Below are 72,089 nucleotides of genomic sequence, written 5' to 3'. Positions count from 1 at the left end.
TAATACTTCTTAGGCGCTGAGAGTGGTCAGAATTAGAACTTCAATATCCAGATTCCGAAAAGGAACATACTCAAAGGAAAAATCCAAACTCAGCGTAAGAAGGTATGAGTTTTATTTATTTGCTATATTTAGTCTCAAATCTGTCTCAATTTACTCATTGAAAAATAAAGATTCAAACTAGATGATCTTAGAATCCTTTCTAGTCCAACTGTCTGTGATACTATCAGTGAAACGCCATCTTATTTTATTCTGCTGGATGTTTCTGTTTATATATTTGTAACTAAACAACAATCTCCAAGCTCATCAATGTTACTTTAAAAAATGCTAGTCGGTGTTGGAATTGGATCATTCAAGTGACCAAATAATGGTTGGCTTTCTCACTCAGTGTGCGCCTGTTTAAGGCCCAGGACACCCCTGGAAAGAGCGCACAGCACAGTGATGAATAATGCGTACTCTGGGGCAACGCTGTCTGTGTTTGAATTCCGCCTTCACCGCTTACTGTATCTGTGACCTTGTGCAACTTCATAAACCTCTTCGTGCCTCAGTTTCATAATTTGTAAAACGGGAAACCAGTAGTACATATCTCTGAAATTTGTGCGTGTGTGTGTTTTTATATGTAAAGTGCCTAGAGCACTGTTGGATCCTGATAAAGAATCAATAAACAACACCTTTTTATTATTGTCCTTGAATGTTTCTGTATGGACATTTCGTCAGAATAAATCTTCTGGATCTTTTTCACATTAGGAATAAGCATACTTCTTATAAAAATAATATTATATACCTGTAACTCACAGACACACAGTTTTGGACATAGGATAAAACTGTGCATTATAAGAACTATTTTGTTGTATATGTGTCATAATATATACCTGTCATGGTATGTATATTAATGAATGTTAAGCAGAAAAAAAGGAAAAACTTGTACCCATGGATCAGATGGAGACCTAAAGAGTAGAAAATGAAAGAAAAGAAGACTCAAAACAGGAAGCAGAGAAATTATATTTAAAAAATTACTATACACAGGTAATGGGGATATTAATGTGTTAAGTGGGGATAGCTTTCTTAAGAAATCTTCAGAAAGACTACTTCTAGTGAAAGAGTGCTGGAAGGTCAACCTCTGAGGCTTCCTGAATTTACTCAGGAGGCTTTCTGGGAAGCCATTACAAATAAACACAGAGCCCATCCTAGAAAATAAAGAATGAAAAAGGAAAGGAAATGAAAGGAAGGGGAAAAGGGAGACAAGAGTAAAACAAACAAACAAAAAAAGAAGAGCAGAGGAGAGAAGATGGGAGGGGAGGAGAGAAGGAAAGAGAAAGGAAGGGAAGGAAAAGAAGAAAAAGAAAAGAAAATTCAAAGGAAAAAAAAGAACATTGATCCCTCCGAGGACCTAGCACTTCTGGTTAAAGACAAACTCAGATAAGACAGAACAGTACATATACAGATACAAACACAATCTCTAGGATTGTTCATTCTTGCAGAAAATTGCCAAATTACTACTTCTCAAACGTAGACAAGCTGATTTCATTTATATGGATTTGGTTGAGGGGAAAGAACCTGTGCAGAAGAATTCTGAGCTTTCTTTTAGAAACCAGCTGTAATGAGCACTCTGTGTGTCTGGGTGATTCAGGAGTTCTACCATTTTTGAAGCTGTGGATTAATAAAGGCACAGCTATTGAAGAACATAATGGTAAAGATAGTTTATATCTAATTGTTTTTTAACTACGTATTTTCTGCAAGGTCTAGTGCCCTTAATGTTATTAATAATCAATGCTGGATTTCACTGAAATAAATATTCTATTGCCCAGCTAAATTATTTCCATGTAAAACAATCAGTATGTGAAGTATCCACTATAGTTTCACTCCTCAAAGATTTGATACTATAAAAACTAAAATAATTACTAGGCTGTCAACTTAAACCACTAAGTTTACACCTTTCTAGAAGAAAAATCATTTAACTTATTTTTATAAGGACATGGCTTTTTACAAATATTAATTAAAATGCCATAGTAACAAAAATAACTTCTATATAGTAGATTACAATTACAGATTTATAAGTCTCTCTAAGCGGCAGTAGGCAAGGTACTTCCTGTTCACCAGTTTCTTCTAGTATAAATTTTTTAAAAAACATATATAGTACTATGGTTGTCAAAATTTTGTATATATACAAAAAGATATACATAAGTAAATATAATATATACATACATATGTAAGGTTGTTGTCATCATTTAAAACATTCACACTTAAAAGCACATATCAAACTTCCAGACATAACAGACATTTTTTTACACCCTGACACACTTGATATAATACATAGCTTTAAATTTTCTAGTTCACTTATGGAGCCTTGGAGGTGCAGTGGTTAAGAGTACGGCTGTTAACTAAAAGGTCGGTAGTTTGAATCCACCAGCTGCTCTTTGGAAACTCTATGGAGTAGCTCTACTCTGTCCTTCAGGGTCGCTATGAGTTAAAATCCACTTGACAACAATGGGTTTGGTTTTTTGATTTAGCTCAAATACATCTAAATTAATTATAAATCTTTATTAACATATCGCATATCCTACGAACCAAGGTGACCGACCTACTGAATTCGTTGTAATGCACAGCATGCTTCTTTCGTTTTCTGGCAGACGGACAGTAAACGTCTAGCTGATAAAATACTAAAGCGGAATAGACTGTGTAGGTTCTGGTTAATTTCTGTGTTTCTCTTGCTTAATTTTACCAATTAGCAATAAACCTAAAGAAATATTTTTAAGAAACTAGCTCTATTTCTATATATCATGTAATATTTTTAATGAGTGTCCTCCTTCAAATGTTTCGAAATCTCACCTCTTGGTTCTTGTCCTTGGTCCTGAAAATCAGGGCTTCTTGAGAGTAATCGTACATACCTCATGTATTTATCTGAAATCACAGAACGCATGGCAATGTGCGTCTGATCAGTGGGCCCAGAAATAGTTCCAAGTGGTTACACTCTTCACACTTCCTCACAAGCTACCCATCATACCATTTTTTTTCAGATAACTGTAGAAGTGTATATATAGATGCCTGGAAAATGAAGACTTTTAAAAATAATAGTAAACAGTTGAACATTCTCACCTGTTGGGAAAATGTGCTAGAAGAACAATGAGGGTGCCATGTTTCCATGACTATGAAAAACTGGGCAAATTAATGGAAATTAACCTGGCCAAGCTCATTATTTAGTGACACAAAGTAAAAATCACTGAAATTAGTTATTTGAATTTTTCTTTCTTAATCAATTATGATGAAGCAAACAAAAGTTTTTGACTGAGGATTTAAGGTCATGCTCATGTTTCCCTCCTCATTAATTCTGCACCTAACAAGGCAAAGGCTGGGATTTAGCTTCCCAGAAAAGCCAATGACAGAGCTTCTCACAGATAGGAACAGAACTTTTCAGACATTCAGTCATTCAAAAAGCATATCAAAGACCATGTCTTTCCTCATTAGAATAATGCTCCTACATCTCTCCAACTGCACTCCAGAAAATCATGACCTTCCAGGAATTCCTACAAGCAATGAGAGACATGTATCAAGAGAAAATATCACAGAAAAACCATTTACAGGACTAGATGCCAATTAAAGAGAGTCTCCAGCCTGGACAGGAATTTGAATTTTGTGAAATCTCTTGGGTCATTCTATCTGGAAATAATTCTTCCATTTATATGTGCAGACGTAGTGTGTGGCTTTTTACCTCATCACTATTTTAAATGAAAGACAATGCAAGTTCATTATGAATTAGTTTATTAGAATATTTGGAAAAAATTCAAATGAAATTTCCTCTCCTGGACAGTTTTCTTCCCTAGACATCCTAGAGGAAAAAGGCTTGAGTCTTGCTAAGAAAAAGTAGCAGACAAGCAAGTAATGAGAAAAGTCTGTAATGCGAAGAGAAAATTCTAAAATAAAGTGAATACTAAATTATGAATTTTATATTAGTAAATCTTTAGATAAAATGTTGTTGTTGTTGTTGTTAGATGCCATCGAGTTGGTTCCGACTCATAGAAACCCAATGCACAACAGAACAAAACACCGCCTGATTCTGAGCTATCCCTACAATAGTTGTTATGCCTGAGCTCATTGTTGCAGCCACTGTGTCAATCCACTTCCTTGAGGGTCCTCCTCTTTTCCACTGACCCTGTACTCTGCCAAGCATGATGTTCTTCTCCAGGGACTGATTCCTCCTGACAACACCTTCAAAGTATGTAAGACGCAGTTTCACCAGCCTTGCCTCTAAGGAGCATTCTGGCTGTACTTCTAAATCAGGTTTGTTCTTTCTTTTGGCAGTCCATGGTATATTCAATATTCTTCGCCAACACCACAATTCAAAGGCATCAATTCTTTGGTCTTCCTTATTCATTGTCCAGCTTTCACATGCATACGACGTGATTGAAAATACCATGGCTTGGGCTAGGCCCACCTTAGTTTTCAAGGTGACATCTTTGTTCTTCAACACTTTGAAGAGGTCCTTTGCAGCAGATTTGCCCAATGCAACGCGTCTTTTGATTTCTTGACTGCTGCTTCCATAGCTGTTGATTGTGGATCCAAGTAAAATGAAATCCTTGACAATTTCAATCTTTTCTCCATTTATCATGATGTTGCTCATTGGTCCACTTGCGAGGATTTTTGTTTTCTTTGTGCTGAGGTGCAATCCATACTGAAGGCTGTGGTCTTTGATCTTCATTAGTAAGTCCTTCAAAAAAGTCCTTCAAGTCCTCTTCAATTTCAGCAAGCGAGGTTGTGTTATCTGCATAATGCAGGTTGTTTGAGTCTTCCTCCAATCCTGATGCCCCGTTCGTCTTCATATAGTCCAGCTTCTCGTATTATTTGCTCAGTATACAGATTGAATAGGCTTGAAGAAAGAATACAACCCTGACTCACACCTTTCCTGACTTTAAGCCAATCAGTACCCCCTTGTCCTGTACGAACAACCGCCTCTTGATTTATGTAAGGGTTCCTCATGAGCACAATTAAGTGTTCTGGAATTCCCATTCTTCGCAATGTTATCCATAGTTTGTTATGACCCACACAGTCGAATGTCTTTGTATAGTCAAGAAAACACAGGTAAACATCCTTCTGGTATTCTCTGCTTTCAGCCAGGATCCATCCGACATCAGCAATGATATCCCTGGTTCCACGTCCTCTTCTGAAACCGGCCTGAGTTTCTGGCAGTTCCCTGTCGATATACTGCTGCAGCCATTTTTGAATGATCTTCAGCAAAATTTTGCTTGGATGTGATATTAATGATATTGTTCTATAGTTTCCACATTTGGTTGGATCACCTTTCTTGGGAATAGGCATAAATATTTATCTCTTCCAGTCAGCTGGCCAGGAAGCTGTCTTCCACATTTCTTGGCATAGACAAGTGAGCACTTCAGGTGTTGCATCTGTCTGTTGAAACATTTCAATTGATATTCCATCAATTCCTGGAGCCTTGTTTTTCGCCAATGCCTTCAGAGCAGCTTAGACTTCTTCCTTCAGTACCATAGGTTCCTGATCATATGCCACCTCTTGTTATGTTTGAACATTGACTAATTCTTTAGATAAAGTAGATAATAGTTATTCCAAAATGAAGGGAGAACAAGTCCCAGACTCTCATGCATTACTATATTCCTAGTAGAGGAAGGCCTTACTCTGACTGTTAGAGGCATTATACCCAATAAACCTTATGGCTCAGAGGCAGAGAACATTGGGACTAGGTAAGTTACTGAAATTTACCTTCTAATTATTGAAAAGGCAGGTAATCACAGTTGTGCACTTCTGGATTGGAGCAGATGCTGTTGATCTAAGCCTGAATCTAGATCAGCTGGAACCATACTGATCTATTTCTCAAACACCATCAGCAATTGCTTTCATGAATAGTCACAACATGAAGATTTAACTCCCGATCCAAGAGGATGTGTCTTAATCACTTCATTCTTTGTTGGACCAAGACTCAACTTGACTAGGACTTCAAACTGGCACCTTAACTTTGAGTGAGCTAAATTTTACTTGCATGCATGGCTCCTTTACACAAAATTGATACACTTTATCAACTAACCCTGAAGCTTGCCATAACCTTGAAGTTTATAGTTACGATGACCAATTATTAAGTACATTTATAGTTCGAAAAGTTTTTAGTTGAGTTTTTTGTCATTTGCAACCAAAAGCGTCCTAACAGAAACACCCTGATCTTAAACGCATATATGAATTTAGGGTAGTTTATGTGTATGAGTGTGTTTTTGGAGCAGTATCACTTGACTTTAATTTTACATTATAGTCTCTCTTCTTATTGGCAACAGTTCATTAATCTTCCAAAATTTTAATTGAATTTCCATGTTTTCTGCTTCCAAATGAACTTTTAGAATTAGAGAAATGTTAGGCATAGTTATATGTAGAAAAAAGGGAAATATGTATTTACACTTTTCCCCAGGGATTGACTTAGAATATTATCACACTTTTGTGAAATAAAATTTAGACAGGATCATACTCAAAGTAAGTTAACTCATTACATTCTTCTGACAGTCCATGGTATTTTAAATATCTTTTGCTGACACCACAATTCAGATGTACTAATTCTCCTTTTGTCTTTGCACATCTTTTGCATTAGAAAGCCATAATCCTAATGCTCAGATAACTTTGGAAATGTCTCTTATACGAACATTTGCACATGGAGACACTGGCAGAAGTCTAATACTGCCACCCAGTGATGAACACTAGGAGGCAGGATTCAATATTTCCCTGATACACTGGTAACATGCATGCTATTTGAAAGACAGCTAGTGTAAGGTCATTGGAATTCATAGGGACACAAGGAAATGACATCATGAGTGCCCTTTACATCATGCTTGATATCAGAGAGTTATTCACTAAAAGACTGAGCAGCATAACAAAACTCCTTAATAAAAACAAAATTGTACATACAGATACATGGCCAGGGATGTGGCTCAGGGGAAGTATACCATATTCATAAGCATAATTTTCAGAACAAACGAAGCCTCTGTCAAGATTTCCATTTCTGTTTTTGAGTGATATGACTGTGATGCTCACTTTCTGAAAGAAAAACAAAATCTTTTGTTTTCCAAAGAGAGTTCTTAAATAAAAGGGTGTGGCATAGTGGTCAAAGAGCTCAGCTGCTAGCCAAAAAATCAGCATTTTGACTCTACCAGCTGCTCCTTGGAAACTCTATGGGGCAGTTCTGCTCTGTTCTACAGAGTGACTATGAGTCAGAATAGACTCGATGGCAACAGATTTGGTTTCTTTTTTGGGGGGACCAGGTATAAATAACATTAGAAATATTTGATTACTGAAATAGTGTGTTTTAGTAGCAGAGAAATAAACTAAAAAAAGAAAAAGTAGAAGAAAAGATTTGATTATTTTAAAGATGTATAAAATGACATATTAACAGGAAAAAAATTCAATTTGTACTTAATTAATAAACTATGCTGGCAGAATATTTTACCAATTTGGAGAAAATAGGTTTAGATATTCTCTTTCTAGAAATAAAAATAAATCCTAGATGGGCTGAAAACAGAATTATTTGAAAAGTTACTTACAAAACAAAACAAAAAAGATTAAAATGTATAGTCAATGAAAGGGAATAGAATTCCTCAAGTTTAAGTAAATGAAGAATTCTAAAAGTAAAAGATTTTTTAAATAGAATGTATATAAAAACCAGTCATAATGATAATATGAAAAACATGGTATGCTAAACATTTCTAGCAAATATCAAAGAAAACTAGTACATATATTTAACACATGGAGAGTTCATCAGAATCCATCAGTAAAAATTCTGATTCCAATAGATTGAGAATTCAAAAATACAAAGAATTTAAAAGTTTCTGGTGTGATTTCTATATCCCACACATTGCACAAGAAAGAGGGCACAACAATAATTAACTTTTCCACCTTCAGGTAACTTATAAATCAGTGAACATAAATAGATAATTAACTGGAATTTTTATCTCATCGTTTGAGATAACTATGCAAATTTTAAAATTGACTAAATTGCCAAAAGTGAAGGATTTAGTTATGTTAACTCAGACCAACCAAATGTTTGACATTATTTGATAAACTGTGTTAGGCTTCGGAAGGGTTGAGTTGGTATAAGGAATAGCCATGTAATAATACTGGAGATAAATTCCAGGATACAAAGTCATGCATACAGTGTGCTTTACCAGTGAAATGGACCCAATGCCCCATCGCATTAGACCATCATAAAATAGGCCTAAATAGGGAAGGCAGGGACCATGAGTGTCTTTGACCACATTTTTCCTACTATCACAGGGGTAGATAATATTTTAAGCCTGATTCAACAGAGAAATGCTCACAAAAATGTAATGAATGAGGCCTCTGTCAAATAAAACAATATATTCCAATCTCTTTATTGCCTAATAACCTGCATTTCCCTAGGAAGAGATGTGAGGATGGAAATGGCATGAATGGTCAGCATCTTTCTTGACAATGAAATCACACAAAATAATCCAGTGCCAAGTTCTGGAGTGTACAAGTGAAGCTTATTGATTATGGATTTTGCTAATTTTCCAAGTGAAAGTCAGCCTTTTGGAAACCTTGGTGGCATAGCGGTTAATAGCTAAAGCTGCTAACCAAAAGGTGGGCAGTTAGATTCCACCAGGCACTCCTCGGAAACCCTATGGGACAATTCTACTATGTCCTACAGGCTCTCTATGAGTCGGAATCGGCAACAAGTTTGTTTCTTTTTTTTTGTTTGTTTAGGACGTTTTGGAAGACCATGAAACACTATGAGAAAGAAGGAGAAGGGATATTGAAAAATAACAAAGGCTCCATCAGGTATTTTAAATGATTTTGGAAGATGAATGCTTCATCTTTATGAAAATATAACACCAAACAAAGCTGCCCCACTTGAGGAGATGATTTCCCAATTTGGAAAACAAGCCAGATTGAGTCATTTTTCTGCTTACCTGCCTTGTTCATTCACATTCCTTTTGTATCTTTAGCCACCTTATGATTAATTTAGAATTCTGAAGCATTCTTTCTATAAACCTTAACATGCTAACCAATATAAACAAAACTACATATTTAAAAGATCTTTCAGATATAAAAATAAAAATATAAAATTTTAATGTAATGTGACCTATCTCTGTATGGGGTGGAGTGAAACATATTTTTATGTCATATTTAAAAATGTATTATTCTGAAATTGGCAATAACACTATTAATAGTAAACAAAGGATTAGTTTTACTTAAGAAAGAGACATCAGAGAATCTTCTATCATCTAAAATAAATTTCTGGCATCAGCTGTAGCATAAGTCATCACGTGCAACATAAATCTATAGACTCAACAGAACTATTCTACACCAAGAAAAAAAAAAAAGAAAATGTATATATTCCCAGGAAATGAAAATCTTAAAAATATATTTTCAACAAAAGAAATCATCGGAAGCATCCTAATAAATGTTTTTCATCATGCACAATCATGATGACGCGAGGAAATATTTACTACAGTTAAATAATTACACGCAGCTTCCCTGGAATTGACTGGGTGGCAGTGGATTTCAGTGTTTTGTTTTGTTTTCCTGGTAGGGTGGTCGGGACAGTTTTCTTATTGAAAGTAGGTGATGCATTTGTTTAAGACCTCATTTTCTTTTTCTGGCCGAGAGCTTCTTCATGGCATTTTTCATCTCCGATTTTCTCAGAGTACAGATTAAGGGATTCAACATAGGGGTGAAAACAGTGCAAAACACAGTCAAGAATTTATCAGTGGGTAAGGTGGAACGAGGTTTCACATACAGGAAAACACAAGGGGCAAAGAAGAGGACTACCACGGTGATGTTGGAGCCAGGTGTAGATAAGGCTTTGCACCTTCCTTCCGGACTAAGGTTCTTCAGGGAGTGCATAATGACTCCATAAGAGATGAGTAACAGCATAAAAATGACCACACATATTTCCCCATCATTGGTAACCACAGTGAGACCAATGACATAGATGTCAGTGCCGGCAAGTTATAATAAGGGGTACACGTCACAGCAGAAGTGGTCAATGACATTGGTAGTACAGAAGGGAAGATTATAAACAAAGAGAAGATGAAGTATAGCATGCACAAACATCCAACCCTGGTCATCGACAGCAACAGAATAGGCACCCGTTGGTTCCTGATGGTCATCTAATGCAAGGGTGTGCAGATAGCCACTTAGTGATCATAGGCCATGACCATCAGAAGTAAAACCTCAGAACCACCAAATAAGTGTTCTGCAGAAAGCTGGGTCAGGCAATCTTGGAAGGAAAATCTTTTCTTCTCATAGAGTAAGTCTATGATCATATTTGGATTAACTGCAGTAGAAGAAACAGCATCTACACATGCGAAGTAGCCAAGACAGAAGTACATAGGGGCACCCAGTGTTGGGCTGACCACTACAGTCACACCAATAAGTAGTTTGTCCACCATTGTCACAATATAGATGAGCAGGAACACAACAAACAATATTTTCTTACCCTGAAGACTGAGTGAGCCCCAAGAGGAAAACTAGGTCACATATTTCCTTTGTTCCATAAGTTCTTCTGTGTGTCCTTATTTCAGAGTTCAGGACAAATTTACATTTAATTATAATGACTAGTGACTTTATGAAATCCCCAGGTAATCTATTTATTCATTCAACACAAAGGAATTATGATTTACTATGTTTCAGTCCTGTATGATATTTTTAGAATACAATGCTGATTAAAATATGGTCCATAACCTCAGTGATCTTATCAAATAACAAAAGACAAAAATGTAATTAGAAACATAGAGGAATGGAATAGAGTATGAAATAAATAGGGTTACCACACTAACTGGCCACATCTGGTAGAAAATAAAATTGTGTATATATGGTTAATGCTATTTATAAAAACAAAATATAAATAGAATAAAGCTTTAATATAAAAATAAAAGAAGATTTACTTAATACTCACTTTCATATTAGTAAATGGGATTATTTTCTACATTCTAGGAATGGTAGAATCTTTTTTTTTATTAACTTTTATTGAGCTTCAAGTGAACGTTTACAAATCAAGTCAGTCTGTCACATATAAGTTTATATACATCTTACTCCTTACTCCCACTTGCTCTCCCCCTAATGAGTCAGCCCTTCCAGTCTCTCCTTTCGTGACAATTTTGCCAGCTTCCAACTCTATCCTCCCATCCCTCCTCCAGACAGGAGATGCCAACACAGTCTCAAGTGTCCACCTGATATAATTAGCTCACTCTTCATCAGCATCTCTCTCCTACCCACTGTCCAGTCCCTTTCATGTCTGATGAGTTGTCTTCGGGGACGGTTCCTGTCCTGTGCCAACAGAAGGTCTGGGGACCATGGCCGCCGGGATTCCTCTAGTCTCAGTTAGACCATTAAGTATGGTCTTTTTATGAGAATTTGGGGTCTGCATCCCACTGATCTCCTGCTCTTTCACGGGTTCTCTATTGTGCTCCCTGTCAGGGCAGTCATCCATTGTGGCCGGGCACCAACTAGTTCTTCTGGTCTCAGGATGATGTAGGTCTCTGGTTCACGTGGCCCTTTCTGTCTCTTGGGCTCTTAGTTGTCGTGTGACCTTGGTGTTCTTCATTCTCCTTTGCTCCAGGTGGGTTGAGACCAATTGATGCATCTTAGATGGCCGCTTGTTAGCATTTAAGACCCCAGATGCCACATTTCAAAGTGGGATGCAGAATGTTTTCATAATAGAATTATTTTGCCAATGGACTTAAAAGTCCCCTTAAACCAAGGTTCCCAAACCCCCGCCCTTGCTCCGCTCACCTTTGAAGCATTCATTTTATCCCGGAAACTTCTTTGCTTTTGGTCCAGTCCAATTGAGCTGACCTTCCATGTATTGAGTGTTGTCCTTCCCTTCACCTAAAGCAGTTCTTATCTACTAATTAATCAGTAAAAAACCCTCTCCCTCCCTCCCTCCCTCCCTCCCCCCCCCTCGTAACCACAAAAGTATGTGTTCTTCTCAGTTTATACTATTTCTCAAGATGTTATAATAGTGGTCTTATACAATATTTGTCCTTTTGCCTCTGACTTCGCTCAGCATAATGCCTTCCAGGTTCCCCCATGTTAGGAAATGTTTCACAGATTCGTCACTGTTCTTTATCGATGAGTAGTATTCCATTGTGTGAATATACCACAATTTATTTACCCATTCATCCGTTGATGGACACCTTGGTTGCTTCCAGCTTTTTGCTATTGTAAACAGAGCTGCAATAAACATGGGTGTGCATAGATCTGTTTGTGTGAAGGCTCTTGTTTCTCTAGGGTATATTCCGAGGAGTGGGATTTCTGGGTTGTATGGTAGTTCTATTTCTAACTGTTTAAGATAATGCCAGATAGATTTCCAAAGTGGTTGTACCATTTTACATTCCCACCAGCAGTGTATAAGAGTTCCAATCTCTCTGCGGCCTCTCCAACATTTATTATTTCGTGTTTTTTGGATTAATGCCAGCCTTGTTGGAGTGAGATGGAATCTCATCGTAGTTTTAATTTGCATTTCTCTAATGGCTAATGATCGAGAGCATTTTCTCATGTATCTGTTAGCTGCCTGAATATCTTCCTTAGTGAAGTGTGTGTTCATATCCTTTGCCCACTTCTTGATTGGGTTGTTTGTCTTTTTGTGGTTGAGTTTTGACAGAATCATATAGATTTTAGAGATCAGGCACTGGTCGGAGATGTCATAGCTGAAAATTCTTTCCCAGTCTGTAGGTGGTCTTTTCACTTTTTTGGTGAAGTCTTTAGATGAGCATAGGTGTTTGATTTTTAGGAGCTCCCTGTTATCGGGTTTCTCTTCGTCATTTTTGGTAATGTTTTGTATTCTGTTTATGCCTTGTATTAGGGCTCCTAAGGTTGTCCCTATTTTTTCTTCCGTGATCTTTATTATTTTAGTCTTTGATCCACTTGGAGTTAGTTTTTGTGCATGGTGTGAGGTATGGGTCCAGTTTCATTTTTTTGCAAATGGATATCCAGTTCTGCCAGCACCATTTGTTAAAAAGACTATCTTTTCCCCAATTAACTGACACTGGGCCTTTGTCAAATATCAGCTGCTCATATGTGGATGGATTTATATCTGGGTTCTCAATTCTGTTCCACTGGTCTATGTGCCTGTTGTTGTACCAATACCAGGCTGTTTTGACTACTGTGGCTGTATAATAGGTTCTGAAATCAGGTAGAGTGAGGCCTCCCACTTTCTTCTTCTTTTTCAGTAATGCTTTCCTTATCCGAGGCTTCTTTCCCTTCCATATGAAGTTGGTGATTTGTTTCTCTATCACCTTAAAAAATGACATTGGAATTTGGATCGGAAGTGCATTGTATGTATAGATGGCTTTTGGTAGAATAGACATTTTTACTATGTTAAGTCTTCCTATCCATGAGCAAGGTATGTTTTTCCACTTAAGTATGTCCTTTTGAATTTCTTGTAGTAGAGCTTTGTAGTTTTCTTTGTATAGGTCTTTTACATCATTGGTGAGATTTATTCCTAAGTATTTTATCTTCTTGGGGGCTACTGTAAATGGTATTGATTTGGTTATTTCCTCTTTGATGTTCTTTTTCTTGATGTAGAGGAATCCAAGTGATTTTTGTATGTTTATCTTATAACCTGAGACTCTGCCAAACTCTTCTATTAGTTTCAGTAGTTTTATGGAGGATTCCTTAGGGTTTTCTGTGTATAAGATCCTGTCATCTGCAAATAGAGATAATTTTACTTCTTCCTTGCCAACCCGGATGCCCTTTATTTCTTTGTCTAGCCTAATTGCCCTGGCTAGGAGTTCTAGCACGATGTTGAATAAGAGCGGTGATAAAGGGCATCCTTGTCTGGTTCCTGTTCTCAAGGGAAATGCTTTCAGGTTCTCTCCATTTAGAGTGATGTTGGCTGTTGGCTTTGCATAGATGCCCTTTATTATGTTGAGGAATTTTCCTTCACTTTCTATTTTGGTGAGAGTTTTTATCATGAATGGGTGTTGGACTTTGTCAAATGCCTTTTCTGCATCAATTGATAAGATCATGTGGTTTTTGTCTTTTGTTTTATTTATCTGGTGGATTACATTAATGGTTTTTCTGATATTAAACCAGCCTTGCATACCTGGTATAAATCCCACTTGGCCGTGGTGGATTATTTTTTTGATATGTTGTTGAATTCTATTTGCTAGAATTTTGTTGAGGATTTTTGCATCTATGTTCATGAGGGATATAGGTCTGTAATTTTCTTTTTTTGTAATGTCTTTACCTGGTTTTGGTGTCAGGGAGATGGTGGCTTCATAGAATGAGTTGGGTAGTATTCCGTCCTTTTCTATGCTTTGAAATACCTTTAGTAGTAGTGGTGTTAACTTTTCTCTGAAAGTTTGGTAGAACTCTGCAGTGAAGCCATCCGGGCCAGGGCTTTTTTTTTTGTTGGGAGTTTTTTGATTACCTTTTCAATCTCTTTTTTTTGTTATGGGTCTCTTTAGTTGTTCTACTTCTGAATGTGTTAGTTTAGGTAGGTAGTGTTTTTCTAGGAATTCATCCATTTCTTCTAGGTTTACAAATTTGTTAGACTACAATTTTTCGTAATAATCTGATATGATTCTTTTAATTTCAGTTGGGTCTGTTGTGATGTGGCCCTTCTCGTTTCTTATTCGGGTTGTTTGTTTCCTTTCCTGTATTTCTTTAGTCAGTCTAGCCAATGGTTTTTCAACTTTGTTAATTTTTTCAAAGAACCAGCTTTTGGCTTTGTTAATTCTTTCAATTGTTTTTCTGTTCTCTAATTCATTTAGTTCAGCTCTAATTTTTATTATTTGTTTTCTTCTGGTACCTGATGGATTCTTTTGTTGCTCACTTTCTATTTGTTCAAGTTGTAGGGACAGTTCTCTGATTTTGGCTCTTTCTTCTTTTTGTATGTTTGCATTTATCAATATAAATTGACCTCTGAGCACTGCTTTTGCTGTGTCCCAGAGGTTTTGATAGGAAGTATTTTCATTCTCGTTGCATTCTATGAATTTCCTTATTCCCTCCTTGATGTCTTCTATAATCCAGTCTTTTTTCAGGAGGGTATTGTTCAGTTTCCAAGTATTTGATTTCTTTTCCGTAGTTTTTCTGTTATTGATTTCTAGTTTTATTGCCTTGTGGTCTGAGAAGATGCTTTGTAATATTTCGATGTTTTGGATTCTGCAAAGATTTGTTTTATGACCTAATATGTGGTCTATTCTAGAGAATGTTCCATGTGCGCTAGAGAAAGAAGTATACTTTGCAGCAGTTGGGTGGAGAGTTCTGCATAAGTCAATGAGGTCAATTTGGTTGATTGTTGTAATTAGGTCTTCCGTGTCTCTATTGAGCTTCTTACTGGATGTCCTGTCCTTCTCCGAAAGTGGTGTGTTGAAGTCTCCTACTATAATTGTGGAGGTGTCTATTTCACTTTTCAGTTCTGTTAAAATCTGATTTATGTATCTTGCAGCCCAGTCATTGGGTGCATACATATTTAATATGGTTTTGTCTTCCTGATCAATTGTCCCTTTTATCATTATATAGTGTCCTTCTTTATCCTTTGTGGTGGATTTAAGTCTAAAGTCTATTTTGTCAGAAATTAATATTGCTACTCTTGCTCTTTTTTGCTTATTGTTTGCTTGATATATTTTTTTCCATCCTTTGAGTTTTAGTTTGTTTGTGTCTCTAAGTCTAAGGTGTGTCTCTTGTAGGCAGCATATAGACGAATTGTGTTTCTTTATCCAGTCCGAGACTTTCTGTCTCTTTATTGGTGCCTTTAGTCCATTTACGTTCAGCATAATTATAGATAAATATGTGTTTAGTGTTGTCATTTTGATGCCTTTTCATGTGTGTTGTTGACAATTTCATTTTTCCACATACTTTTTTGTGCTGAGACTTTTTCTTAGTAAATTGTGAGATCCTCATTTTCGTAGTGTTTGACTTTATGTTTGTTGAGTTGTTACGTTTTTCTTGGCTTTTATCTTGAGTTATGGAGTTGTTATACCTCTTTGTGGTTACCTTAATATTTACCCCTATTTTTCTAAGTAAAAACCTAACTTGTATCGTCCTGTATCGCCTTGTATCCCTTTCCATATGGCAGTTCTATGCCACCTGTATTTAGTCCTTCTTTTTGATTATTGTGATCTTTTACATATTGACTTCAATGATTCCCTGTTATGAGCATTTTTTAAAATTAATCTTAATTTGTTTTTGTGATTTCCCTATTTGAGTTGATATCAGGATGTTCTGTTTTGTGACCTTGTGTTGTGCTGGTATCTGATATTATTGGTTTTCTGACCAAACAATGTCCTTTAGTATTTCTTGTAGCTTTGGTTTGGTTTTTGCAAATTCTCTAAGCTTGTGTTTATCTGTAAATATCTTAATTTGGCCTTCATATTTGAGAGAGAGTTTTGCTGGATATATGATCCTTGGCTGGCTGTTTTTCTCCTTCAGTGCTCTATATATGTCATCCCATTTCCTTCTTCCCTGCATGGTTTCTGCTGAGAAGTCTGAACTTATTTTTATTGATTCTCCCTTGAAGGAGAACTTTCTTTTCTCCCTGGCTGCTTTTAAAATTTTCTCTTTATCTTTGGTTTTGGCAAGTTTGTTGACAATATGTCTTGGTGTTTTTCTTTTTGTATCAATCTTAAATGGGGTTCGATGAGCATCTTGGATAGATATCCTTTCGTCTTTCATGATGTCAGGGAAGTTTTCTGTCAGCAGATCTTCTACTATTTTCTCTGTGTTTTCTGTCCTCCCTCCCTGTTCTGGGACTCCAATCACCCTCAAGTTATCCTTCTTGATAGAGTCCCACATGATTCTTAGGGTTTCTTCGTTTTTTTTTTTTTTTTAATTCTTTCATCTGATTTTTTTTCAGCTATGTTGGTGTTAATTCCCTGGTCCTCCAGATGTCCCAGTCTGCATTCTAATTGCTCGAGTCTGCTCCTCTGACTTCCTATTGCGTTGTCTAATTCTGTAATTTTATTGTTAATCTTTTGGATTTCTACATGCTGTCTCTCTATGGATTCTTGTAACTTATTAATTTTTCCACTATGTTCTTGAATAATCTTTTTGAGTTCTTCAACAGTTTTATCAGTGTGTTCCTTGGCTTTTTCTGCAGTTTGCCTTATTTCGTTTCTGATGTCTTGAAGCATTCTGTAAATTAGTTTTTTTATATTCTGTATCTGATAATTCCAGGATTGTATCTTCATTTGGGAAAGATTTTGGTTCTTTTGTTTGGGGGGTTGTAGAAGCTGTCATGGTCTGCTTCTTTTTGTGGTTTGATATTGACTGCTATCTCTGAGCCATCATTAGGATATATAAAAAAAAAGGCTATAGTAGTGGTTTATTCTATAATTGCTCACTGAGTCTTATCTTGTTTTGTTTTCTTTCAATATACGTGGATGGGTTACTAGATTGTGCTGTCTTGTTTGTTGTAGCCCTTGACTTATTTATGACCTAGTACCAGCTGGTTTGGGCTGTTGCCTGATATATATGCCTGAGTCTATTCACTATTCTTGAGTAGAATCTGATTTTGGGTCATCAAGTGTCTGCTGCACCCTAACACCTAACCACCTCGAGAAGTAGTGGTGATAGTTGTGTGCACCAGATTCTATTAGCAGCTGGGGTTCACCCTCGGGGGGGGGCAGGATGCTGACAGGCTTCCCCCAAGTGTCAGTGAGGCGGGTGTGTCTCTATTCCTATAGCACCTTGGTGGGAGGGCACTGCAGCTGTACCTTAGGCCCCCAGTGCAAGTACCTCTACTGATTGGTAGGTGTCACCCTCCTTAGACCCCTAAGGCAAGAGGCTAGGTGGTCTTGGGGGAGCTTCAGCCCTCAGTTCTCTGTTGTGGGTCAGTTAGGGCTCTATTGAATAAGCAGAAACATCAGACCTGGGAAACTTGTTTTTCCAGAAAATCCTCTAAAAAAAATGCAGTCAGATCCCTATCAGAACTGCCTTTGCACTATAACCGCCGCCTTGTTCCCTGTAAGGATGAAAGTCTGAGATTTGGATCATATATGCTTGGCTGTAGCTGGTTTTGTGTTTTCAGTCCAGTTAGGGATGGATTTTTTGTCCCTGGGTTTTTTGTGTTTCCTTCTCTCAGGCTGGAAGAATGGGTTAGGAAAAGACCAAAAAAAAAAGGGAGGGGGGGAAGCAAAGCCGCCGCGGATCCGGAGCCGTTCTCCCTCTGGCTCAGGAAATTCCAATGTTAATGAAGCCACCTGGGAAGGGTGGGTGAGGGTTCAGAGAGATAGGAGAGTAGCACCTCGGAATATAGCGAAAGTTTCTTGTCTTGCTTAGAATGACTATTTCATCTGAGATTGCCGAGGGGCGTGTCGCCTACGTGTGCTGGCTGTGTGGAGATTGCCCCCAGGGGTCTGGCCCACTGAAGCCGCGGTCAGATCTTCCGCTGCCAGTCCAGAGCCCAGCGTCAAGGTTCCCCTGCTGGGACGCTGCACTCCCAGCTGCAAAATCAGTCGCTGCCTCCCAGGAACTTCTCGTCCCGCCAGCCGCGTCACCGCGCTGCCCCTGCGGACTGGCTGGGCCCCCTCCCGGGGTTAGTTCAGGGGAGTAGGGCTGCCCCCCTTGTTTGCGCCATCACAAGATTTTTGAGTTCAGCTCCCCTGGGCCCGGAAGGCTGATGCCAATGCTACCTGACTGGGACGCTGGCTCTAGGCTCCGAAAACAGTCGCTGCTTCCCCGTATTTGTTTGTTTTCTGCCTCTAAATCTGTGTTTGTTGTTCAGGGTTCGTAGATTGTTATGTATGTGATCGATTCACTTGTTTTTCTGAGTCTTGGTTGCAAGAGGGATCCGAGGTAGCGTCTACCTAGTCCGCCATCTTGGCCCCCGCCCCAGAATCTTTTTAAGTAATAACCAAAATCCCCAAAGGACATATTTCACAATTTCAAAAACTGGTACTGACAAAGTACTGCTGAGCAACAAAGAAATAAGCATAAAAATGTGTATAATACTACCATAAACCAAAATAAAAATAATTATACGTGCATGAATTTAACATTCTAAGATACAATTTTTGTTGTAAATAGATTACAATTTTACTGGTGATGTGTGTGTAGGAGTGAAAGAGATGAGAGAAGAGATCCCAAGGAAAAAAGAAGACCACACACACACAACTATATAATAAATATCATCGATATTAACCAGCCCTGCTATCTCTTAAAATAATCCTAGTAATGATATTCAGTTACTTTTGAAATTTCTGTTGACATTTACTTCAATATCTGATGTCATAATTCTGCTGGACCTCTTATTCACAGTACATGGATTTTCTGTTTCTATGGCTAAAACCTCTGTGTGTGCACTAGATCCCATCCTCTTTCTCGTCCTCCTTTAAGGATACATACATAGTTAAACTATTATTAAAGTATGATTAAAAATTTAGAATTGCGATTACTTCTGAGAAGAGGTGGAAAATGGCATCAGAGAAGTGAACCAGTAAGTTTCAATGATTTTGATAATATTCTAAGTAAGAGGCTACAAGTTTATAAATAATTGCATATGTTGCTGGATATACTTGAAAAATTACACACTAAAATTGAAAAATAAGAGAAGTTGTAAAATCTTTCTTTTTATTAGAAAAGTAAACTCTTGTTAAGCATAGATAATGTTCCATATTACCCTGAGAAAATTCTTCCAGCTTTCTGGATTTGGGATGTTCCAGGATGGGCTGTAGGTGGAGAAAAACTTATTTTTTTTTTACATAAGATTGAAAAAAACAAAATTTTGTTTTTACCAAAACAAATCATCACTAAGTATCTATGTAAAAAAATATTTAAGTTTAATACAACTTTTGGGAAATGCTGCTTGTGTAAAACAACGCATTTCTTTCCAAATATTCAATTTCATGGAGATAAAATCAGAAGCTCTGTCTACTCATTTAAGAATCACAAAAAGTGCGTATACTGACTAATGAGGAAAATATAAAATATGTTTATAACTTGGATTGGTGTTATTTTCAAATTCAAACTGAAAGAATACTATCTGTCTTCTAGTCAAGAAAACTAGAATGAGTTTTCTTCATCAACCACATCCTATCTACCAAAATTACACACTGATGGTGTCTCAAACCAAACACAATTTCATGTCTCACTAAAATATGCAGAATTGCAAATGCATAGACATTGCCCAGAGGAACAGAAGTAATCTTAAACACAAAATGCACAGTGAGGTTAAAAAAAGCTCTTGTGTGAAGAGAATAATGAACAGTAAATTTTTTTTAAATCACACTTTTAACCTCAGAAATTTGTTCTAAGTATTGGCCAAATTGTTTTCTCATTAATTGGAATGATATAAAATTTTCCAAAGAAACTTGCTTTTTCTCTTTCTAAAAGGAAAAAAACAAAGAATTTCTCTGAAGCCCTGTTTCAGTATATACTGAGAAAAATGAAATTACAATGTTAGCTTAGTTTTATTTTTATTTATAAGAGAAAAAATATGTTTGCCTTTTATCCAGCCTCCAGAATGTCTCTACTAGTTTAATTCTAATGTCAAAGAATAATTTATTCTACATTTTGGACGCCTTTTGTCAATAAAGAGAAGTATTCCTAGAGAATCCATTGAATTGACTTAATCATTCATTGTGATCATTCGTTGCCTATTTCTTGCTTTAGAACTAGCAATGTTATTTTCAGTGTGGATGCTCATTCTTACTCTACCTGTGGTTAACTTTCTACCCCAGATTTTTTCCATAGCATTTTTCATCTCAGAATTTCTCAGGGTGTACATCAGAGGATTCAAGATGAGAGTAATAACTGTATAAACCACAGTCATGGATTTGTCAATGGGAAATTTGGAAAGAGGTCTAACGTACATGAAAATACATGGCACACAAAAGAGGACAACCACTGTGATGTGGGAGCTGCAGGTAGACAGGGCTTTGTGCCTCCCTTCCTGACTGTGAGTCTTCAGGGAGCTTAGGATGACCCCATAGGAGATTAGTAGAAGGACAAAAATTGTCATACAGATGGCTCCACTATTGGCAACAACAGTGAGGCCTATAAAATAGGTGTCAGTGCAAGCGAGCTCCAATAATGGATATATATCACAGCAGAAGTGATCTATGATGTTGGGGCCACAGAAGGGGAGGCTGCACACAAACAGAAGTTGAACCAAAGAGTGCAAAAAACCTCCAACCCAGACCACCACCAGTAACAGAATGCAAACCTGTCGATTCATGGTGGCCAAGTAATGTAGTGGCTTACAGATGGCCACATAGCGATCATAGGCCATTGCCACCAGAAAAAAGACCTCGGCACCACCAAATAAGTGTTCTATAAAGAGCTGGCCCATGCAAGCCAAGAAGGAAATAGTCTTTTTATCACAGAGTAAGTCTAGAATCATTTTGGGGGAAATGGCAGTGGAATAAACAGCATCCATGAAGGACAGATAGGCAAGGAAGAAGTACATGGGAGAGCCAAGGGATGGGTTCACAATAACGGTCATGACAATGAGCAAGTTGCCCACCATCGTGACAATGTAGATGAGCAAAAACATGACAAATAACACTTTTTGGCCCTCAGGGTCCTGAGTGAGTCCCAGGAGGACAAATTCTGTTACATTGTTACTGTGTCCCATTTATTCTTCTGCAAGACCTGTTTCAGAGATGCGAGCTCAAGAGAACAAGCCTGTACTGAAATCATGAACATCACTATAAATATGTCCATTAGGTCATGGAGCACTTCAGTGTTAATCTTCTACAGTGGCTTATACATAATAAACGTTTAAGAATGTCTACTGAGGTTCTCTTCCAAAGATCCTAATATGTCTTCCCTTAAAAATTCTACTTTTCAGAAGACTGCATTGGGCCTACGAATAACAAGTTCTATCTCTAAATCTTAGTGGACCTTCTGTAGAGAAGATCAGTCAGAGGCCTAACAGACTTTCATTCATTGAATATTCTTTTTTTAAACATGACCGTGCTTGGTACAGATGTTAGCAATGACAAAGAGGGAAAGGGTTTCTGCTTTAAAGAAACTTATTCTCTGGTGGTGAAGATAAACTCTAAATTAATAAATTGAAGTAGAATCAGTACTTAGAGTTGGTAATATTTGTGATGAGTACCTTTACAGTGTAATCTATATAAAACCAAATAATAGCACCAAAAATAACCCCTCTTCAGGAATATGTCATACATATTATGACATTCCACTATTAGAAGTGTGGGCCTTCCTGCCTCAAAGGTTGTTCAGTCTTTATGAATCTCTCACTAAATCTGAAGAGCCTGGACTTTGAAATGTATCAGATCACTATAAAATTATTGAGCACACTATTCCCTGTAGCAATTATTTGGGTATAGATTGCTCTTTTCTTAACCATCCATAATCTTTTCTATTTCCTCTTTGCTTATCCCACAATGCTTAACACACTTCTACACTCTACTGACATACAGTCAGCACTTTAAGTTGGTAGCATTTGTGGTGAGTCCCCTTACAATATGATCCATATTTTAAGCAAATATTTTTGAACTGAAGTTAACTGACACATAACAATTACCAACTAGTACCTTAGAAGCCACTATTTTCATACCAATTGGGGGTAAGCTGGGCAGTGATGGGGGAGAAAATAGACACTGTAAAGAAAGGTAGAAGACAGTGGAATGGGGTTTTGTATATAATGCTTCTTAGGCAATGAGAGTGGTCAAATTTAAGAACTTCACTGACAAGATTCCAAAAAGGAACATACTCAAAGGAAAAGCCCAAACAGTGTAAGAAAGTATGAGCTTTAGTCATTTTCTAAATTTAGTCACAAGTCTGTCTCAATTTACTCATTGGAAAATAAAGGGTTTAAACAAGATGATCTTAGAATCCTTCCTAGACCAACTGTCTATGATAAATGATACTATCAAAGCCCATCTTATTTTATTCTGCTGGGTACTTCTATTTGTATACTTGGAATTAAACAACAATCTTCAAGCTCGTCGACGTTACTTTAAAAATGCTAGCCAGTGTTGGAATTGGATCATTACTGTGACCAAATATTGGGTAAGGTTTCTCACTCAGTGTGCACCTTTGTACAGCCCAGGGCTTCCTTGAGGAGAGAGCACAGCACAGGGATGACTAATGTGCACTACAGAGCAACACTGTCTGTGTAGGAATTTCCCCTTCACCAATTAATATCCCGGTGACCCTGAGCAACTTCATAAACCTCTTTGTGCCTCAGTTTCGTAATTAGTGAATGGGGGAACCAATCGTACCTATCTCTTAAGTTTTTGTGTGTGTTTATTTACATGTAAAGTGCCTAGAACACTCCCTGGATGCTGATAAAGGATCAATAAATAATAGCTTTTTATTATTGTTCTTGAATGTTTCTCTACGGACATTCGATCAGAACAAATCATCTGGATCTTTGTCACATTAGTAATAAGAATATTACTTATAAAAAGAATATTACAAGCACACAATTTTGGACATAGGATAAATTGTACATTATAAGAATTATCTATTTTATCGTATATGTTTGGTAATATCGACCTGTCACGGTGTGTATATTGGTGGAAGTTAAGCAAAAAAAAGGAAAAACTTGTACCCATGCATCAGATGGAGGCCTAAAGAGTAGAAAATGAAAGAAAAGAAGAACCAAATCAGGAAGCAGATAAATTATATTTAAGAAATTAATATAAACAAGTAATAGGGATATTAATGTGTTAAGTGGGGATAGCTTTCTTAAGAAATCCTCAGAATGATTTCTTTCAGTGAAAGAGAGCTGGAAGGCCAACATCTGAGGCTTGCTGAACTTACTCTTCTTGGGAAGCCATCAGGTATAAACACAGAGCCCATACTAGAAAATAAAGAATAAAAAAGAAAGGGAAATGAAAGTAAAAGAAGGGGAAACGGGAGAAGAGACAAAAAGAAAAAAAAAGTCAAGAGGACAAGAGAGATGATGGGAGGAGAAGAGAGAAGGAGAGAGGAAAGACAAAGGAAAGGAAGGAAAAGAAGAAAAAGAAAAGAAAATCCAAAGGGAAAAAAAAAAGAACATTGAATCCTCAGAGTTCCTAGCACTTATAGTTAAAGACAAAATCAAGAGAGAATAGTACATATGTAGATTCAAACACAATCTTTAGGATTATTCATTGTTACAGAAAATCACTGAATTACTAAACCTCAAATGTAGACAAGCTGATTTCATTTGTATTGATTTGGTTGAGGGGAAAGAACATGTGCAGAAGAATTCTGAGCTTTCTTTTAGAAACCAGATGAAATGAGCACTCTGTATGTCCAAGTGACTCAGGAGTTCAATCATTTTTTGAAGCTGTGGACTAATAAAGGCACAGCTGTTGGAGAACATAATGGTAAAGATAGTTTATATCTAATTGTTTTTTAACTACTTATTTTCTGCAAGGTCTAGTGTCCTTAATCTTAGTAATAATCAATGCTGGATTGCACTGAAATAAATATTCTATTGGCCAGTAAAATTATTTCCATGTAAAACAATCAGTATGTAAAGTATCCACTATAGTTTCAGTCCTCAAATTTTTGATATTATACAAACTAAAAGAATTACTAAGCTTTCAACTTAAACCACTAAGTTTGCACCTTTATAGAAAAAAAATCCTTTAACTTATTTTTATAAGAACATGGCATTTTACAAAGAGAAATTAAAATACCATAGTAACAAAAATAACCTCTATAGTACATTACAATTACAGTTTTATAAGTCTCTCCAAGTGACAGTAGGCAAGGTACTTCATGATCGTTGCTTTCTTTTTGTATATATAAAAAAGATATATATACATAAATATGGTTATTGTCATAATTTTGTATACACACAGAAAGGACACACAGTATAAAGTTATCATAATTTTAAAATATTCACACTTAAAAGCACATATCACATTTCCAGGCATAACAGGCATTTTCTCTTTACACCTTGACACACTTGATATAATACACAGTTTAAAATTTTCTAGTTTAAATATGGAACCTTGGTGGTGCAGTGGTGAAGAACATGGCTGCTAACCAAAAGGTCAGCAGTTTGAATCCACCAGCTGCTCCCTGGAAACCCAATGGGGCAGTTCTTCCCTATGAGTTGGAATCCACTTGACTCGACAGCAATGGGTTTGGATTTTTTATTTAGTTCAAATATATCTAAATTAATTATAAATCATTATTAACATATCACATATCCTATGAACCAAGATGACAAACCTATTGACTTACTCGTAATGCATAACGTACTTCTTTTGCTACCTGGTAAAAGGATAGTAAACATCTATCAGGATAAAATACTAAAGCAAAATAGACTGTGTATGTTCTGGTTTATTTCTGTGTTTTTCTTGCTTAATTTTACAAACTCAAAATTAATATAAATGAAATATATTTAAGAAATTAGCTCTATTTCAATATATCATGTAAATTTTTAATAAGTGTCCTCTGTCAGATGTCTCAAAAACTCACCTCTTGGTTCTTGTCCTTGGTCCTGAAAATCAGGGCTTCTTTCCTTGAGAGTAACTGTAGATACCTCATGCATTTATCTGCAATCACAGAACACATGGCAACGTGTGGGTGATCAGTGGATCTAGAAATAGTTCCAAGTGGTTACACTTTTCATACTTCCACACAAGCTGCCCATCATATCATTTTTTTTTTCAGGTAGCTGTAGAAGTGTGTATGTGGATGACTGGAACACGAAGATATTTAAAAATAATAATAAACAGTCGAACGTTCTCACCTGTTGGGAAAATGTGCGGGAAGAACAACGAGGATGCTGTGAGTACCTGACTGTAGATACTGGGCAAATTAATGGAAATTAACCTGGCCAAGACTGTTATTTAGTGACACAAACAAAAAAAAGAGGAAAAAATCACTCAGTTTAGTTTATTGAAATTTTCTCTTTTTAATCAATTTTGATGAAGTAAGCAAAAATTACTTTGTTTTAACTGAGGTTTTAGAGTAACACTCATATCTCTAGTCATTAAATCTGTACCAAACAAGGCAAACGCTGCGATTTAACTTCCAGGAAATGCCAATGACAGAGCTTCTCACAAATAGAAGCAGAACTTTTCAGCAATTCAGTCATTCAAAAACCATATCCAAAGACCATTTCTTTCCTCATTAGAAGAATGCCCCTATATCTCTCCAAATCGTGGCCTTCCATAAATTCCTAAAAGCAATGGGAAGTACGTATCAATGGAAAATATAACAAGAGAACATCTACACAGGATTAGATGCCAGCTAAAGAGAGTGTCTCCAGCCTGGACAGGAATTTGAGTTTTAAGTAATCTCTTGGGTCATTCTGTCAGGAAATAATTATTCCATTTATATGTGCAGAGGTAGTGTGTGGCTTTTTACCTCATCACTGTTTTAAGTGAAAGACAATGCAAGTTCCTTGTAAATTAGTTTGTTAGAATATTTGGCACAAAGTCAAATGAAATTACCGCTCCTGGACACTATTCTCCCCCAGACATCCCTAGAGGAAAAAGACTTGGGTCTTGCCAAGAAAAAGTAGCAGACGACCAAGTGATTAGAAAAGTCTGTGATGTGAAGAGAAAATTTTAATATAAAGTGAATAATAAATTATGAGTTTTATATTAGTAAGTCTTTAGATAGAGTAAATAATATTTATTCCAAAATAAAGGAAGAACAAGCCCCAGATTCTCTCGCCTAACCGTATTCCTAGCAGAGAAAGGCCTTACTCTGACTATTAGAGGGTCTAATACCAAAAACCCCTATGGCTCAGAGGCAGAGAACATTGGGTCTAGGTAACTTATTGAAATTTACTGTCCATTTCTTGAAAAGGCAGATAATCACAGTTCCGCACTTCTGGATTAGAGCAAATGTTGTTGATCTAAGCCTGAATCTAGGTCAGCTGGAACCTTAAAGATCTATTTCTCAAACACAGTCAACAACTGCTTTCATGAACAGTCACAACATGAAGATTTAACTCCTGATCCAGGAGGATGTCTCTTAACTTAATCACTTTGTTTTCATTTGGACCAAGACTCAACTTGACTAAGACTTCAAACTGTTACTTAACTTTGCATAAGCTGAAATTTTACTTGCATGCATGGCTCCTTTACACAAAATTGATATACTTTATCAACTCACCCTGAACCTTGTCATAACCTTGAAGTTTATGGATATGATGGCCAATTAATAAATATCTTTATATTTGAAAAAGGCTTTAGTTGAGTTTTCTGTCATTTGTAACTAGAAGCATCCTATCTGAAACACCTAGAATTTAGGTTAGCTTACATTTATGAGTGTGTTTTCTGAGCAGTATCACTTGATTTGGATTTTTACAACATTAGAGTCTGTCATATTATCAGCAACAGTTCATTGCTTTTTCAAAATTTGTTGCAATTTCCATATTGTTCTGCTTCCAAATGAGCTTTTAGAATTAGCGAAATGTTATTTGTGGAAAGAAGTGAATAATATTTACATTTTTCTTTAAGGATTGACTTAGCATACTATCACAGTTCTGTGAGATAAAAACTTAGACATGATCATACTCAAAGTATGTTAATTCATTACAATCTTCAGGCAGTCCATAGTATGTTAAATATCCTTTGCTAACACCACAATTCAGATGTATCAATTCTTTTTTGGTCTTTTTTCTTTGTTTGGCTTTTCATTAGAAAGCCGTAATCCTAGTGCTCAGACAACTCTGGAAATGTCTATTATATAAACATATGCAGACGGTGACACTGGCAGAAGCCGAATACTGCCACCCAGTGGTGAACACTAAGAGGTGGGATTCAAAAATTCCCTGATACAGTGACAAGATGCATGTTATTTGAAAGACTACTAGTGGAAGGTCATTGGGCTTTCACAGAGACACAAGAAGATCAAATCATGAGTGCCCTTTAGTCCATGGGTGATGTCAGAGGGTCATTCACTAAAAGACTGAACAGCATAACAAAACACTTTAATAAAAAAAAAAAAAAACTACATACAGATATACGGCAAAGAATGTGGCTCAGGGGAAGTCTATCATACAGGTATAATTTTCAGAACAAAATGGAGCCTCTGGCAAGATTTCCATTGCTGTTGTTGAGTGTTATGAATGATGTAACATTCACCTCCTGAAAGAAAAACAAAATTCTTTGTTTTCCAAAGAGAGTTCTCTAATAGAATCATGTGGCTTAGTGGTTAAAGAGCTTTGCTGCTAACTAAAAAGTCAGCACTTCGAATCCACCAGCTGCTCCTTGGAAACCCTACAGGGCAGCTATAGGGTGACTATGAATCAGAACAGACTTGATGGTAACGGATTTGGTTTCTTTCTTTCTTTCTTTTTTTTTTTTTGACCAGCTATAAATAATGTTAAAAATATGTGATTACTGAAATAGTGTGTGTTAGTGCCAGAGAAATAAGCCAAAAGAAAAAAAAAGTAGAAGAAAAGATTGACAATTTTAGATGTATGAAATGACATATTAACAGAAAAAAGATTAAGTTAGTACTGAAAATAATTAATAAACTATGATGTCAGAATATTTTACTCATTTGGAGAAAACAGGTTTAGGTTCCTTCACCACAAACGAAGACAAATTCTAGATGGTTGAAAGCAGAATTATTTCAAAAGTTATTTACAGGACAGAAAAAAAAGGTTAAAGTGTATAAAGTCAATGAGAGGGAATGGAATTCTCCAAGTATATGTAAATGAAGAAATCAAAAAGCAAAAGAGTTCTTAAATATAACATTTGTATATAAAAAAGCCCGTAATTATAATATGAAAAACATGGTACAGTAAACATTTATAGCAAATATCAAAGAAAAGTGGTACATGTATTTAATACACAAAAAGTTCATCAAAATTCCTCAGTAAAAATTCTAACTCCAATAGGTTGAGAATTCAAGAATACAAGTAATTTACAAAGTTTTTGAGGTGAATTCTTTATCCCAGACATTGTACAAGAAACAGAGAGCACAAAAATAATTATCTGCCTTCAGGTAACTTATAAATCAGTGAACATAAATAGGCAATTAACTAGAATTTTTATCTCATCACTTGATATAACTATACAAATTTGAAAATTGACTAGATAGCCAAAAGCTGAGCATTTAGTTATACTAACTCAGAACAACCAAATGTTTAATATTATTTGATGAATAGTGTTATGCTTAGGAAGGGTTGAAATGGTATAAAAAATAGCAGTGTAATAATACTGTAGATAAATACCAGGATACAAAGTCAAGCATACAGAATGCTTTACCAGTGTAATGGACCCAACACCCCAACACATTAGCCCTCGTGAAATAACACTAAACGGGGGGGCAGGGACCATGAGAGCCTTTGACCACAAGTTTCCTACTATCACAAGGGCAGATAATATTTTAAGCATGAGTCCAAAGAGAAATGTTCACAAAGATGTAATGAATGAGGCCTCTGTCAAATAAAACAATATATTCCGATCTCTTTATTACCTAATAATCTGCGTTCCACTAGGAAGAGATGTGAGGGCGAAAACAGCATGAATGGTCAGCACCTTTCTTGATAATGACATGATGAAAGATAATCCAGTGTCAAGATGTGGACTGTATATTTGAAGTTCATTGATTATGGATTTTGCTAATTTTCCATATGAAAGGCAGGGTGTGGGTCCTTTTGGAAACCCTGGTGGCATAGTTAAGAGCTACAGCTGTTAACCAAAAGGTCAGCAGTTTGATTCCACCAGGCACTCCTTGGAAACGGTATTAGGCAATTCTACTCTGTCCTACAGGGTCGCTGTGAGTTGAAATCGGCAACAGGTTTGCTTTTTTTTGGTTTAAGACCTTTTAGAAGGCCATGAAACACTATGAAGGAGATGAGATATTCAAAAACAACAAAGTCTTCATCAGATAATTTTAAATGACCTTGAAAGATGAATGCGTCATCTTTATGAAAATACAACACCGAACAAAGCTGCTCCACATGAGGAGATGATTAACCAACTGGGAAAAGAAGCAAGATTGAGTCATTTTTCGGCCTACCTGTCTTGTTCACGCACATTCTTTTTTGTATGTTTAGCCTCCTTATGGTTAATTTAGAATTCGGAAGCATTATTTCTCATAAACCTTAACATACTAGCCAATATAAGTGAAACTACATATTTGAAATATTTCGCAGATACAAAAATAAATATATAAGCTTCTAAGTAACATGAGCTATCTCTGTATGGGGTGAAGGGAAAGATTTTCATATTTCAAAAAGTATTTTTCAGAAATCTGTAATGACCGCTATTAATTTTGAAAAAAAGGATTAGATTAATTTAAGAAAGAGAAATTAGAGAATCTTCTATCAACTAAAATAAATTTATGGCATTAGCTGTAGCATAAGTCATCACATACAACATAAATCTATAGACTCAATAGAACTAATCTACACCAAAAAAAGTATGCCTATTTTCCGAGGAAAAGAAAATCTTAAAAATATATTTTCAACAAAATTTATCACTGGAGATATCCCAATATATGTTTTTCATCAGACACAAACATGATGACTTGAGGAAATATTTACGACGATTAAATAATTACATACAACTTTCCTATAATCAACAGGATGGCAAAGGATTTCAGCGTTTTGTTTTGTTTTCCTGGAAGGGACAGTTCTTTATTGAAAGTAGGTGATGCATTTGCCTGTCACCTCATTTTCTTTTTCTGATTGAGAGCTTCTTCATGGCATTTTTCATCTCCGCATTTCTCAGAGTATAGATTAAAGGATTCAACATAGGGGTGAAAACAGTGCAAAACACAGTCAAGAATTTATCAATGGGCAAGGTGGAAAGAGGTTTCACATACAGAAAAATACAAGGGACAAAGAAGAGGACCACCACGGTAATGTGGGAGCCACACATGGATAAGGCTTTGTGCCTCCCTTCCTGATTAAGGTTCTTCAGGGACTGCATAATGACTCCATAGGAGATGCGTAACAGCATAAAAATGACCACACATATTGCCCCATCATCGGCAATCACAGTGAGACTAATGACATAGGTATTAGTGCAGGCAAGTTTTAATAAGAGATACATGTCACAACAGAAATGGTCAATGACATTGGGACCAGAGAAGGGAAGATGGTAAACAAAGAGAAGGTGAGCTATAGCATGCACAAAACCTCCAACCCAGGTCACCAGCAGCAGTAGAATATGCACCTGTTGGTTCATGATCATCATATAATGCAGGGGTCTACAGATAGCCAAGTATCGATCGTAGGCCGCGACCACCAGAAATAAAATATCAGAACCACCAAATAAGTGTTCTGCAAAAAGCTGGGTCAGGCAACCTTGAAAAGAAATGGTTTTCTTCTCATAGAGTAAGTCTATAATCTTATTTGGGGTAACTGTAGTAAATAAACAGCATCCATTAATGATAAGTAATTAAGAAAGTAGCGCATAAGGGAATCCAGTGTTGGGCTGACCATAACAGTCACGCCAAAAATTAGGTTGCCCACCATTGTCACAATGTACATGAGCAAGAACACAACAAAAAATATTTTCTGACCCTGGAGACTGTGAGTGAACCCCAAGAGGACAAATTCAGTCACATTGTTCCATTGTTCCATATATTCTTCTGTGTGTCCTTATTTCAGAGTTCAGGACAAATTTACCTGTAAATATAATGGCAACTAGTCACTTTATGAAATCTCCAGATAATTTATTTATTCATTCAACAAATAGGACTTATTTGTTATGACTTATTATGTTTCAACACTGTACAATATGTTAGGAATATAAGGCTGATTAAAATATGGTCCATAACTTCAGTAATCTTATCAAATAATGAAAGACAAACAAGTAATTAGAAACTTAAGGGAAAAGAGAAGATTATGAAATAATTAGGTTACCACACTAAGTTGTCACATCTGGTAGAAAATAAAATTCTGTATATATAATTAATACTATTTATATTATTTTTATAAAATAAAATCTAAATAGAATAAGTTTTAATATAAAATAAAGGAAGATTTACTTAATATTCACCCTCATGTTAATAAATGAGATTTATTTTTCTGCATTCTACGAATGGCAGAACCTTTTTAACTAATAACTGAAATCCACAATGGTCATATTTCATAATTTTAAAAATTGTTGCTGACAAGGTACTGTTGAACAACAAAGAAATAAGCATAAAATTATGAACAATACTATTATAAAAAAATGTGAGCATGAATAAAACATGGAAAGATACAATTTTTGTTGTAAATGGTTTACTTTTTTGCTAGTGATGTGTGTGCAGGAGTGAAAAAGATGAGAGAAGAGATTCCAAGGAAAAAATGAAAAAGAAGACGGCACACACACACACACACACACACACACACAGGCACACACACAAACTATATCATAAATATTTTCAATATTAACCAACCCTGATTTCTCTTAAAATAATCCTAGTAATGATATCCAGTTACACTTGAAATCCCTAGTGACATTTGCTTCAATATCTGACATGATAATTCTGCTGGACCTCTTCTTTACAATGCATGAATTTTCTATTTCTATGACCAAAATCTCTGTGTGTGCACTACATGCCATCACTTTATCACTCTTAAAATAGTTCTCCTGTAATTGTCTCCTCCATTTCCTGCAGTCATTATTTTCCTCTCTATTTTTCTATCTCCATTGTTTAAAATATTAATCCATCTACTCCACATCTATTTCAAGCACACAACCCAATTCTGTGCTCTTCTTTATAAAAACACCTTCTATTTGGTAAGTCTACTGAACAATTTCAGTCCTCTTCTTACCCAACCTATCACTCCTGTGAATTGAAGTAAAAACCTGCTTTCATAAATATCATCTAAGGTCTTTGAAAGTCACTCATTCGAGGTTTAAAGATTTACATTATACTTTAATTATTAACAGATTACAGAGCACTTCTGTTGATCCTATATGAGATTTGCAAATCTCTGTCCATTAAAATAACTCCCACATACTTACCCTTTAAACTAGTTTCTAAAAATATTGATGTTACAGGAGGTAAATATACTCTATATATGTACAGTATGAAAATATCCAAAAGGATATTACAAAATTAAGTCAATCCCCATATTTTTTATAGACCACAAAGTTTCTCTAACATGTCTGATTATCAAAATAACTCTGGAGAACTTTTAGAGGACTACAATTTTCCAAATCACACTACCAATGTACTCTTGCATAATATAAACCCTAGTGAAGACTCTTATGTGTAAAAACACTTCCTGAGTTTCCTGCATAATGAAACAGTCACTCAGTCCAAGTTCTGGATTGTTCTTCCTTCTCCCATGTCTTAAAAGATAACAGCCTCATACACTGATGCAATCTCTGTGAACACAGACAGTAAGATAGTACATGTACCATCACCTGAACTAAAAATGTTTCTCTGTGGCCAAACTTTCCATGCTTCAGGAAGTCTGTCTCAACCTTTCATAAAATTGTTACCTTTTAAATTACTGGGACTTCTAACACAAATATCAAAAATGTCCTCTAGGAATAAAGAAATTCATAGAATGCAACGCGACTGAAAACACTTCCTATCAAAATCTCTGGGACACAGCGAAATCAGTGTTCAAAGGTCGATTTATTTCAATAAATGCATACATACATAAAGAAGAAAGAGCCAAAATCAGAGAACTGTCCCGACAACCTGAACAAATAGAAAGTGAGCAACAAAAGAATCCATCAGGCACCAGAAGAAAACAAATAATGTAAATTAGAGCTGAACTAAATGAATTAGAGAACAGAAAAACAATTGAAAGAATTAACAAAGCCAAAAGCTGGTTCTTTGAAAAAAGTAACAAAATTGATAAACCCTTGGCCAGACTGACTAAAGAAATACAGGAAAGGAAACAAAAAACCCAAATAAGAAAAGAGATGGGCCATATCACAACAGACCCAAAAGAAATTAAAAGAATCATATCGGATTACAACAAAAAATTGTACTCTAACAAATTTGAAAACCTAAAAGAAATGGATGAATTCCTAGAAACACACTACCTACCTAAACTAACACAATCAGAAGTAGAACAACTAAAGAGACCCATAATGAAAGCAGAGATTGAAAAGGTAATCAAAAAACTCCCAACAAAAAAAAGCCCTGGCCCGGACGGCTTCACTGCAGAGTTCTACCAAACTTTCAGAGAAGAGTTAACACCACTACTACTAAAGGTGTTTCAAAGCAGAGAAAAGGACGGAATACTCCCTAGCTCATGCTATGAAGCCACCATATCCCTGATACCAAAACCAGGTAAAGACAGCACAAAAAAAGAAAATTACAGACCTATATCCCTCATGAACATAGATGCAAAAATCCTCAACAAAATTCTAGCCAATACAATTCAACAACATATCAAAAAAATAATCCACCACGGCCAAGTGGGATTTATACCAAGTATTGAAGGTTGGTTCAACATTAGAAAAATAATTAATGTAATCCACCATATAAATAAAACAAAAGACAAAAACCACATGATCTCATCAATTGATGCAGAAAAGGCATTTGACAAAGTCCAGCACCCATTCATGATAAAAACCCTCAGCAAAATAGGAACAGAAGGAAAATTCCTCAACATAATAAAGGGCATTTATACAAAGTCAACAGACAACATCATCCTAAATAGTGGGACCATGAAAGCATTTGCCTTGAGAATAGGAACCAGACAAAGATGCCCTTTATCACCACTCTTATTCAACACTGTGTTGGAGGTCCTAGACAGAGCAGTTAGGCTGGATAAAGAAATAAAAGGCATCCAAATTGGGAAGGAAGAAGTAAAATTATCTCTATTTGCAGACGACATGATCTTAGACACAGAAAACCCTACGGAAATCTCCAGAAAACTACTAAAACCAATAGAAGAGTTCAGCAGAGTATTAGGTAACAAGATAAACATAAAAAAATCAGTTGGATTCCTCTACATCAACAAAAAGAACATCGAAGAGGAAATCACCAAATCAATACCACTCACAGTAGCCTCTAAGAAGGTAAAACACTTAGGAATAAGTCTTACCAAAGATGTAGAAGACCCAAACAAAGAAAACTTCAAGGTACTACTGCAAGAAACCAAAAGGGACCTACATAAGTGGGAAAACAAACCTTGCTCATGGATAGGAAGACTTAGCATAGTAAAAATGTCTATTCTACAAAAAGCCATCGATACATTTAATGCAATTCCAATCCAAATGCCAATGACATTTTTTAATGTGATGGAGAAACAAATCACCACCTTCATATGGAAGGGAAAGAAGCCTCGGATAAGTAAAGCATTTCCGAAAAAGAAGAACAAAGTGGGAGGCCTCACTCTACCTGATTTTAGAACTTATTATACTGCCACAGTAGTCAAAACAGCCTGGTATTGGTACAACAACAGGCACATAGACCAATGGAACACAATTGAGAATCCAGATATAAATCCATCCACATAGGAGCAGCAGATATTTGACAAAGGCCCAGTGTCAGTTAATTGTTGAAAAGATAGCCTTTTTAACAAATGGTGTTGGCATAAATGGATATCCATCTGCAAAAAAATGAAACAGGACCCATACCTCACACCACGCAGAAAAACTCCAAATGGACCAAAGACCTAAACATGAAGTCTAAAACGATAAAGATCATGGAAGAAAAAATAGGGACAACGTTAGGACCCCTAATAAAAGACATAAACAGAATACGAAACACTACTAAAAATGCCGAAGAGAAGCCAGATCACTGGGAGCATCTAAAAATCAAACACCTACATTCATCTAAAGACTTCAATAAAAGAGTAAAAAGACCACCTACAGACTGGGAAAAAATTTTCAACTATGACACCTCCAACCAGTGCCTGATCTCTAAAATCTACATGATTCTGCTAAAACTCAACCACAAAAAGACAAACAACCCAATTAAAAATTGGGCAAAGAATATGAACAGGCACTTCACTAAAGAAGACATTCAGGTGGCTAACAGATACATGAGGAAGATTTCTCAGTTATTAGCCATTACAGAAATGCAAATCAAAACTACAATGAGATTCCATCTCACTCAAAAAAGTCTGGCATTAATCCAAAAAACACAAAAGGATAAATGTTGCAGAGGCTGTGAAGAGATTGGAACACTTCTACACTGCTGGTGGAAATGTAAAACGGTACAACCACTTTGGAAATCCATCTGTCACTTTCTTAAAAAGCTAGAAATAGGACTATCATACGATCCAGAAATCCCACTCCTCAGAATATATCCTAGAGAAATAAGAGCCTTTACACGAACAGATATATGCACACCCATGTTTATTGCAGCACTGTCTACAATAGCAAAAAGATGGAAGCAACCAAGGTGCCCAACAGTGGACAAATGGATAAATAAATTATGGTATATTCACACAACAGAATACTAATCAACAATAAAGAACAGTGAGGAATCTGTGAAACATTTCATAACATGGAGAAACCTGGAAGACATTACACTGAATGAAATTAGTCAGTTGCAAAAGGACAATATTGTATAAGACCACTATTATAAGATGTTGAGCAATGGTTTAAACTGAGAAGAACACATTCTTTTGTGATCATGAGAGTGAGGAGGGAGGGAGGATGGGAGAGGGATATTTACTAATTAGTTGATAAGAACTATTTTAGATGAAGGGAAGGACAACACTTAATACAAAGGAGGTCAGCACAACTGGACTAAACGAAAAGCAAAGAAGTTTCCTGAATAAACTGAATGCTTCGAAGGTCAGTGAAGCAGGGGCAGAAGTTTGGGGACCATGATTTCAGGGGACATCTAAGTCAATTGGCATAATAAAATCTATTAAGAAAACATTCTGCATCCCACTTTGAAGTATGGCGTCTGGGGTCTTAAATGTTAGCAAGCGGCCATCTAAAATGCATCAGTGAGTCTCAACCTACCTGGACCAAAGGAGAATGAAGAACAGCAAGCACACAAGGTAATTACAACCTCAATAGACAGAAAGGGCTGCATGAACTAGGGACTACATGTTCTTGAGACCAGAAGAATTAGATGGTGCCGGGCCACAACAGATGACTGCCCTGACAGGGAACACAACAGAGAACCCCTGAGGGATTCAGTGGGATGCAGACTCCAAATTCTTATAAAAAGACCAGACTTAATGGTCTGACTGAGACTAGAAGGGCCCCAGTGGTCATGGTCCCCAAACCTTCTGTAGGCCCAGGACAGGAACCATTCCCAAAGCCAACCCATCAGACATGGATTGAACTGGACAATGGTTTGGAGAGAGATGCTGATGAGGAGCGAGCTACTTGCATCAGTTGGACACTTGAGACTAGGTTGACACCTCCTGTCTTTAAGGGAGATGGGACAGTAGAGGGGGTTAGAAGCTGGCAAAATGGTCACGAAAAGAGAGACTGGAAGGAGAGAGCGGGCTGTCTCATTAGGCAGAGAGTAATTGGAAGTATGTAGTAAGGTGTACATAAGTTTATATGTGAGAGACTGACTTGATTTGTAATCTTTCACTTAAAGCACAATAAAAATTATTAAAAAAAAAAGGTCCTCCAAAAGAATTCCGAATCTTCATTATAAACAAAGAGATTCAAAAACCCCAATCCTGGCATAATTTGTTCTAAAAAATCAAATGTTACTTAAGTCGTATGAGGTTAAAAAAATAAAAAGTAAATTTTGTGAAAGAGAAAACTGTGAATAGTTTAGGGAAATATTTTGCATTTTGTGGTTTAGAAGTGAAGTAGCCCTTACAACATTTTGATGCTCAATCTGTTATACTGGCCTGACTTCTTACAACATAGTTAAACTTTGGTATGCATGAAGGATGGAGAATAATTTCATTTTAATATTTCATTACGTTTTGGCTCCAGCATTTCAATTCCTAAAACTACCAGTCAGTCATGTAAATACTCACACAGGTAAGCACTCTCTGGGGTAATGTAAGAACCTTTGGACATTTTATTTCCATTTGAAGTACAAAAAATATTGTTGAGTCATTTAATTGATGCATCTCAAAGGGTGACACTTCCATCATTAAATTCATTGGGACCTTAATCATAATTCGGAGAGTAGAGTCTGCATCTCCAGAGATGCTACAAGAATAATCACCCATGTAAAAATAGGATTTACAGACCCAGGTCTTCAGGGGGAAAAAATCCCAAAAGTATAACCTGATTGGGGAGAATTTAAATGTGTAGAAATTCTCTTTTTTTAAATCATGACCTCCAAAATAGGCAAACCTTTCGAATGTGTAATTTTAAGTTATACCTATCAGATGACATCTGAACTCGCTCCCAATGGACCAAGAATACTGATTTCAGAACAAATCATTGAAAGTTTAATTCAAATACATATAAAGCAGGGTTCTCACCTGTTACGGATTGAATTGTGTCCCTCACAAACATAAGTTGAAGTTCAAACCCCTGTACTTATGAATGTGACTCTGTTTGTAAATAGATTCTATGAAGATGTTATCAGTTAGATTAATATGAGATTTCATTGGAGTAGGGTGGGTCACACTGGTGATCTTATAAGAGAGAAGATACACACAGAGAAAGAGAGAGAGATGAAGGGTGCCATGTGATGCTGCAGTAGAAACTCAGGTATTCTGGAGGTATTAGGAGCTAGGAGAGGAGTAGAACAGATCTGCATCAAAGCCTCAGAAAGAATCAACACAGTTGATACCCTGATGCTGAACCTCTGCTCCAGAAGTGAGACTAACTTTCTGTTGTTTAAAGCCACCTATTTTGCAGAATTTTCTTATCGCAACCCGAGGAAACTAATATTTCACACTAGCAGTAAGAGTCTTGAGTTTTTCATGAAAAGAGTTTTCAGACAGACAAACTGGTAAAATCTGTATTGAACATGAAAATAAAGGAAGAATAAAAAAAATTAAAGGAATAGCTTGAAAATCTAGGAATTCTAAGTCTTATCACACAGCCCTTTCTGAGGAAAACACTACCAACTGCTTCTTTTTACAAAAAGCTTCAAGGAACTCTGTTCCTGTGGGAGGAGGAAATTCTATCACTTGGAAATAGTCATAAAGAGAATGAAAATTTGTAGGAATTGCAGAGTTCTGGTGGCCTTCTTTATATTTTCTGCTCCCACCACCTTAGTGTTATACCTTATATTTCCAGGGAACTCAATAGTCCCAGGTTTAAAAAAATTAAATTTCCCAGCATTCTTTGAAAATTAATGTGGCCTTTATAAGATACAAGTTAAAGTCATTAAGTGAGACATACAGGAAGTGAGATGATTCAATTGGAAGCCAAACTCCGTTTTACCTTCCTCTTTGATGTTTCTCTAGATCTCAGATAAAATGTTCAGAGCTCCAACAGCCATCCTGTGACCACAATCATACCACAAGAATGGAAGTGAAGAGATTAGAAGTTGAGAGTCCTACTCTGTTCCTTTTCAAGATGCTTAAGCAATTAAGAGCCCTTGGCAGTTCCATGCACATTTGAGGATTGATTTTTCCATTTTTGTAAAGAAAGCTGTTGGAATTTGGGGGGGGAGGAATTTCCTTGAATTTATAAATTGCTTTACGTAGTATTGACATCTTGACAATACTGAGTCTTCCAATCCGTGAGCCTGAAATGTTCTTCCATTTATTTAAGTCATCTTTAATCAATTTTAGTACCCTTTGCACCATTCTCTACACAAGTCTTTCTAAGATTATTCCTAGGGATTATATTCTTTTAGATGATATGGTAAAAGGGAGTTTTTTTTTTTCTTTGTTTCCTCTTTAGTATGTTCATTGTTGATTTAGAAAAACTCAAATTACATGCATGAGCACAAGAAAATTTTTCCCAGAGATAATCTTAAAGTTTTAAATCTTAAACCAAAACTATCCCCTGAAGTCTTCTATGAACTAAAAAATAGATTATTTTAATTAGTAAATTACCTCTGCTCTGAGCATTCTACTCTTTTGAAGAATTATCTTTGTGAGATTAAATTTAGAAATGGTAACTCAAAACATTGTATAGGAAACTTAGGCAGCAGTTAGTTTAAGATAATGATGGTAGAATAATGTGGTAAGGTAACTAGCAAAATGGTAGCACAATTTGAATAATGTAACCAATGTCACTGAAATGTACATGTAGAAATTATTAAAATGATGTATCTTTGGCTCAGCATACTTTCCCCAAAATAAAGAAATTAAAAAATAATAATAACATGGAAATCAAGAGTTAATAATTACTGAGTAGAAGAATTCGGTGTCCATAAGCTTTTGGGACTCAATTCAGTCAACTTACTCTGTATTTCTTTCATAAACAGAAAATCAAAACTCTACCTTGTTAAGGTCACAGTTCTTTTAGATCTTTGTTACTATCAGCCCGCAAACCACCTTAATTACGCTTCGAAATGTATGCTGAAGGATTCTGTGGCATATCCCAGTTCTCCTTCAGGCAGCTCAGTCTTGACAGAAATGAAAATTGTTACATACATCGATGGTTCCCCACTGCCTAATTTTCCTGTGTAATCAATGCGTATTGTCAAAAATCACATAAGTGTTCTATTTACAAGTCAAAACACGTACCTCAATTTTTTAAAAACATTTCATACAATTTTGCTTCCCAATACCCATTAAAGTGTACTTAAATTAACGATTACTATATTTCATTCTGAAGCAATTTTTAGAAATAAATATTTCTAGACTGGAATATAATTATAGATATAAATTTCATTTTGGAATTCATTTTAAGGAAATGATTAAAAATTCACTGTAACTTATACTGCAAGAAGAATTCTATACAATTATCTCAACATTAAATCTGATTATAAAACTCAGTGCAAAATTCCTATAATAATTCTAAAATAAGAAGTTATACTTTGTAGAATAAAATGCTGGGTAGTGATTATCGGAGTCTAAAGCTTTATAAAAACAAAAAAATTATAGTAAACCAATGAAGACAAAAGGTGATGGTATGGCAATAGAGAAATGAAAGGAAATGTGGGACTATTTTATTTATGACAAAGTCCTCATGGAACATTCACCAAAATAGAAAACATTCTAGCACAAAACAAGCTGCGATACATTTCAGAGGACTTATATCATACGGAAATATGTATGAGAATATTAACATGCAGCTAGAAAATTTGAATAAACAAGTAACTATACACTCCCCAATCATTTACAAATTAAACGACACAGTTCTTAATAAGTTATGGATCAAAGAAAAAATCACAATGAAAATTAGAATATATTGTGTACAGTAATATAGTAAAAAAACTAAAATTCATTGGATGCAGCTTAGATAGTGCTTAGAGAGAAATATATATCTTTAATTGTCAATATTAGAAAATAGGAAAGATTATTAAAAAATGAACTAGCTTCTATCTCAAGAACTTAGAAAGGAAAGAGTAAAATTAACCCAGAGAATATTGTAGAATTGAAACAGTTAATATAAAAGAAAAATCATTAACATAGAAATTAATCTTAAAAGTAGAGAAAATATATAAAACTAGGAGTTGCTTTTTGACAAGACTAATAAAATGAATGTGTCTAGCAAAATGGATTTAAAAAAATAAGAGGAAAACAAACTGAGATTTGCTAGAGAAAAAAGTGCCATCACGGCACATTCTGTATATTCTAAAAGGATAATAAAAGGATATTATAAATGAATACATGCCAATATTTTTGTCAACTGACAAGAAGTGGAGGAAAACTTTGAAAAATACAACTTTCTGAACACAAATATACAAAATCAAAAAACATAATAACATGACGCCTGTTAAATTAAATGACATTTTACTATCTCCTCCCCCTCCAAAAAAATCAATTCGCGTATAGCTTTATCAATGAATTCTACTCACCATTTCAGCAAAAGATACTTTTGGGACAAAAGGAAATTAAAATACTTTCAAACTCATTTCGTGTAACAGCATAACTCTTAAGCAAAGATGAAAAAAGGAGTTACGAGGTTTTGTAAAAATTCATCAACATAGCCACAAAATTTCTCAAGTATTATTTAGCAATTCAAATACAGCCATATATTTAAAAAATCTAATATGACGAAGTAGGTTTTATTTTAAGAATAAAAGCTGGGCTAATGTTTGAAATAAATTGATGTAATTCAACTGACTACAGTAAGCACCGTAGCCTTTTGCTTGCCACTCTTTTGAAGAGTAGTGTCTATTTTGGTTATCTTGCATTCCCTCCCATTATATGTTGTGCGTGTGAAAGAGAGAACATGACTCCAGTTCATATATCTTTCAATACAGAAAAACAATAATTTAGGAGCTGTACGAAATGAACTATATCCCAGGAGCCTCACCCATACCTGATATGGATTTAGAAATTGAAGTCCTGAACTTCAAGCTGATGCCATGGTGAGATAAGATGTTGATGAAGAGGATGAATGTGCCTGCTTGTGTGAGTATGTGTGTTATTGTGACCATAGGTAAACCAGTAAAAATTGTATTTCTAAAGGTGGACACAATATCTTCTATCTTATGCTTTTCTTCATGTTATATTAATGCTGCCCAAAGATATGGAGTCAATTTCTTCACCCTTATCAATCTGGACAATTGTATGGTTGCCTTGATCTCTAGAATATGACAGAACATTGAGCCATTTGGGGGGATAGCCCTTACCTAGCATGGCAGCTTCTGCCTTCTCCCTCTGAGAGGCATGAGTAACCATTTTAGGATTCTAACAAGCTTGCTGGAGAAACCTTATCTACATAGGTCTGCATGGACTACAAAACAAATGTAATTAATACTCTGTTACGCTGTTGCACAATTAGACAAATAGTTGAACAAAATTGAACACAGAGTCTAGAAATAGAACCACACATACATGCTCATGTATTTTCAACAAAGTTTCATTAAATTCAAGAGAGAAGAGAAAGACTTTCAAGGAATGCGTATTCAAACAACTGGATATCCGTATTAAAAAAAGAATCATGTGAATCCAGCCTACATTACATCCTAGACAGATGAACCATGCCATCTCTCTGCAGCAAAGACACAAAAAACTAAATAAAACAGATACAAATATCAATCCTGGAACTTTAACCATCAAATGAAGGGATAAGGAATCAGGTCAAATACTGAATGAAAGAAGATATTGACAGAAAACAGAGAACTAGGAAAGACACAAAGTGGAGGTCCCCTGTCAACTAATATGGAACAGTGCTGCCACCTTGAAGCATAGCCAACAATGACCCCAGGCAGGGAAGACAGGAAGGAACTTCATGGAGCTCACAACAGGATACAGAATACTTTATAACCAGAAAAACAAGCTTTTTCACACCTCACCCTTCTGCCCCATATGCTACTTCCTACCATTTATCTGGACACCCTCCCAGCTGCCAAGGCCATAGCATCCCTGATACTCAGGCACACCTCCACCACAGACTCCCATTGCACATGTCTTCCCACCAATTGACAAACTGCTGAATGGTGGTAAGTAAGCCTGGACCACACCACGTTTGAATCCCCCACCCATCTGGTGAGAAGCTGTGAATGCTCCCACAACTCTGGACCAGTATTGGAAGGCAAATAGCATGCACCCAGGCCACCTTCACCCACCTCACCAAATCAGTGTAGAAAGATGTGGCCTTCCCCTGACTGTTGCTGCTCTGCCCACCAGACAAGGTGGTGAGAGCTATCGTTTTCACAACAAGCAAGCAGCAAGCACGTCCAGCCTATCCATCATGACATCAAAACAAAAGAGAAAAACAGAATGAAACAAACAAATATACAATCAATAAATAAAGAAAAAAAGACCCTAATGTCTCCGACACAGCAGGAAAAGAGGGCTTCAGCAAGTGACCAAAATAAAGAATCAGATGAAGTTCTGGTAGAGGAAAAAGCAGTGGAACTACCTGATAATTCAAAATAGTAATATTTAGAGCTCTCCAAGGCATTAGGAAAGAGATACAGAAAAAAACACAAGGAAAAAAATACACAAAATCATCAAAAAAAAAAAAAGAACAAAAGAAAACAAAGCCTAAAAAAGGGAAAACACAGACAAAAATATGGAAGAATTCAGGCAAATAATACAAGAATAAAACAATCACACTAAATAAACAATCAGAAATCGTGAGAAAAGGCAACTAGAAATCAGAAAGATAATAAAATTTCAGAAATAGACAACTTAATAGAGGGCTTAAGAAGCAAATTTGAAACAATGGAAGACAGAATCAGTGATATTGAAGACAAATATATGGATACCACTTTGAGGAAAAATTAGAGAAGACAATGAAGAAAAATTAAGAATTATGTGGGACACAATCAAGAGGAAAAATTTGCACATTATTGGAGTTCCAGAACAGGGGGAGAATGTGGAAAACACAGAGAAGATTGTTGAAGATGTGCTGACAGAAAACTTCCAAAATAGCATGATAGAAGAAAAAGTGATGATCCAGTAAGCTCAAAGAAGCCTATATAGGATGGACTCCAAAAGAAGTTACTGTGATATATCATTATTACACTTGCCAAAACCAAAGATAAGGAAAGAATCCTGAAAGCAGCTCTAGAAAAAAACAAAAAGTCCCTTACAAAGGGAAAAAATAAGATTAAACTATGATTACTTGGCAAAAGTAATGCAGGCAAGAAATTGATGGGATGACATATATATATATATATAATTGACAGCCAAGAATAATATATCCAACAAAACTCTCCAATAAAATAGGAAAATTAGTACTTATCCAGATAAAAAGAAATTCGTGGAATTCTAAAAAAAAAAAACACCAAACTTACAAGAAACATTAAAGGGAGACCTTTTGTTAGAGAACCAACATTAAACAACAACCGGAGTCTAGGACATAGGTAAGCATCAGCCAGATACCAACCTAGGTAAGAACTCTCAATACTAAAATAAAGCTAAAGACTCAGAAAGTAAAACAGAAACGTCAGTCAATAAATGATGACAATGTCAAAACAACAAAAAGGAGAATAAATGAGTAGGTATAGAACTTTCAGATGGAGAGGAACTCAAAGCAATATCAGGTAATAAACAACTGATTCAGACTAAGGAAGATAAGGGTAAAATTCAAGGAAACCACAAAGAAACTTAATAAACCTAACCAGCCAAATTAAAAAAACAAAAAAATAATAAAGAGTAAACACAAAATCTACCGTAACGAAAGAAGAAAAGAAAATCCACAAACAAAAGGAACTTGGCATGGGAAAGTAAGAGGCACAAAGAAAACGTCAGCACCACAGAAGAAAAGCACAGTATGACAGCAATAAATTCACACCCATGTATCAATAATTACACTGAATGTAAATAGCTTAAAAGCACACATAAAGAGACAGAGAGTGGCAGAATGAATTAAAAAAAAAAGATTCATCAATATGCTGCCCACAAGAGACATATCACTGACAAAAACACATAATATACTGAAAATTAAAAACAGAAAAAATATATCAAGCAAACAGTAACCAAAAAAGAGTAGAACTGGCAATATTACTCTCAGGTAAAATTTAAGGCAAAATTGAACAGAAAGACAAGGGAGGACATTATACAATGATTAAAATGACAATCAAATATCATCTATACACTCAATGACTGGGTTCCAAAATACATAAAACCAACTCTAAGACCATAAAAAAAAAAAAAAAAAAAAAGAGCATGGAGAAGAGAAATACTCCGTTCCACAATAATAGTGGAAGACTTCAACACACCACTATATAAAAGACAGAACATCTAGAAAGAAACACAGCAAAAATACAGAAGATCTAAAGGCCATGATCACCCAACTTGACCTCGGAGACATATATAGAACACTCCACCAAACAGCAGCAAAGTGGATATTTTTTACAACACACATGAAACATTCTTCAGAATAGACCACATTTTAGGCCAAAAAATGCCCTCAATAAAATCCAAAATATTAAAATAATACAAAACATTCTGTCTAATCACAACACCATAGAAGTAGAAATCAACAAAAAGAAGAGCAAGGGAAAAAATTAAATACATGAAACCTGAATAACATCTTGCTTGAAAAGCACTGACTAATAGAAGAAATCAAAGAGGAAATCAAAAAATTCCTAGCGTTAAATGAGAATGTAAAGATATCATATCAAAGCCTTTGAGACACAGCAAAGGCAGTGTTCAGAGGTCAATTTATAGCAATAAATGCAAACATCAAAATAGAAGAACACACCAAAATAAAAATGATAGCTGTATGAGAATAACAAAAAGAGGCCACAGTCAACAGAAGAAAGGAAGTAACAAAGATTAGAGCAGAAATAAATGAAATATCTGGAAAAAAAAAAACAGAAAGAATCAACAAGACCAAAACTTTGTTGTTTGAAACAATCAAAAAATTCAGTAAACAATTGGACAAACTAACAAAAGAAAAATAGGAGAGGAAACAAATAACCCAAACAAGATGAGAAGAGAGGCATTACAACAAATCTTGCTAAAATAAAGATCATAACAGAACACTACGAAAAATAGTACTCCAACAAATTCGAGAAACTAGAGGAAAGAGATAAATTTCTAGAAACACACTACCTACCTAAATGAACAAAAACTGAGATAGAAAATCTGAAAAATACATAACAAGAAAAGAGATTGAATGGGGTTCAAAACAAAACAAAACAAAAACTCCCAACAATTAAAAGCCCTGGCCTGGACGGCTTCACTGAAGAATTCTACCAAATATTCGAGAAGAACTCACACCAGTGCTATTCAAACTATTTCAGAGCAAAGAAATGAAGGAAATCTCCCAAAATTCATTCTATAAAGCCAGTAAAACCCTGGTACCAAAGCCAGGAAAACACACAAATATAAAAAATAAAACATAAAAGCAAAAATGCTCAGCAAAATTCTAGCCAATAAAATTCAGCATCATATTAAAAAAGTAACACAACACTACCAAGTGGGATTCATACTATGTATACAAGGATGGTTCGACATTAGAAAATCAATCAACATAATCCATCATACAAAAAGAACGAAAGAAAAAAATCTCATGATAATGCCAATTGACAATTGATAATGCCCAACACTTATTCCTGATAAAAAAAAAAAAAAGCCCTCAGTAAAATAGGAATAGTAGAGAAATTTGAGGAACATCTATATCAAACCAGAAGCCAGCATCATTCTCAATGGATACAGGCTGAAAGCATTCCCCCTGAGAACACAAACAAGACATGGAGGCCCTTATCATCACTCCTATTTAACCTTGTGCTGGAAGTCCTAGCTAAAGCAATAAGGCAAGAAAAAGAAATAATGGCACCCAAATTGAAAAGGAATTGGTAAAATGATTCCTGTTCACAGATGATATGATCCTACACACAGACAACACCAAATATTCCTTAAGGAAACTACTGGAATAAGAAAACCTAAACAATATTCTTTAAGGATACACGCATACATAGTTAAACTATTTTTAACTATGATTTAAAAGTTAGGATTGGGGTTACTTCTGAGGAGGGGTGAAGAAATGGCATCAGAGGAGTGCAATCGGGTAGTTTCAACGACGTCAATAGTATTCTAGGTAAGAGGCTATGAGATTTATAAATAATTGCATGTTGCCAGATATACACGAAAAAGTACAAACTAAAATCTAAAAATAAGAAAAGCTCTAAAATCTTTTAGTTAGAAAAGTAAACTCTTGTTAAGCACAGATAATGTTCCATATTACACTGGGAAAATTCTTTCTGCTTTCTGGTTTTGGGATGTTCCTGGATGGACTGTAGACTGAGAAAAATTTATTTTTTTTACATAAAATTGAAAAACAAAATTTTGTTTTTACCAAAACAAATGATTTCTAAGTCTCTATGTAAAAATGTATTTTAGTTTAATACAACTTTTAGGGAACATGCTGCTTATGGAAAATAACACATTTCTTTCCATATCTTCAATTTCATGGAGATAAAATCAGAAGCTCTATCTAATATTTTAAGAATCACAAAAAATGCACATAATAACTAATGAGGAAAACATAAATGTTTATAACCTAGATTAATGTTATTTTCAAATACAAAGTGAAAGAGTAGTATCTGTCCTCTAATCAAGAACTAGATTGAGTTTTCTTCATCAATGACATCCCATCTACAAAATTGCTCACTGATGGGGTCTCAAACCAAACACAATTTCATGTCCCACTAAAATAGGCAGAATTATAAATATGTAGACATTCCCCAGAGGAACAGAAGTAATCTTAAACACAAAATGCACAGTGGAGCTAAAAAAAGCTGTTGTGCTCATACAATAATGAACAGTAAAATCTTAAAACCACACCCTTGGTCTCAAAAATTTGTTCTAAGAACTGGGTAAATCGTTTTCTCATTAATTTGAATGATAGAAAAATTTTTAAAGTAACTTGTTTTTTTCTATCTTTAAAAGGAAATAATTTTTTTTTCTAAGCCCTGTTTCAGTATATTCTGAGAAAAATAAAATGACAATGTTAGCTTAGTTTTATTTTTAATTATAACAGGAAAAATACTTATGGATTTTATCCAACCTCCAGAATGTCTCTATTACTTTCATTCTAATGTAAAAGATAATTTATTCTACATTTTGGATGTCTTTGCATCAATAAAGGGAAGTATTCCTAGAGAATCCATTGAATTGACTTAATTGTTCATTGTGATAGTTTATTGCCTATTTCTTGTTTTAGAATTAGCAATGATATTTTCAGTGTGGACACAAATTCTTATTCTACACGTGGTTAACTTTCCACTCCAGGTTTTTTCCATAGCATTTTTCATCTCAGAGTTTCTCAAAGTGTATATATCAAAGGATTCAATATGGGAGTAATAATTGTATAAACCACAGTCATAGATTTGTCAATGGGAAAGTTGGAAACAGGTCTAACATACATGAAAATACAGGGAACAAAGAAGAGGACAACCACTGTGATGTGGGAGCTGCAGGTAGACAGGGCTTTGTGCCTTCCCTCCTGACTGTGAGTCTTCAGGGACTTTAGGATGGCCCCATAGGAGATTAGTAGAAGGATAAAAATTACCATACAGATGGCTCCATCATTGGCAACAACAGTGAGCACTATAAAATAGGTTTCAGAGCAAGCAAGTTCCAATAATGGGTACAGGTCACACATGAAGTGATCAATGACATTGGGGCCACAGAAGGGGAGTCTGTGCACAAAGAGAAGTTGGATCACAGAGTGCAAAAATCCTCCAACCCAGGCCGCCACTAGCAACAAAATGCAAACCTGTCGATTCATGATGATTAAGTAATGCAGTGGCTTACAGATGGCCACATAGCGATCATAGGCCATTGCCACCGGAAGAAAGATCTCAGAGCCACCAAATAAGTGCATTATAAAGAGCTGGCCCATGCAAGCTGGGAAGGAAATAGTCTTTTTATCACAGAGTAAGTCTAGAATCATTTTGGGCAAAATGGCGGTGGAATAAACAGCATCCATGAGTGACAGATAGGCAAGGAAGAAGTACATGGGGGAGCCCAGGGAGGGGCTGACAACAACGGTCAAGACAACGAGCAGGTTGCCCACCATTGTCACAATGTAAATGAACAAAAACATAACAATTAACACTTTTTGGCCAACAGGATCCTGCGTGAGCCCCAGGAGGACAAATTCTGTTACACTGTTACTGTATCCCATTTACTCTTCTATAAGACCTGCTTCAGAGATGAGAGCTCAGAAGACCAAGACCTGTAATGAAATCATGAACACCACTGTGAATATGTCCATTAGGTCATGGAGCTCTTCTTCACTATTAATCTTGTTCAGTGGCTTATTCATAAAAAACATTTAGAAATATCTACTGAGTTTCTCTTTCAAAGATCCCAGTATGTCTTCCCTTAACAATTCTACTTCCTCTCAGATGACTGGATTGGGCCTATGAATAAGAGGTTCTACCTCTAAATTTTAGTGGACCTTCTATAGAGAAGATAAGTCAGAGGTCCAACAGTCTTTCATTCATTTAATACTCCTTTTATAAAACATGACAGTTCTTGGCACAGACGTCAGCAATGACAAAGAGGGAAAGGATTTCTGCTTTCAAGAAACATTCTCTAGTGGCGAAGATAAACTGTAAACAAATGAACTGACATAGAATCAGTACTTAGAGTTGGTAATATTTGTGGTGAGTACCTTTACAATATGATCTACATACCACCAAAAATAACCCCTCTTCAGGAATATCTCACGAAATATTATGATATTCCACTATTAGAAATTTGGTACTTCCTGCCTCAAATGTTTTTCTGTCTTTATGACTCTCTCATTCAATTTGAAGGGGCTGAACTTTGAAATGTATCAGATAACTACAAAATTTTTTAGTACATTCTTACCTGCAGCAATTATTTGGACATAGATTGTCTCTTTTTAAAGGTCTGTAATGCCTTCAATTTTCTCTTTGCTTATCCCACAACTCCTAACATACTTCTACACTCTATTGAAATACAGTCAGTACTTTGAGTTGGTAGTATTAGTATTTGTGGTGAGTACCCTTACAATATGATCTATATTTTCAGCAAACATTTTTGAACCGAAGTTAACTGACACATAGCAATTAACAACTAGTACATTAGCAGCCAGCATTTTTCAAATCCATGACAGGTGAGCTGGGACTCCAATCACACGCAGGTTATCCTTCTTGATAGAGTCCCACATGATTCTTAGGGTTTCTTCGTTTTTTTTTTTTTTTAATTCTTTCATCTGATTTTTTTTCAGCTATGTTGGTGTTCATTCCCTGGTCCTCCAGATGTCCCAGTCTGCATTCTAATTGCTCGAGTCTGCTCCTCTGACTTCCTATTGCATTGTCTAATTCTGTAACTTTATTGTTAATCTTTTGGATTTCTACATGCTGTCTCTCTATGGATTCTTGCAACTTATTAATTTTTCCACTATGTTCTTGAATAATCTTTTTGAGTTCTTCAACAGTTTTATCGGTGTGTTCCTTGGCTTTTTCTGCAGTTTGCCTTATTTCGTTTGTGATGTCTTGAAGCATTCTGTAAATTAGTTTTTTATATTCTGTACCTGATAATTCCAGGATTGTATCTTCATTTGGGAAAGATTTCGATTCTTTTGTTTGGGGGGTTGTAGAAGCTGTCATGGTCTGCTTCTTTATGTGGTTTGATATGGACTGCTGTCTCCGAGCCATCACTGGGAAACTAGTTTTTCCAGAAAATCTGCTGACTGGTACGCTGGCTCCAGGCTCTGAAAACAATCGCTGCCTCCCCGTATTTGTTCGTTCTCCGTCTCTAAATCCGTGTTTGTTGTTCCGGGTTTGTAGATTGTTATGTACTTGATCGATTCAATTGTTTTTCCAAGTCTTTGTTGCGAGAGGGATCCGCGGTAGCGTCCACCTAGTCCACCATCTTGGCCCCGCCTCCTGTACATAGTATTTTGTTTTTATTAAGGAATTTTGTTATGCTGCTCAATCTTTTAGTGAATGACCCTCTGACATCACCCATGATGTAAAGAGTGCTCATGATGTCATCTTGTGTCTCTATGAAAGCCCAATGAACTTCCACTACAAATAGCATGCATCTTGTCACTTTATCAGGGAATTTTTGAATCCCACCTCTTAGTGTTCATCACTGGGTGGCGGTATTCGGCTTCTGCCAGTATCCCTATCTGCATATGTTCATATAATAGACATTTCCAAAGTTATCTGAGCACTAGGATTATGGATCTCTAATGCAAAACTGTACAAAGAAAAAGAAGACAAAAGAAGAATTGATACATTTGAATTGTGGTATTAGCAAAAGATATTTAACATACTATGGACTGTCCAAAGATTGCAATGAATCAACTTACTTTGAGTACTAAAAAAATTCAGACATGCTAGTACTTTGAGTACTAGCATGTCTAAATTTTATCTCACAGAATTGTTGTAGTATCCTAAGTCAATTCTTGAAGAAAAATGTAAATGTATATTCACTTCTTTACTCTGATTCTAAAAGTTCATTAGGAAGCAGAACAATATGGAAATTGCATGTAAATTTTGAAAGAGTAATGAACTGTTATTGATAATATGACAGATTCTAATGTTGTAAAAATTAAAGTCAAGTGATACTGCTCAAAAAACATACTCACAAATGTAAAACTAACCTAAATTCATATACGCATTTAAGATCAGGGTGTTTCAATTAGGATGCTTTTGGTTGCAAACGACAAGAAAACTCAACTAAAACCTTTTTGAAGTATAAGCATATTTATTAATTGGTCATCATAACTGTAAACATCAAGGTTATAGCAAGCTTCAGGGTTAGTTGATAAAGTGTATCAATTTTGTTTGAAGGGCCCATACATGCAAGTAAAATTTTAGCTCACTCAGAGTTAAGGTGCCAGTTTGAAATCCTAGTCAAGTTGAGCGTTGGTCCAACTGAAAAAAAGTGATTAAGTTAAGATGCATCTTCTTGGATTGGGAGTTAAATCTTCATGTTGTGACTATTCATGAAGGCATTTGCTGATGGTGTTTGAGAAATAGATCGTTATGGTTCCAGCTGATCTGGATTCAGGCTTAGATCAACAAAATCTACTGCAGTCCAGAACTGAAGAACTGTGATTATCTGTCTTTTCAAGAATTGGATGGTAAATTTCAATAACTTACCTAGTCCCAATGTTCTCTGTCTCTGAACCATAGGGATTTATTGGCTATAGACCCTCTAACAGTCAGAGTAAGGCCTTCCTCTGCTAGGAATATGGTTAGGCAAGAGAATCTGGGGCTTGTTCTCCCTTCATTTTGGGATAAATATCTTTCACTTTATCTAAAGACTTACTAATATAAAACTCATAATTTATTATTCACTTTATATATTTTTTATATTAATATTTTCTCTTCACATTACAGACATTTCTCATTACTTGGTTTTCTGCTACTTTTTCTTGGCAAGACCTGTCTTCTCCCTCTAAGGATTGTCTACGGAAGAAAAGTGTCCAGGAGAGGTAACTTCATTTGAATTTGTTCCAAATATTCTAAGAAACTAATTTATAATGAACTTGCATTGTCTTTCATTTAAAACAGTGATGATATAAAAAGCCACACACTATGTCTGCACATATAAATGGAATAATTATTTACTGATAGAATGACCCAAGAGATTTCTGAAAACTCAAATCCCTGTCCAGGCTGGAGACACTCTTTAATTGGCATCTAATCCTGTAGATGTTCTCCTGTTATATTTTCTGTTGATACGTATTCTCATTGCTTGTAGGAATTTATAGAAGGTCACGATTTTCTGGAGTGAGGTTGGAGAGGTATAGGGGCATTCTTTTATGAAGAAAGAAATTGTCTTTGGATATGCTTTTCGAACAACTGAATTGCTGAAAAGTTCTGCTTCTATTTGTGAGAAAGCTCTGTCGTTGTCTTCTTGGGAAGTTAAATCACAGCCTTTGCCTTGTTAGGTATAGATTTAATGACAAGGGATATAACTGTTACTCCAAATTCTAGAAGTAAAGTAATTTTTGTTTGCTTCATGATAGTTAATTAAAAAGAGAAAATTTCAAATGACTAAATTGAGTGATTTTTCCTTTTTTTGGTTTGCATCACTAAATAACAGTCTTGGCCAGGTTGATTTCCATTAATTTGCCCAGTTTTTACAGTCATGCAAACATAGGATTTTAATTGTTCTTCCAGCACATTTTCCCAACAGGTGAGAACGTTCAACTGTTTACTATTATTTTTAAATGTCTTAATGTTTTAGGCATCCCCATACACTTCTACAGTTATCTGAAAACAAAAAAAATGATATGATGGGCAGCTTGTGTGGCAGTATGAAAAATGTAACCACTTGGAACTATTTCTAGATCCACTGATCACCCACACATTGCCATATTTTCTGTGATTGCAGATAAATGCATGAGGTATCTACAATTACTCTCAATGAAAGAAGCCCAGATTTTCAGGAACAAGAACAAGAACCAAGAGATGAGTTTTTGAAACATCTGACAGAGGACACTCATTAAAAATTTACATGATATATTGAAATATACCTAATTTCTTAAATACATTTCATTATATTAATTTTGATTTTGTAAAATTAAGCAAGAGAAACACAGAGATAAATTAGACCATACACTGTCTATTCTTCTTTAGTATTTCATCCTGATAGATATTTACTGTCCATTTGCCAGATAACAAAAGAAGCATGTTATGCATTACAAGTAAGCCAATAGGTTTGTCATCTTGGTTCATAGGATATGTGGTATGTTAATAAAGATTTATAATTAATTTATATATATTTGAACTAAATAAAAAACCAAACCCATTACCATCGAGTCGAGTAGATTCCAACTCGTAAGGACCCTGCAAGACAGAGTAGAGCTGCCCCATTGGGTTTCCAGGGAGCAGCTGGTGGATTCAAACTGCTAACATTTTGGTTAAGAGCCATGCTCTTCACCACTGTACCACCAAGGCTCCGTATTTAAACTAGAGGGTTTAAAACTGTGTCAAGATGTAAAGAAAAAATGCCTGTTACATCTGGAAGTTTGATACGTGTTTTTAAAGTGTGAATATTTTAAAATTATGACAACTTTACATACATATCTTTTTGTATATATACAAACTTGTGACAACCATATTTATATATATATATCTTTTGATATATATACAAAAATAAACTAGCAATCAGGAAGTACCTTGCCTACTGTCACTTAGAGAGACATAAAACTGTAATTGTTATGTACTGTAGAGGTTACTTTTGTTACTATGGTATTTTCATTTCTCTTTGTAAAAAGCCATGTTCTTATAAAAAGAAGTTAAATGATTTCTTTTTCTAGAAAGGTGTAAACTTAGTGGTTTAAGTTGAAAGTTTATTAATTCTTTTAGTTTTTATAGTATCAAATCTTTGAGGAGTTAGACTATAGTGGATACTTTACATACTGATTTTCTTACATGTAAATAACTTAGCTGGCCAATAGAATATTTATTTCAGTGAAATCCAGCATTGATTATTACTAAGATTAAGTGCACTAGACCTTGCAGAAAATAAGTAGTTAAAAAAGATTTAGGGGCGGGGCCAAGATGGTGGACTAGGTAGACGCTCCCTCGGATCCCTCTTGCAACAAAGACTTGGAAAAACAAGTGAATCGATCAAGTACATAACAATCTAAGAACCCTGAACAACAAGCACAGATTTACAGACGGAAAACGAACAAATACAGGGAAGCAGCGACTGTTTTCAGAGCCTGGAGCCAGCGTACCAGTCAGCAGATTTTCTGGAAAAACTAGTTTCCCAGTGATGGCTCGGAGACAGCAGTCCATATCAAACCACATAAAGAAGCAGACCATGACAGCTTCTCCAAACCCCCAAACAAAAGAATCGAAATCTTTCCCAAATGAAGATACAATCCTGGGATTATCAGGTACAGAATATAAAAAACTAATTTACAGAATGCTTCAAGACATCACAAACGAAATAAGGCAAACTGCAGAAAAAGCCAAGGAACACACCGATAAAACTGTTGAAGAACTCAAAAAGATTATTCAAGAACATAGTGGAAAAATTAATAAGTTGCAAGAATCCATAGAGAGACAACATGTAGAAATCCAAAAGATTAACAATAACATAACAGAATTAGACAACACACTAGGAAGTCAGAGGAGCAGACTCGAGCAATTAGAATGCAGCCTGGGACATCTGGAGGACCAGGGAATGAACACCAACATAGCTGAAAAAAAATCAGATGAAAGAATTAAAAAAAAAAAAAAACGAAGAAACCCTAAGAATCATGTGGGACTCTATCAAGAAGGATAACCTGCGTGTGATTGGAGTCCCAGAACAGGGAGGGAGGACAGAAAAAACAGAGAAAATAGTTGAAGAACTCCTGACAGAAAACTTCCCTGACATCATGAAAGACGAAAGGATATCTATCCAAGATGCTCATCGAACCCCATTTAAGATTGATTCAAAAAGAAAAACACCAAGACATATTATCATCAAACTCGCCAAAACCAAAGATAAAGTGAAAATTCTAAAAGCAGCCAGGGAGAAAAGAAAGGTTTCCTTCAAGGGAGAATCAATAAGAATAAGTTCAGACTACTCAGCAGAAACCATGCAGGGAAGAAGGGAATGGGATGACATATACAGAGCACTGAAGGAGAAAAACTGCCAGCCAAGGATCATATATCCAGCGAAACTCTCTCAGAAATATGAAGGCGAAATTAAGATATTTACAGATAAACACAAGCTTAGAGAATTTGCAAAAACCAAACCAAAGCTACAAGAAATACTAAAGGATATTGTTTGGTCAGAAAACCAATAATATCAGATATCAGCACAACACAAGGTCACAAAACAGAACGTCCTGCTATCAACTCAAATAGGGAAATCACAAAAACAAACAAATTAAGATTAATTAAAAAAATAATACACATAACAGGGAATCATGGAAGTCAATAGGTAAAAGATCACAATAATCAAAAAGAGGGACTAAATACAGGAGGCATTGAACTGCCATATGGAGAGTGATACAAGGCGATATAGAACGATACAAGTTAGGTTTTTACTTAGAAAAATAGGGGTAAATAATAAGGTAACCATAAAAAGGTATAACAACTCCATAACTCATGATAAAAGCCAAGAAAAACATAACGACTCAACTAACATAAAGTCAAACACTATGAAAATGAGGATCTCACAATTTACTAAGAAAAACGTCTCAGCACAAAAAAGTATGTGGAAAAATGAAATTGCCAACAACACACATGAAAAGGCATCAAAATGACAACGCTAAAAACTTATTTATCTATAATTACGCTGAATGTAAATGGACTAAATGCACCAATAAAGAGACAGAGAGTCACGGACTGGGTAACGAAACACGATCCATCTATATGCTGCCTACAAGAGACATACCTTAGACTTAGAGACACAAACAAACTAAAACTCAAAGGATGGAAAAAATATATCAAGCAAACAATAAGCAAAAAAGAAGAGGAGTAGCAATAGTAATTTCTGACAAAATAGACTTTAGACTTAAATCCACCACAAAGGATAAAGAAGGACACTATATAATGATAAAAGGCACAGTTGATCAGGAAGACAAAACCATATTAAATATTTATGCACCCAATGACAGGGCTGCAAGATACATAAATCAAATTTTAACAGAATTGAAAAGTGAGATAGACACCTCCACAATTATAGTAGGAGACTTCAACACACCACTTTCGGAGAAGGACAGGACATCCAGTAAGGAGCTCAATAGAGACATGGAAGACCTAATTACAACAATCAACCAACCTGACCTCATTGACTTATACAGAACTCTCCACCCAACTGCTGCAAAGTATACTTTTTTTTCTAGCGCACATGGAACATTCTCTAGAATAGACCACATATTAGGTCATAAAACAAGCCTATGCAGAGTCCAAAACATCGAAATATTACAAAACATCTTCTCAGACCACAAGGCAATAAAACTAGAAATCAATAACAGAAAAACTAGGGAAAAGAAATCAAATACTTGGAAAGTGAACAATACCCTCCTGAAAAAAGACTGGGTTATAGAAGACATCAAGGAGGGAATAAGGAAATTCATAGAACGCAACGAGATTGAGAATACTTCCTATCAAAACCTCTGGGACACAGCAAAAGCAGTGCTCAGAGGCCAATTTATATCGATAAATGCACACATACAAAAAGAAGAAAGAGCCAAAATCAGAAGACTGTCCCTACAACTTGAACAAATAGAAAGTGAGCAAGAAAAGAATCCATCAGGCACCAGAAGAAAACAAATAATAAAAATTAGAGCTGAACTAAATGAATTAGAGAACAGAAAAACAATTGAAAGAATTAACAAAGCCAAAAGCTGGTTCTTTGAAAAAATTAACAAAATTGATAAACCATTGGCTAGACTGACTAAAGAAATACAGGAAAGGAAAAAAAATAACCCGAATAAGAAACGAGAAGGACCACATCACAACAAAAACAACTGAAATTAAAAGAATCATATCAGATTATTACGAAAAATTGTACTCTAACAAATTTGCAAACCTAGAAGAAATGGATAAGTTCCTGGAAAAACACTACCTACCTAAACTAACACATTCAGAAGTGGAACAACTAAATAGACCCATAACAAAAAAAGAGATTGAAACGGTAATCAAAAAACTCCCAAGAAAAAAAAGCCCTGGCCTGGACGGCATCACTGCAGAGTTCTACCAAACTTTCAGAGAAGAGTTAACATCACTACTACTAAAGGTATTTCAAAGCATAGAAAATGATGGAATACTACCCCACTCATTCTATGAAGCCACCATCTCCCTGATACCAAAACCAGGTAAAGACATTACAAAAAAAGAAAATTACAGACCTATATCCCTCATGAACATACATGCAAAAATCCTCAACAAAATTCTAGCCAATAGAATTCAACAACATATCAAAAAAATAATTCACCACAATCAAGTGGGATTTATACCATGTAGTCCGTTACATAAATAAAAAAAAAGACAAAAACCACATGATCTTAACAATTGATGCAAATAAGGCATTTGACAAAGTCCAACACCCATTTATGATAAAAACTCTCACCAAAATAGGAATTGAAGGAAAATTCCTCAACATAATAAAGGGCATCTATACAAAGCCAACAGCCAACATCACTGTAAATGGAGAGAAACTGAAAGCATTTCCCTTGAGAACGGGAACAAGACAAGGATGCCCTTTATCACTGCTCTTATTCAACATCGTGCTAGAAGTCCTAGCCAGGGCAATTAGGCTAGACAAAGATATAAAAGGCAACCGGATTGGCACGAAGGAAGTAAAATTATCTCTATTTGCAGATGACATGATCTTATACACAGAAAACCCTAAGGAATCCTCCAGAAAACTCCTGAAACTAATAGAAGGTTTGGCAGAGTCTCAGGTTATAAGATAAACATACAAAAATCACTTGGATTCCTCTACATCAACAAAAAGAACATCGAAGAGGAAATCACCAAATCAATACCATTCACAGTAGCCCCCAAGAAGATAAAATACTTAGGAATAAATCTTACCAAGAATGTAAAAGACCTATACAAAGAAAACTACAAAGCTCTACTACAAGAAATTCAAAAGGACTTACTTAAGTGGAAAAACATACCTTGCTCATGGATAGGAAGACTTAACATAGTAAAAATGTCTATTCTACCAAAAGCCATCTATACATATAAGGCACTTTCGATCCAAATTCCAATGTCATTTTTGAAGGTGATAGAGAAACAAATCACCAATTTCATATGGAAGGGAAAGAAGCCTCGGATAAGCAAAGCATTACTGAAAAAGAAGAAGAAAGTGGGAGGCCTCACTCTACCTGATTTCAGAAGCTCTTATAAAGCCACAGTAGTCAAAACAGCCTGGTACTGGTACAACAACAGGCACATAGACCAATGAAACAGATTTGAGAACCCAGATATAAATCCATCCACGTATGAACAGCTGATATTTGACAAAGGCCCAGTGTCAGTTAATTGGGGAAAAGATAGTCTTTTTAACACATGGTGCTGGCTTAACTGGATATCCATTTGCAAAAAAATGAAACAGGACCCATACCTCACACCATGCACAAAAACTAACTCCAAGTGGATCAAAGACCTAAACATAAAGACTAAAACGATAAAGATCACGGAAGAAAAAATAGGGACAACCCTAGGAGCCCTAATGCAAGGCATAAAGAGAATACAAAACATTACCAAAAATGACGAAGAGAAACCTGATAACTGGGAGCTCCTAAAAATCAAACACCTATGCTCATCTAAAAAAAAAAAAATTCTAGTAAAAAGACCAGACTTAATGGTCTGACTGAGACTAGAACAATTCAGAAGGTCATGGCCCCCAGACCTTCTGTTGGCACAAGACAGGAACCATCCCCGAAGACAACTCATCAGACATGAAAGGGACTGGACAGTGGGTGGGAGAGAGATGCTGATGAAGAGTGAGCTAATTATATCAGGTGGACACTTGAGACTGTGTTGGCATCTCCTGTCTGGAGGGGGGATGGGAGGATAGAGAGAGTGGGAAGCTGGAAATATTGTCACGAAAGGGGGGACTGGAAGGGCTGACTCATTAGGGGGAGAGCAAGTGGGAGTACGGAATAAGATGTATGTAAACTTATATGTGACAGACTGACTTGATTTGTAAGCGTTCACTTGAAGCTCAATAAAAGTTAATAATAATAATAATAATAAACACCTTGCTATATACTCCTAATTGCTCCCTCCCTAATGAGACAGCACACTCCTTCCCTCTATTCTCTCTTTTCATGCCCATTCAGCCAGCTTCTGAACCCATCTACCCTCTCATCTCCCCTTCAGACAAGAAATGCCAACATAGTCTCATGTGTCTACTTGAACCAAGAAGCTCATTCTTCACCAGTATCATTTTCTATCCCATAGTCCAGTCCAATCCCTGTCTGAAGAATTGGCTTTGGGAATGGTTCCTGTCTTGGGCTAACAGCAGGTCTGGGGGCCATGACCTCCTGAGTCGTTCTAGTCTCAGTCAGACCATTAAGTCTGGTCTTTTTACTAGAATTTCGGGTCTGCATCCCACTGCTCTCCTGCTCCCTCAGGGGTTCTCTGTTGTGTTCCCTGTCAGGGCAGTCATCGGTTGTAGCCGGGTACCATCTAGTTCTTCTGGTCTCAGGCTGATGTAGTCTCTGCTTTTTATGTGGCCCTTTCTGCCTCTTGGGCTCATAATTACCTTGTGTCTTTGGTGTTCCTCAATCTTCTTTGCTCCAGGTGAGTTGAGACTAATTGATGCATCTTAGGTGGCCTCTTGCTAGCGTTTAAGACCCCAGAGGCCACTCTCCAAAGTGGGATGCAGAATGTTTTCTTAATAGATTTTATTATGCCAGTTGACTTAGATGTCCCCTGCTACACTGGCCTTCGAAGCATACAGTTTATTCAGGAAACTTCTTTGCTTTTGGTTTAGTCCTGTTGTGCTGACCTCTCCTGTATTGTGTATTGTCTTTCCCTTCACCTAAAATAGTTCCTATCTACTGTCAAAATATTGAAAACCCTCTCCCTCCTTCCCACCCTGCCCCCTCTCATAAGCATCAAAGAATATTCTCTTTATTGTTTAAACTATTTCTTGAGTTCTTATAATAGTGGTCTTATACAATATTTGTCCTTTTGAAATTGACTAATTTCACTCAGCATAATGCCTTCCAGATTATGAAATGTTTCACAGATTCATCACTGTTCTTTATTGATGCATAGTATTCCATTGTGTGAATATAACAATTTTTTTTATGCATTCATTCGTTTATGGGCACCTTGGTTGCTTCCATCTTTTTGCTATTGTAAACAGTGATGCAATGAGCATGGGTGTGCATATATCTGTTCGTGTAAAGTGTCTTATTTCTCTAAGATATATTCCAAGGAGTGGGATTGCTGGATCGTATGCCAGTTTCTATTTCTAGCTTTTTAAGGAAGTGCCAAATTTATTTCCAAAGTGGTTATACCATTTTACATTCCCACCAACAGTCTATAAGTGTTCCAGTCTCTCCACAACCTCTCCAACATTTATTATTTTGTGTTTTTGCATTAATGCCAGCCTTGTTGGAGTGAGATGGAATCTCGTTGTGGTTTTGATTTGCATTTCTCTAGTGGCTAATGATCGTGAGCATTTCCTCGTGTATCTGTTAGCTACCTGAATGTCTTCTTTAGTAAAGTGTCTGTTCATATCTTTTCCCTATTTTTTAATTGGGTTATTTGTCCTTTTATGGTTCAGTTTTTGCAGTATCATGTAGATTTTAGAGATCAGATGCTGATCAGAAATGTTATAGCTAAAAACTTTTTTCCAGTCTGTAGGTAACCTTTTTACCCTTTTGGTGAAGCCTTTGGGTGAGCATAGGTGTTTGATTTTTAGGAGTTGCCAGTTATCTGGTTTCTCTTCTGCATTGTTAGTAATGTTTTGTATACTGTTATGCCATGATTTAGGGCTCCCAACATTTTCCCTATTTTTTTCTTCCATGATCTTGATCGTTTGAGGTTTTGCATTTAGGTCTTTGATTCATTTTGAGTTAGTTTTTGTGTGTGGTGTGAGGTATGGGTCTTGTTTCATTTTTTTGCAGATGGATATCCAGTTATGCCAGCATCATTTTTTAAAGAGACTGTCTTTTCCCCATTTAACTGACTTTGGGCCTTTGTCAAATATCAGCTGCTCACATGTGGATGGATTTATTCTGGATTCTCAATTCTGTTCCAATGGTTGTTGAACAAACACCAAGCTGTTTTGACTACTGTGGTGGTATAATAGGTTCTAAAATCAGGTAGAGTGAGGCCTCCCATTTTGTTCTTCCTTTTCAGTAATACTTTAATATCCAGGGCCTCTTTCCATTCCATATGAAGCTGGTGATTTGTTTCTCCACCTCATTAAAAAGTGTCGTTGAAATTTGGATTGGAATTGCATTGTATCTATAGATTGTTTTTGGTAGAATAGACATTTTTACAATGTTAAGTCTTCCTATCCATGAAAAGGTATGTTTTCCCACTTATTTAGTTCTCTTTTGGTTTCTTGCAACAGTGTGTTGTAGTTTTCTATGTATATGTCTTTTATATCTCTGGTAAGATTTATTCCTAAGTATTTTATCTTCTTGGGGGCTCCTGTAAATGGTATTGATTTGGTGATTTCCTCTTCAATGTTCTCTTTGTTGGTGTAGAGGAATTCAACTGATTTTTGTATGTTTATCTTGTATCCTGATACTCTTCTGAACTCTTCCATTAGTTTCAGCAGTTCTCTTGAGGATTCTTTAGGTTTTTCTGTGTATAAGACCATGTCATTTGCAAAAAGAGGTACATTTACTTCTTCCTAATCTGGGTGTGCTTTATTTCTTTATCTAGCCTGATTGTTCTGGCTAGGACCTCCAGCACAATGTTGCATAAGAATGGTGATAAAGGACATCCTTGTCTGGTTCATGATCTCAAAGGGAATGCTTTTAAAGTCTCTCCATTTAGGATGATGTTGGCTCTTGGCTTTGTATAAATGCCCTTTATTATGTTAAGGAATTTTCCTTCAATTCTTATTTTGCTGAGAGTTTTTATCATGAATGGGTATGGAACTTTGTCAAATGCCTTTTCTGCATCAATTAATAAGATCATGTGTTTCTTATCTTTAGTTTTATTTATACGATGGATTGCATTATTTGTTTTTCTAATGTTGAACTATCCCTGCATACCCGGTATCAATCCCACTTTGTCATGGTGAATTATTTTTTTGATATGTTGTTGAATTCTACTGTCTGCAATTTTGTTGAGGGTTTTTGCATCTAAGTTCATGAGGGATGTAGGTCTGTAATTTTCTTTTTTTGTGGCGTCTTTACCTGGTTTTGGTATCAGGGATATGGTGGCTTCATAGAATGAGTTTGGGAGTATTCTGTCCTTTTCTATGCTCTGAAATACCTTTAGTAATAATGGTGTTTACTGTTCTCTGAAAGTTTGGTAGAACTCTGCAATGAAGCGGTCTGGGCCAGGGTTTTCTTTTGTTGAGTTTTTTGATCCCCTTTTCAGTTTCTTCTTTTGTTATGGGTCTCTTGGTTTGTTCTACCACTGTTTGTATTAGTTTAGGTAGGTAAAGTGTTTCTAGGAATTCATCCATTTCTTCTAGTTTTTCAAATTTGTTAGAGTATAGTTTTTCATAGTAATCTGATATGATTCTTTTAATTTCACTGTTGGGTCTGTTTTAATATCACCCATCTCATTTCTTATTTGCATTATTTGCTTCCTCCTCTGTTTTTCTTTTGGCAGTTTGGCCAATAGTTTATCAATTTTGTTAATTTTTTCAAAGAACCAGCTTTTGGTCTTGTTAACTCTTTCAATTGCTTTTCTGTTTTCTATTTCATTTAGTTCTACTCAAATTTTTATTATTTCCTTTCTTCTAGTGCCTGAGGGTTTCTTTTGTTGCTTTCTTTCTATTTGTTCAAGTTGCATGGATAATTCATTCTGGCCCTTTCTTCTTTTTGGATGTGTGCATTTATTGATATAAATCGACCTCTGAGCACTGCCTTCCCTGTGTCCCAAAGGTTCTGATAGGAAATGTTTTAATTCTCATCTGATTCTATTAATGTCTTTATTCCATCCTTGATGTCTTCTGTAACCCAGTCTTTTTTGAGCAGAGTATTGTTCAGTTTCCAAGTGTTTGATTTCTTTTCCCCGCTTTTTCTGTTATTGATTTCTACTTTTATGGCCTTATGGTCAGAGAAGATACTTTGTAATATTTTGATGTTTAGTTTCTGCTAAGGCTTGCTTTATGACCTAATATGTGATCTATTCTAGAGAATGTTCCATATGCACTAGAAAAGAAAGTATACTTGGTTGCTGTTGGGTGGAGTGTTCTGTATACCCTATGAGGTCAACTTGGTTGATTGTGGCATTTAGATCTTCCATGTCTTTATTTAGCTTCTTTCTGGATAGTCTGCCATTCTCTGAAAGTGCTGTGTTGAATCTCCTAGTATAATTGTTGAGCTGTTTATCTCACTTTTCAATGTTATTAGAGTTTGTTTTATGTATCTTGCAGCCCTGTCATTGGGTGCATAAATATTTAATATGGTTATATCCTCCTGGTATATCGTCCCTTTAATCATTATATAGTGTTCTTCCTTATCCTTTGTGGTAGATTTAGCTTTAAAGTTTATTTTGTCAGAAATTAATATTGCCACCCCTGCTCTTTTTTGATTGTTGCTTGCTTGATGTATTTTTTTCCATCCTTTGAGTTTTAGTTTGTTTGTGTCTCTATGTCTAAAATGTCTCTTGTAGGCAGCACATAGATGGATGGTGTGTTTTAATCCATTCTGCCACTCTCTGTCTCTTTATCTGTGCACTTAGGCTATTTACTTCCAGTGTAATTATGGGCAGATATGAGTTTAGTGCTGTTATTTTGATTTTTTTTTTTTGTGTGTGTGTTGTTGACAGTTTCTTTTTCCCACTTAATTTTTTGTGCTGGGTAGTTTATATATTGTCTTTTCCTCTTATTCGTTGTTGATTTTGTTTCTGCTGAGTCTCTATTTTTTTCTTGCATTTAATTTGATTAGTAGGATAGTATCCTTTGTGGTTACCTTAATATTTACACACATTTTTCTATGTTTAAACCTAACTTTTATTTCTTTATATCTCCTTGTCTTCCTCTCCATATGAAAGATCTATGACAACATCTTAGTCCCTCTCTATTATTTTAATGTTTCTTCTTTTACATAATGACATCGCTTTTCCCCTGTTTTGAGCGTTTTTCAACTTTTATTTAGTTTTGTGGTTTCCCAGTCTGGGTTAACGTCTGATTGTTCTGTCCAGTGTCCTAGTCTAGGGTTAATACCTGATATTATTGATTTCCTAACCAAAGAACTACCTTTAGTATTTCTTGTAGTTTTGGTTTGGTTTTTACAAATTCCCTAAACTTCTGTTTATCTGGAAATGTCCTAATTTCACCTTCATAACTGAGAGAAAGTTTTGCTTGGTATACGATTTTTGGCAGGCAAGTTTTTTCTTTCAATTTTTTATATAAGTCATCCCATTGCCTTCTTGCCTGCATGATTTCTGCCGAGCTGTCCAAACTTATTCCTATTAACTCTCCTTTGTAAGTGTCTTTTTGTTTATCCCTAGCTGCTTTAAAATTCTCTCATTATCTTTGGTTTTGGCAAGTTCGATTATAATATATCTTGGTGACTTTCTTTTAAAATCTACTTATGTGGAGTTTGATGAGCATCTTGGATAGATATCTTTCACGGTATCAGGGAAGTTTTCTGCCAAGAAATCTTCAACAATTCTCTCTGCATTTTCTGTTATCCCTCCCTGCTCTGGTACTCCAATCACTCGTAGGTTATTTCTCTGGATAGGATCCCGCATGATTATTAAGGTTTCTTCATTTTTAAAAATTCTTTTATTTGATTTTTCTTCAAATATATTAGTGCCAAGTGACTTATCTTCAAGGTCACTAATTCTGCCTTCCATTTGCTTGATTCTGCTCCTCTGACTTTCTTTTGAGTTTTCTAATTCTGTAATTTTATTGTTAATCTTCTGAATTTCTGATTGCTGTCTCTCTATGGATTCTTGCAGCTAATTAAATGGTTTCTTATGTTCTTGAATAACCTTTTTAACTTCTTCAATTCTTTTATCTGTGTGTTCCTTTGCTTGTTCTTCATATTGCCTGACCTCCTTCCTAATGTCTTGAAGAGTTCTGCTTATTAATCTTTTGTATTCTGCACCCAGCAATTCCAGGAAGGCACCTTCATCCAGAAGATCCTTTGATTCTTTGTTTTGAAAGCTTGTTTACGTGATCGTGGTCTGTTTCTTTAAGTGGTTTGATATTGACTGTTGTCTCCAAGCCATCTATAAGTTATTGTATTAGTTAATTTTATGTTCCCTTACTGTATCCTAGTTTCTTGCTTTGTTTTGTTTTTATCTGCCCAAATGGGTTGCTTGAGTGAGCTAGCTTGATTATTTTCACCTTTGGAGCTCTGATGTCCTGTCACTAGATGGGTACAGGTGTTATCAGGTATATGAGCTTATGAGTCCATTCACTTTTCTTGTGTGGATTCATCTCAGGCATCCAGGTAGCTGGTCATCAAGTTTGTGGTACGGTCTCTGTCGTGGAGTCTTAGAAGGGCAGGGTTGTTTGGTATAGGTACCAGTATCTGGTTGCAGCAGTGGGTCACAGTTTGAGCAAGGCAGGGTGCTGAGAACCATCCCCCGAATGTCTCTGAGAAAAGCTCATCCCTGTTCCTTAGAGCATATAGGTGGGTGGGTTCTGCAGATGGACGGTGGGCACTCAATGCTTTTGGTTGTAAGGGCTGGGAGGTATCAGTTATCCTTGGACCCCTGTTGTGGGTGGCTGGGTGACCTGAATGGAGCCACCAGTCCTTAGACCCCTGATGTGGGTAGTTGTGGACCCTGTTTAATAGGCAAAGTGGAGTCAAATATCAAACACCCACCTATGCACCACACAGCTTAAACAGTTGCAGTCTGGCAGCAAAGGCCTATTCTGCTGAAATAGACCCACCGAGGTCCTTGTGGGGGAAAAGGTATTCAAAGTCCACAGACCATTTTATGACGGGACTGGGGCCATTTCTGTCCTCAGTTTTCCTGGTTAGTAGAGCTGACAAGTTATCTTTTAACACTGATGTGAATTTATTCCTTCTCCAAGGCCATTAACTTGGTTCAGGGTGTTCAAGTGGGTGTTTCTCAGGTACAGGGAAATCAACAGCCACTGAAGCTGGTTTGGGATCTGGGGACATTGTAAAATATACAAGAGTACTTAGGATTTGCAGAGAGTGCTGTTCTTCTCTGGTTCCAGAGGTGCGGGTAGGCTGTGCTGCTTCTCCCTGAGGAAACCGCAGCTGAGCGCTACTACCAGCCCACCACTGCTGCTCCCAGGAATGTCCCTGAGGGATCCCAGTGATTCAGGTCCGGCAACTCCTCTCCACTTCTGAACTGCCTCTCTCTCCCCCTGCCACTCAGACTGTTTTCTAACTTTGCCTTTGATGTTCAGGGCTTCTAACTTGTCATAAATATAATTGTTTCATTTGATTTTTGGTCTTTGTTATAAGAGGGATCACCGGAAGCATCTGGCTACTCTGCCATTCTTGACCCTACCTCGCAATATATTTTTTAAACCAATAGTAGAAAACTCTAAAATTCTCTTTTGAAACACTATCAGTTTTTTTAAGATTTAATCTAAAGTTTATTTAAAATTAAAAAAATTAAAAGCCACTAGCTTGTCTTTATTATTGTCAAAAAGGCACAGAATTGTGCTAGATTTTATATATATTGAGATTGGGGAATTTGAAAAAAAAAATTCTAATTGCCAAGGCTGAGTTCTCTAGAGAAGCAAAACCAGTGAAGTATATTAATATCAAGTATATTTATATCAAGGAAATGGCTTACATAGTTGTAGAGGCTTGAACATTCCAAGTCCATGGACCAGGATACAGCTTTCTGATTCAGGTAGCTGCAGGGGCTGGTAAACTCAAGATCAACAGGTCGGAGACCAGGGTTCTTGCTCACAGGCTGTGAAAATCAAGTAATTCCAAGATCAAGAGGCAAGATTGCAGGTAAACTGCTAGCTCAAGTCCCAACAACCAAAGGTCAGACAAACAGGAGTCAGCTGCAGGATCTAGAGCAAGAAAAAGCCCCCAAGCCTTGCCAGAATGTCCACTTATATTCGGATGGAGGCCACATGCCCAAGGAAACTCCCTTTTGATTGATTGGCTACTCACAGCAGTTTCCATCATGGGGGTGATTACCTATCAAATCTCAACAGGGAAATGATCATTATGTTATACGACTGCCAAAACAGGGAGAATCATAGCCCTACCAAGTTGACGCACAATCTTAACCATCACACCAAGGATACATTGATTCTACTTTTTATACCCCATTAATTCCACAAAGTCTTACTTAGCTAAGCTGCTAACCAATAGGTCAGTGGTTTGAAGCCAGCAGGAAAAACATTTGGCAATCTGCTTCCATAAAAACTTACAGTCCTGGAAACCCTATGAGGGCAGTTCTACTCTGTCCTACACCATTGCCGCAGAATCTATTCTGACTCATAGCAACCCTATATACTAAGTAGAACTCCCCCATAGGATTTCCAAGGAGCAGCTGGTTGATTCAAGCTTCCAATCTTTTGGTTAGTAGCCAAACTCTTAAGCACTGCACACTAGGGCTCCACTCTGTTGTCCTGTAAGGTTACTATGAGTCAAAATCAACTCAACAGCAAAGGGTTTGTTTTTGGTATATTGTGGTTATAACTTTCTTCTTTCCTTTCTTCTTCTCTTTGTTTCTTCTCTCACTCTCATTTCTCCCTTTCGCCCTCTCTCACTCATGCGTTCCTCCATATTCATTTCATTGTTACCTTTTTTTCCCTTTTTTCTCTCCTCCTCCTCCTTCTTTGTCTTTTTGATTTTCTTTAGATACAAATGCCACTTTTTTTTCCTATTGAGAGAGAATACCAGCAATCATGAAGATGGCACAGAACCAGGCAATAATAAATAAGGTCTCTGTGAGCCATAGCCACTCAGTGAGGAATAGCAACGACAACAAACACTGACCAAATTAATTAAAAGCCCTGAGAATATTTTTATGTTTTTTAGATGGGATTTGATTCCTTTTTTAAATCTTGCAATATTTTTTCTTGTATCCCAATAAATATTGCAGTAATTTGTATTAATTTCTTTGTGGTACTTCTGTATGGTTGACATCCTGGAATTTTCTCTCTTCTTCTGATAAAAAATGTAGGAAATGAACTTTATGAGCCTTCACATCAAAAAATGTATTTGGTTGATAAACTTGATTTTGGCTGGTTATACAATTTTAAGTAAAAAAAAAAAAAAAAAAGTCTCCCTTTAAGAAGTTACATGGCACGGCTTGATTATCTTCTAGAATTCTGCACCTGTGATGAGAATTTAGATGACAGCAAATATCTTCTAAAATTTCCTGGAGGTTTCTGTGTAAACATTATCTTTCTTTTTTATTACTCTCAAGTTGCAGTTTGCTCTCCAAATATATTATTTCTTTCCAGAGTCAGAAGTTTTGTTCAAGTAGCTTGGATTTTATCTTCTGTGCATTTTTTTTTTCTGTAGGTTTTGGTTTTCATTAGTTTTTAAGAATGTAGGGTTGTTTTGCTTTTACAAAACACATTCTGTGTTTCTTAATCATGAGGGTAGAAGAGTTTGTTTTATTTTGGTCCAATTTTCTCTGGAATTCTTTATTTTTGGACAGAATTTCCAGATGAGCATTCAGCAAAAAGGTCTATGGAATGAGCTTCATGTGGATTGTTGGGTTGCTTTGTTTTGCAGCCACAGTTGGTAAATGAAGAGAAAGAAGGGGAGGATTGATGTGGGGAACTAAATGATGATCTATCAGCAGATTTTTTTAAGTCAAACTTTCTAGTTGAGGACACTTTCTTACTTTCATCTGCTGCCTTTGTGCTTGACTACACTAAGTTTAAAACTTTTCTGAGGCCATCCACTTCCCATGTCCCCAAACAAATTCACTCTCCTTTGCTACAATAACAGCACAGTAGTTATGGGCTTCTGCCCCCACAGTTTTACTTATTCTTCAACAGCTTACATTGTGTTCCTGCTCAATATATGCTTGCCCTCGCATTACGTACATTGCTATGATGACTATAAACTAATATTTACTTATTGTGGTATCAGAAAGGATGAATGACTAAGGCTTTTATCAAACTCTCACGTTAATCTACAACTTTCAAAGACATATATTGTTAATATGTTTCTTCTTTTCTCAATGTCATTTATTTCTAATTCTAAAATTTTAGTCCTCAACCCTCCATGAACTAGATTTTATACCATTTTTCTCTGAATTTTCTATCACTAATGTAATCAGTGGAAACCCTGGTAGTGTAGTGGTTAAGCGCTGCAGCTGCTAACCAAGAGGTCGGCAGTTCGAATCCACCAGGCGCTCATTGGAAACTCTAACAGGCAGTTCTACTCTGTCCTATAGGGTCACTATGAGTCAGAATCAACTCGACATCAGTGGGTGGTGGGTGAATGTAATCAATAACTTTTTAATTTGTCCTTGGTGCCTCTGCAATTAAATTATTCAGTGATTTAGAGAGGAGTACCTCTGAGAAATATTTTAGCCTTAGAAATAGGTGTTTCTGCAGTTGATAGTCTTTTATATCTTATATGTTTATTTTTCACCAAAATAAGACAGGTTGGGTAGAAAAACTATGAGGAGGAGGAGAAGGGAAAAGAAATTGGAGAAGTAGGAGAAGGGAAAAATAGGAGAAGAAGAGAATCAAGGGGGATGGGAATAAAGAAGTGAATGAATGACTAGAGAAGATTAAATGTAGCTTTTGACAAAGTACTCAATTCTATCAAATGTTTCAAAATCTGAATGATCCTGTTGTCAGGTTTGCTGCCTTCTCCTAAAAAATCACGTAGATGGTAAACATGCATGCTATTTTCTCAACATGAATTCTCTTGGTAAATTAAAATTCAGGTGAGATTCTCCGACCAGTATCTATTTTTAAATGTTTGTGTGTCCTGGGAATTAGGGAGCTAAAGCTTCTGCATATAAAATACAAAACAGAGCAATTTTTAAAAATGCCTATTGGGTTTTATGTAATCAGAAGTTTGTGTTCTGAACATTGTGTACTTGAGAATATTCCAATTTCAATACTGACTTTTGGGTAATGATGTGAAAATGAATGCCTGCCAATGCAGAATTCAGGTAATCTCTCTTTGGCATAAATGGAGTTGTAGTTTAAATATGTAAGTGGACTTTTCAAAAACAAAATGTTGACTGTGTGTTCTTAATGTCATGGAAAGAAATAAAATATTGAGGCTTTCAGATCCTGCAAAATAAAAGAAAGTTATGCAGGTTTCTGGTAAATAACCAAGGTTAAGGAGAAAGCTAATTTCCCCTGAACTACTTCCTCACAGGGAGCTCAAGATTTCAATTACTCATAATCAGAGAAGTACTTGCTTCAACTTTGGCTTAAGATAAAGGTAAGTATTAAAACTATAGATTCAAAGATGATTAAAAAATACAGCCGGCGGTGGGGCCAAGATGGTGGACTAGGTAGACGCTACCTCGGATCCCTCTTGCAACAAAGACTTGGAAAAACAAGTGAATCGATCACATACATAACAATCTACGAACCCTGAACAACAAACACAGATTTAGGGATGGAGAACGAACAAATACGGGGAAGCAGTGACTGTTTTCGGAGCCTGGAGCCAGTGTCCCAGTCAGGTAACCTTGGCGCCGGGCTTAGGGCTGGGCCCAGGGGAACTGAACTCAAAAATCTTGTGACAGCACAAACAAGGGGACCAGCCCTACCCCCCTGATCTGGTCCTTGGGGGCAGCGTGGCGACGCTGCTGGTGGGAGAAGTCCCCAGGAGGCAGTGACTGGTTTTGGAGCTGGGAGTGCAGCGTCCCAGCCAGGGAAGCTTGGCGCCAGACTTTTCACTGGGCACCGTCACGGCGCAAGCATGGGGCGCAGCCCTACTCCCCTGAACTAACCCCGGGAGGGGACCCAGCCGGTCCTCAGGGGCGGCGCGGCGATGCGGCTGGTGGGACGAGAAGTCCCCGGGAGGCAGCAACTGATTTTGGAGCTGGGAGTGCAGGGTCCCAGCCAGGGAACCTTGGCTCCGGGCATTGGACTGGGAGCTGTCACGGCACAAGCACGGGGCGCAGCCCTACTCCCCTGAACTAACTCCGGGAGGGGGCCCAGCCAGTCTGCAGGGGTGGCGCGGTGACGCAGCTGGCGGGACAAGAAGTCCCCAGGAGGCAGTGACTGATTTTGGAGCCGGGAGTGCAGCGGCCCAGCAGGGGAGCCTTGACACTGGGCTTTGAACTGGCAGCGGAGGATCTGACCGTGCCTTCAGCGGGACAAACCCTCGGGGACAATCTCCACACAGCCA

General features: G+C 36.3%; 3 protein-coding genes across 3 annotated transcripts; all 3 read right to left on the bottom strand.

The window, feature by feature from the left end:
* Positions 1-20,536: 20,536 nt before the first annotated feature.
* On the bottom strand, positions 20,537-21,544 carry LOC126058391 (olfactory receptor 4A5-like). Its single transcript, XM_049853477.1, has one exon. The coding sequence runs from the start codon at positions 21,542-21,544 to the stop codon at positions 20,537-20,539; it is 1,008 nt and encodes a 335-aa protein (XP_049709434.1).
* An 8,983-nt stretch (positions 21,545-30,527) lies between these two features.
* LOC126058390 (olfactory receptor 4A15-like) lies at positions 30,528-42,460 on the bottom strand. Its single transcript, XM_049853476.1, has 2 exons — positions 42,412-42,460; positions 30,528-31,222 (listed from the first exon to the last, which is right to left on the bottom strand). Exons 1-2 carry the CDS (start codon positions 42,458-42,460, stop codon positions 30,528-30,530), a joined length of 744 nt encoding a protein of 247 aa, XP_049709433.1.
* Positions 42,461-48,506: 6,046 nt separating this feature from the next.
* Positions 48,507-49,370, bottom strand: LOC126058229 (olfactory receptor 4A5-like). The gene has a single exon (XM_049853210.1). The coding sequence runs from the start codon at positions 49,368-49,370 to the stop codon at positions 48,507-48,509; it is 864 nt and encodes a 287-aa protein (XP_049709167.1).
* Positions 49,371-72,089: the final 22,719 nt, after the last annotated feature.

This window comes from Elephas maximus, chromosome 14 (genome assembly GCF_024166365.1).
Source record: "Elephas maximus indicus isolate mEleMax1 chromosome 14, mEleMax1 primary haplotype, whole genome shotgun sequence".
NCBI lineage: Eukaryota > Metazoa > Chordata > Mammalia > Proboscidea > Elephantidae > Elephas > Elephas maximus.
This window is presented reverse-complemented; position numbering and strand designations above follow the sequence as displayed.

Bases quoted from the DNA above. Each gene is read 5' to 3' on its own strand.
- LOC126058391 (XM_049853477.1), bottom strand. From the start codon at position 21,544: ATGGGACACAGTAACAATGTAACAGAATTTGTCCTCCTGGGACTCACT.
- LOC126058390 (XM_049853476.1), bottom strand. From the start codon at position 42,460: ATGGTTACTCATGCCTCTCAGAGGGAGAAGGCAGAAGCTGCCATGCTA. The intron at 31,223-42,411 runs GTAAGGGCTATC...TATTTACTACAG, and splicing joins GGCAGAAGCTGCCATGCTAG to TTACCCCAAATAAGATTATA.
- LOC126058229 (XM_049853210.1), bottom strand. From the start codon at position 49,370: ATGGGATACAGTAACAGTGTAACAGAATTTGTCCTCCTGGGGCTCACG.